The sequence below is a fragment of the Mytilus californianus genome, unplaced genomic scaffold (genome assembly GCF_021869535.1).
Source record: "Mytilus californianus isolate M0D057914Y unplaced genomic scaffold, xbMytCali1.0.p SCAF_5, whole genome shotgun sequence".
Classification (NCBI taxonomy): Eukaryota; Metazoa; Mollusca; class Bivalvia; order Mytilida; family Mytilidae; genus Mytilus; species Mytilus californianus.
Window position 1 is genome coordinate 50878871 of NW_026262701.1, and position 53298 is coordinate 50932168.

A 53298-nucleotide genomic window follows, 5' to 3' on the forward strand; every position below is an offset into this window, starting at 1 on the left:
CTCCACAAACAAAATAGACCTAAACAGAACAGCCGAAGTAAGTTGATGATTTTTTAAATCGCTTTTAAGCAAAAGCAGCTCCTGTTCACTAGAGATCTCTAATAAAATGATATTACTCCACGTAACCTACGTATCTGAACGTATCTCGTCTTATTGCATAGAAGCATGACAGAGGGGAGCATAGACTGCATGATTTTTTTGTTCGTTGAATACACATATAATGTTGGAATAGGTGTTATTAAAAAAATAACCCAATTTGCTATTCAAATCTTAACATATTTGGTTATTAAATCTTGATGATTTTATTGACAACAAATTTTTAGGGAATAATTAATCCAGTTACCAGTAATCAAATGCACCGATCATTACTTGATCATTTCACTTGACCTATATATTTATTTCTCAAAGGATGAATTCTTTAATTTACTAAAATCAAAACTAAGTTTGGAAAAATAAAAATATAGAAATTTGAAGCGAGACGATGTTACCATTTTTGATTTATAAGTTATAAGTTTAAAACACGCCGGAATATAAAAGGTGTACACGACGTACTTCTTTTTTAGCATAGTTCTATAATTTATTCCAAGATACATAAAGTTTTTTATTAGAGGAAAAAATACAGATCACTGATTATCTATCTGATAGTACAGTCATCTTTTCGTAGAATGTTATAAAATGGAAAATATTAGACAGGACAACATAGAACAATCTTTAATCGAACACACCTTCTAAAATACAACCTTTATTGGGTAGTTTTTATTCATAAATTTTATAATAAATGGAAAATACTTTGAATAGAAATAAAATGGAAGCGATAGTTCTTATCTCAATTTTCAACTTTAATCAAGAGACAAACACTGATTTCGATAATTGTAAACTTGTCAGCAAAGTATCCTTCCTAACATAAAAACATCTTTTTCCCGCAAAAATATATATAAATTAGTCAAGAAAGAAGAAAGAACATTGGATAATGAAAAAATACACATTTAAAATATAGAAGATTGGAGCGTTCATCTACAATATGAATTGAAAAATAAATCATCAAAGATAAACCAAATCGATCAATAGGTAAGGGATACGTGTTTATACGTGATTTTAATGTCAGTGAAAATTAAAGCGGGAATATGGAGAACTACGTAATAAATTAAAAAATACTTGGTTTCTTTCATTTTTCATCATGTAAAAATTATTTGATCAGGACGAAAATTCCAGTGTATGACTTTTACAGTTTTGGAATACTAAGTTTAAACTTGAGCGACGTATTGAACCAAATTCAATGGTTGGCAATAACCAGTCCTATTAGGTCCGTACGTCGAGATATCTCTATACCAATGTAATTTGGTTTGTTGAGAAATAAAGATATATAGTTACGTTCGTATGTCATTTTATTGCAAATCTCTACTAAGAAGAATGTGAGTGTAATTTTGGTATTCCGTTTTTTTCCGATTTTCGTTTATAAGTGCAGCAAAGCCCGGGATTACTTTGAAAAACTAAACCATTATTGAGAGGGCATGTTAAATAATTTTCGTTAACATTTTTGAATGTGTTCAATTATTAAATAGAGAATTTTCATAGTAGGAAAATAAAATCATGGCATTTGTGTATTATCATCCATAGATGTTTTGTATAGTTATGGAAAATCCAATTAATACTCTAGGAATCCTCTGTCCAAATTAGTTAAATGACAGATAACCAGGTGTTTGCAGTACACATCAGACACTTCAACCTGTTCAAATGTTATCTTAATTATAAGAAAAGAGAATTCATAATTAACAGTGTTATGGTTTTTAATCTAAATATTAGCTTTCTATTCCTTGCTCAATAATTTCTTATGAATATCGTTGTCCTTCTATTTATAATATTCATTACTTAATAATCCAAAATGATTAACGAACCTATTTTAATTTCAATATCTAATAATCTATATATATAGAAATAAGAAGATGTGGTATGAGTGCCAATGAGACAACTCTCCATCCAAGTCACAATGTGTAAAAAGTAAACAATTATAGGTCAAAGTACGTCCTTCAATACGGAGCCTTGGCTCAAACCGAACAGCAAGCTATAAAGGGCTCCAAAATGACTAGTATAAAACAATTCAAATACATATATGTACATTAATGAGAAATTTACACCTTGGATACATGGCTTTCTAATATTTCATCTGGATTAAATAAACATTCACAAAAATGTGCAAGTTATAAAATACAAAAATATTTATCAAATTTTGCTATTATGAAAAGTTTGAAACATCCATATAAAGAAGAATTAAAATGTGTCAGAAGCATAAAATTTATCATTGTTAAATGGAGAATATTATCTTTATGACACAATAATTTTAGTTTAAGGAAATGAATATCAAAATTTAGAATTTAGAAATGATTCAGAATGAGAGAACATACTTTTTGGTCAGAAAAAAAACAGACGATCCAATATTAAAGGCAATAACTATCCTTTCCTAGATTTAGATATTTAAGTGTTATACACGAGAAACTCTACACAAACATTTATGAGAAAAGGGACGATTTTTCGTTCCCTATTGCTAATTTCCTTTTTTTGGACGGTGATGTTCCTTTGGCACAGTCTTACGGTTTTTATATATCACAACTCGTTCGCTATGCCCGTGTCTGTAGTGATGTTTTGGATTTCAATTAGCGTAATCTATGTATTACTGTTAATTATTAAGTTAGGGATTTCGTTACCACAACTTACTTAAAACCTTTACTAATTTCTTCCATAGATACAAAGGTTTTGTTTTGAAGTTTGGCTGTACCTGTAAAAAACTTGTTACCAATGCTACACTGTAATTAGATCTTTGAATATTGTTTTATTGGGATAAATATTGATTATGTCATCAGTAAATAGAAACCATACTAAATATAATTGTTATACATATATGCAAATGCACGGTACTACAATCTGTCGATACAATATTTTGACAATTCGCAAGGTCATGGCTTTCTCTGACTGTTAATGACGTCTTTATAAATACATTGGATGTTGTACTGATTGGTATTTTAGTTTCAGAAGCATAATTTTTTCATTAGATGTTATTGGCTTTGAACTAGCTGTCAGTAACTGCAAGTACTCTCAGATCTCTTCTTTGTGTCTTTTTTGTTGTAATTGATGTATAAATATCCTGAAATGTCCGGTGTGTGTTTTTGTTAGATGTTTTACTGCTTTGTATCAATCTGATGAGTAAATCCCTATTCAACTGATTTTTATAATTTGTTTTTATGTTGTACTGATACACCACTGTCCCAAGGTAGGGGAGGGTTGGTGCCTTTAAACATGTTTAACCCCGCCACAAACTATTCGTGCCTGTCCCGAGTCAGGAGTTTGTATTTGAGTAATTGTCATTTTTTTTTTTATATTTCTCATATTTGTTTTTCGTTAATTGTTTTGTATGGTTTGTTCATGTGGTGTGCCGTTACACCACTGGCCCATGTTAGGAGTGTTGCAGCCTTCAATATGTTTAACCCCACCACATTCTGTATGTGTCTGTCCCAAACTAGGAGCCTTTAGTCCAGTGGTTGTCGTTGGATCATGTCTGTCATATTTGTTTTTCGTAATTTATTTTGTCATAAATTAGTCCGTCAGTTTTCCCAATTGTATTGTTTCATATTTTTCATGTCGGGGCCTTTTATAGCCGACTATACGGTATGGGTTTGTCACATTGTTGAAGGCCGTACGGTTGCCTATAATTGCTGACAATAATTATAGCTTCATTTGAACTTTGATGGGTATTTGTGTCATTAGAAATCATACCATATCATCTTTTTTTACCATATAAGACAAATGAATAAAGGATTCTGCATGTTTTGCAATATATCACAAATAATGTCTTCTGCAATTGAAAAAAAAGCATGTAAAAAATCTTTTGAATCATGAAAGGGTTTTTTAACTTATAAAAACAAAGTATACAGTATAAGGTTACATCGTCAGGAGACCAAAGGAGGAACATAAAAGAGGTCTTCAATAACGATAACACATTTTGCCTTGAACCACTTTGGATACCACGTGTTTTTCTTGCAACAGGTGATTTTATGACAAAGAACAAAATTGAGGTAAGCAAGTAATAATTTATCAAAATTATTCATTGATAACAGTCTTTCAGCAACATATTAACTGTAAAAGTGTTAGTTTTAAGCTTTACTTAATATTGAAATGAAACAACGATGAAGTAATTGAATAATATAGCCAAATCATTTTTTTTTTAGGTCGATATCTTCAGAAACCATTCCAAATCATATTCAAATTGATGATTAAAGACATTTCATATGAAAATAAAAACAATATGTTAAATGTTTAATTTTCTCCAAATGAATCTTTAAAAAAACCATATTATCAGTAGTTTTCTCCCTTTAGATTATAGTCTATTACTTGTTTAGTGTTCATCTACTGCTGATATAAAATTGTTCCTAAAAAAAAAACCCTACCTTATTGCTAGCGTCAATTGGTACAATGATTGTTTTTTTGGGGAAGTATGTTAGTATGTTAGTATGTGTGATTTGTTTTATGTTTAATGGAGAGGGTTGACGGTGGCCCATAAGAACGTGTAGCATTGGTTAAAAAAAATATCGATTCACACACAATTTAATCAGTGAATTTCATTAGAAATAAAAGAGTGGTCTTATATAATAGAAAAATAGTGTATATCTATTCATAAAGGCTGTTCAAATACCCTCATTAAAATGGGAGAGGGAGTGGTACGTGTATGTAAAAAAATAATGATTAGAATGACAATAACTATAGTACCTGATTTAACAAAAATGAATGATCGAATAGAGTTATTGTGAATAAAATATGTACAAGAATGCACCAGAAGTTTGATTGTTGTCTCCCTTGAACAAGCTCGTTATTTCAATTTACTAATAATTGTTTAATTTGATGTTAAATCATTATAAAATACTAAAAAATTTGATAAATTTTAGTATTTATAATTTGTTTATGAAAAATATTTATCAATATTCAGGAATTTATTGTCCGTTTTCAAATGTTAAGAATTTTTTAATACAAAATTTCGAATTTTTGATACTTTTATATAAAATTGTTTGAGTTTCGTTTTTTGTTATGATTTATGAATCACTAACATGTTGGTAGTGTACATTACCTTAATAGACGCTACGCACATACAACCATCAATTTCACTTTAAACTTAAAAGTTAGTATGTAAAGGTATCAGTGTAGGTCTGAACAACAGACCCGTATGATGCATATTAATAAAGGACAGACCTCTGAAATTGCTATAAATTGGACAGTAGCCAAACATCATATTTGAACCGAAAAAGACAAAGGAATGTTGATTTATATTTCTGATATTTAAATTTTACATTAAAACTTAGTCATTTTTTCCCCTATATGTTATTCATTTTGCTTCAGCTTCATAGTATGTCCATGCGCTTGTTTAGTCAAAATTGTTGTATTTAAGGGCGTCCTGAAATATTAACGATCCTCCATAATTCATATTTAGGTGGTTATCCATAAATCATTAAGGACTTCTTGAAATATTTCAGGACATCCATATTTCGATTTTAGGATATCCTTAAATATTTACCGCCATATTCAGTTTACCTGTAACACCTAAACTCACATTTATTTAGAATAATTACTGATTTTACCCAAACACTTATTGAAAATAGCGAATAAAGAAAATGAAGGTAAATAGATTTAGCAACACAAAATACACGCACACATAACACAAATATATTTGTACATTTTTTTTGCTGTTAACTAATGTGTCAAAACGTTTGTCTTCGTGTATCATTTTTACTTGTAAAATAAAAGCATTTTATTTAGACAAACATTATTTTGGTACTATGATTAACATAAACTCATTACTCATTTTCATTTTGTGATATTTAAGTAACACGAGAATATTAAATCTCCATTTATTTTTAGCATATTTTGAAAAGGAGATAATACACAAAAGACAAATCTATTATATTTTTACATTTCCAAATATGCATGTATCACAAGTAAATATTTCATATGTAGTATAGTTTTAAACAATGATGTAGACATTAAACAAATCATGCTTTGATAAAAAAGAAATATTTTGTTCACAGGTGCTTTTCATGATGGTGCTCCTTGACTGTTAAATCTATATGACACCAGATCTTCAGTATTTATCATACAATTCGTAAGTATGTATAATATTTTAATTAACTTTAAACATTACAATACCATTTATAAAACAAAATGATTTCATAGCATATTGGAAACATTAAAAAGGTATTTTTTTCTAGTTTTATAATTATAAGTAACAATGAGCTAAACTTGATATGAATAGTATGTAAATTAAGTACGGAGCACAACCATTTTGAAGTCACTGTGCTCTACTATACATGTATTTATGTGCGGTATATTTTAATTTTATGATATCCTTAGATACTATATAGATTTTTTGTATTTGATGTTAAAATTTGATGTGGTCACTGCTCAATTCAGTACATGAAAAACATTGTGCTTATTTCGTTGTATTAAGTAAGAAAAGTGGATATAATTGCATTTGCTCAATTAGTTTCACATGGTTTCAAAATAGCTGGAGAATTTTAGCAGATTTATTTTTAATGTTTGTTTAACCAAAGTGCATTATAACATAATGTATCATTTTGAAAACAAGACAGTAAGACTTTACTGATGTGATACATTTTACTGCATATTAATAATTCATACAAACAAAAAAATATTTCTTGAATAAATAAAACAATTGAATATCAATCAATGTAAATTTCCTTCATTCTTTGCAGAAACTAATTTGAAGAAACATTCTATAAAAGAAAAGTGCCATTTATTCCAGATAGGAATAAAAACAAATTTTGAGTTATCTCTCTTTGCTTAAACACTTTGAACGGAAAGTTCCTATAGGAAAGGGTCTTTGCAAAGTTGAATACGAAGTTGAAAACGTCGTCAAATATACGTCACTGATTAGTCTTTTGTAGACAAACGCGCGTCTGGCGTACACAATTTTAATCTTGTCATCTATGATGAGTTTATTACTATCTACTACACCATTTTTGTTGGCGTCTTTGTTAGATTGATTTATATAATCGTTTGAATTTTTTAATCAGTTGTGATGTATGTCTGCGACGTATGTTTACAAAGTTTTGGCTGCTGGGTCCCAATTATTGTCACATTAACCTATAATGGTTGTTTGGGTTGCTTACCCAATTTTGTCAATATAACGGAACTATAAACAACTGTCATACAAGTGGGATGTTTAGCTAGCTATAAAACCAGGTTTAACCACCATTTCTTTCGGAAAATGCCTGTGCCAAGTCAGGAATATGCAGTTGTTTTTCACTTGTTCTGTTGATTGAAAGTGGTTAATTTTCATGGACTTGCACTTTTTGAATTTGCCTGGAGTTAAGTTTTTTGTTATACTTTTTTACTTGTTTCTACAAACTCAATACTCAGCACATAAATGCAGTTCCTGGCTAAGTTTTATCTTAGAATATTAACATATTTAGTTTACATTAGAAATGTTCAAGATAATAAACAAACGTTAGTTTTTCTCGTTTGAATTGTTTTACATTTGTCATTTCGGGGCCTTTTATAGCTGAATATGCGGTATGGGGTTTTGCTCACTGTTGAAGGCCGTACGGTGACCTATAGTTTTTAATTTCTGTGTCATTTGGTCTCTTGTGGAGAGTTGTCTCATTGGCAATCATACCACATCTTCTTATTTTTATAAATCCTATGTTAATGTAATCTCGAAATAGTTTAATGATACTTTGATAAAACAACTATAAGTTTTTCAATTGTATACAGAAGCAATACATTTCATGGTTTTTCCAAAACATTCAGTTTCTATCAAATGGTATCTGCTCATATTCATTTTCTGTCAATGTATATCTATTATGCGGTGTGGTTTCCTCATCTCCTTGTCCTGAAACGGGACCACATAAACACATAGAAATAAATTAAAACGCACTCAAAACTATTCAATTAAGTAAACAAATTAATAAAAGCTATATTTTCCACCAAAATGTTGCATAGAACTATGTAAAATATAATCGGTAGGTTAAAAACACTCAGAAACGTGTTAAAGTAACATTCATTGACATTATCATAATGTTTATTAAGCAACTGCATCAGTTTATTATCAAATGTTCAACGCCTCAATAGGAGAAATGGAAACATATTGTCCTCCATAACGACAAAACTAACATTTTCTAAATTTGCGCAACTTTTTGTATTTAAAAACCATGACACAACATGTATGCGCGATATTAGTACTTTATTATTCTTTTTTTACAAATTGAAGTCAAATTGCGGCATTACCATCTTCTTGGGGAGCTGTTTATAGTATCATTGGCAGTCGTCATTTTACATCAAATTTATATAAAAAAACAAAATGAAAGCATTTTCGAAAGGTTATGGAGAAATATATGTCGATGTGTTTCAAAAATCATATTGTAACTATGCACATTGCAGTTATTAATAAATAAATTAATACATCAAAAGTTTCTTCAAAATTGTCCTTCACCTGATCTAGTTGGGGTATACAAGATTCAATATAATTCCAGGAAAATGAAATACTTCATTTTCCCTTGTTGATTGAATGTTGATTGTTGCTATTTTTAAGACACTAAAATATTATAATTTAAAGAAACATGCCGTATGTCATATGTTTCAGTTTTCCATTATTTGAAGAATTTGGTATTGGTGACAAATAACTTATTCTCAACTTTTATAGGCTCGGGACGATTTAGAATTTGAGGTATTGTTTGAATACTTGTCTATTGTTGAAAATGGCATGATTCCCCTGGATGTCGTTTTTTTTTATTTTTGTCGTTTGGTTGCTGTCTCATTAACTCAAACCCCAGTTTTCCTTTTATTAAAGAAAACATTCTCACTAACATTTGTTTAGAGTAGCACTGCATTTTTGAAATAACCGATCTGTAACATGAACATCTGGTACTTTTTGGTTTACAGCTCTTCAACGTTTTCGGTCGTTATACATCCTTGGCTTTCAAGTATTCGGCTTTGAGCGTTCCTGATGAAGGTAAATCCAGAAAAGCGCTTCGGACGCATGAAATTCATTACGTGTTGTTTTAATATTTTTTTTATTGTACAAATACGAACTTTTATTGCCTTGAAATTTTAGGATGAATATATCCATATTTAATATATAAAATTTGAGGACACTAGAAAGAATATAAAATATTTCAGTGTGCGTTATAAGTGAAATCATACTTAGATTCTCAATAAACATATCTATTTCTTCATAAAACTGGGTATCAATTCGTCGTCCCACCACAGCATTACTAGTATACAGACTGAAAAATCATAGAGTAGTAGATATCAGGGTAAACATACTTTTGCTGTCTTTGGTAACTTATAAGATTGAACATAAATATGAATCAGAGGGACAATGAACAACTGTTATACTTGCAAGTTTACTGAATCTCGAAGCACCATATGATGAATCTGTGCTTAACGCCGTTTATTTTGTAGATGCGTGTCGTTACATCAAAGTTTTGTGTAAAGGGTCCCTGATGTATGCATTTCGCCATTGCTTTTGGTTGTTGTTGTCCATGTCCTGCATTGACTTACGTTTCATGATTGTCATTTAACATCTTCTAATCTCATTAGTATAAAGCAATATTCTGAATTCAACAACACAAGGAAGAAATTATTTAGAAAACTGAATTTATGATGATTTTCTAATCAAATGTTATAATGAAAATACTTTTTTTTATATGTAAAACATATAATGGTTTTATTTCACAAATAATATTGATAATTGCGGGGGAAAAATGCTGGAAATCATTTATAATTAAAAAAAATTTATTTAAATGCAAAAAGCATGTTCTTAAAACACTTTGTGTTATCCTTGAATAAGAGTTACCTTTTTCTATTGAACCGGAATTTCTTTTTTCTTCCTAGATATGAAATAGATTAGTTATAAAAAATTGTGCTCTTTGCATTGAAGTCACAAATAAATATCATGTTATACAGTACAATTTTAACAATGTGCACAAATAGACAATTTTTGATAAATTCATGGGATAAAGAAAATCATTACTGAGAAACTAAGAAACTATAAAGAAAGATCGTGATATTGAACATTTCACTTTAATCCATACATTTTGATTTCTTTACAGTTTCTCTATCCAATCGTAAAAATGCAACACTCTTTGTCAGTTTAAAATTCGTTACGCAATCGAAATTTTGTTGTATGAAACAGGAAATCGTTAAGATTTAAATACTTAGTGCAAGTTTGAAAATGTTGTAACATTTAGTGTCCCTAATATAAGACATACTTTTCGTTTTAGTTACAGAAACAGCTTGACAAAAAGTTATATATTTCCGAAAATAAAGAATAGGAAATTCAAGTAAATAATTTAGTGCAATTATACTTTTATACACAGGAGACGATAAATCTATATTTATAAGGTTTTGTATGCTACTTACGAGCGGCTTAGTTTTGTCACACATAAACACAAGACGGTAATCGACGATTTGAAAGTCCGCGTTTACATGTTTAAAAAAAACGTTTTCAAGTATTTCGATAAAGAAATACGGTAAAAGTTAAAACACAAAAAAAAAAACGTTTTGCATGATTATTTTATCATGTCTAGTATACAAACAAAAGTAAATCTTGAATATAACTAATCCTATACAAAACTGTCCATATTATAAAGTAATTCAGTCAAGATTCCTACCACGTCTTTGTTTAAACAAACTTCCATTATGTGGAAACGTTAAGTCCATATTGTGCTATAGGAAACAAAAAATATAAAACCTTTTCTAACTTGTTTTAAAAGTGTGATTCATGTTTTGATGTTACACCATTGTAACAGGTAAGGGGATGGCAAGATGCTTACATTAATGTTTAACCCTCCCACATTATTTATGTGTGCCTGTCCCAATTCAGGAGCTTGTAATTCAGTGGTTTTAGCTGGTTGCTGTTTGTTATGTTTTTGGTTTTCTCTTTTGAATTGTTTCAAATTATGTTATAACTGTTGTAGTGATAGCTTACTATAAGGTATACATTCCGCTCATTGTTGATAGCCTTAAAGTGACCTTCTCATGTTTAGATCCTCGTACGTTGGTCTCTGGTGGATGGTTGACTCATTGCAAATCATACCACATCTCCTTATTTTTAGAATCATTAAAAGAGAGGCAAAGGATACCAAAGGGACATTCAAACTCAATCGAAAAATAAATTGACAACGCCATGGCTACAAAAGTTATAGACAAACAGACAAACAACAGTACACAAAGCAACATAGAAAACCAAAGACTAAGCAACACGAACCCCACCAAAAACTGGGGTTGATCTCAGTTGCTCTGGAAGGGTAAGCAGATCCTGATCTACATGTGGCACCCGTCTTGTTGCTCATGTTAGTACAAATCCGGTTATATGTCTAATTCGGTAGGTCGCATTCAGGGAAGGGGAACGAGATTGTACTTACGACAATTGGAACATATCCGTCGTCATCTGTGAAACAGATATTCCATAACGGTCAACCAACTCGTGTTGGCGTCCGTAAAATTTACGAAGGGATGATTTCAACTTCACCACTTGGAACTCTTGGTTTAATAGCTTCCTTATGAGCAGTAACCCTCTATCAAGGAAATCAGGATAGGAAACATACGCCCTTGAATATTGTAACTGGGAGATATAAACTCCGTATGCAGGCGCTGCTTGAATGTTGCTACATAGAAATGGAAAGTTGACAATTGGGAAGCTTAAATCATCTCTTTTGTCGTAAAGTTTTGTTTTCATGCGACCTTCATTGTCAATTTCTAGATGTAAATCAAGATATGAGACAGACTTAACTGTCTCTGTATCCTTTATCTCAAGATCCATGGGATAGATGCGTTCAACATAGTCACCAAATTTTGAATTATTTAGTGAGAGAACATCATCTTTATAGCGGAAAGTGAAATTAAAGGATACTGCTAACTTCCTTTCTTTTTTCCTTAGAAGAAAGTCATTAAGTAATTAGATAGCTGCTGTACTATTTATCACTGAATGCAGGTATTTTGTCAACAAACAAAACACTATACATTACTATTACGTCATATGGTTTTAGAATTTGCCATTGATATCTTCTCGGTCTTTGTTATTACTCAATTCAACTAATAGGTGATCACTGTAAAATATCTAAACCCTTCGGTTTGAAACACGAATTGTGATTTTACGTACCTTTAGTTGCTCTACATATTATTATAATTAGACCTGTGATGACAATTCCTGTTGCTAATAATAGTGAAATTATCAACACTGTGTGTACTGTGTTATCTAGTATAGAAATAAATATGAAAATTCATCGAGCGGAATCTAGAATATTAATTTATAATAATCAATAATCGATTGAAAAATATAACTGAATATATTTTGTATTTCACCTAAAACAAACTACGCTTAATGTAGTCTTATATCAATACGCAAAAATATAAGGAAATGCACCCTCAGAATATATTGGAATCATCCTTAGGAATGTTTATATCCAAGCACTTCTAAATATCAATACGACCTTCTGTTTTGTAATTAAAATGTATAACATGACGTTGTCAGTTTCTCTTCGACATATGAGTTTGAATGTCCCTTTGGTATCTTCCGCTTTTGCTTATTTTTCATACAATATCAATGCTGATAATGGATTGGTTAATCTGATTACCCTTTCGCAGCACATGAGATCGCTCCAGATTTTTGGTAGGGTTTGTGTTGCTCAGTCTTAAGCTGTCAATGTTGTGTTTTGTATACTGATGTTTATCTTATGGTCGTTTCCGTTTTTTGCCACAGCATTGTCAATTCGTTTTCGACTTATGTGTTTTATTATCCCTTTGGTATCTTTCGCTTGCTTTTAATTTCTGTTTACACATAAATATAAAGATTATATCACGACATATCACATTAGAGGCAACAGTAGTTTACCGATGTTCAAATCCCGTAAATCCATTTAGAATTTCCAAATTAAAATAAAATTTTCTTGAGGGAATGTGATAAGTAAAACGACATACGATTGGGTGGAGAGTTTGTTACATCTCCGATACTTGGAGTTAACAACAATAATGATGTGCGTAATTTTCAAATACTTGATATTTTGAATTAGAAATAAGAATAGAACTATGAATTGAGAATATTATTTTCTTGAATTAGTTTTGATATCTGGTATAAAAATAGACTCTTTTTAGTTAATACTTGATCAGAAATGTGATGCAGTTGGAATAAAATTCTATTTTTGAACGATTAAATCAAGGGTCAATTATTTTTGATAACTGTGTTGATTGCATATATCACATTGAACTTTCTTCAACATATACCTTTATACCTAATTTAATACTGACATGTACTTAAAAATTACAAGGATTGTTCGAAATATTAAGCTCTTCCAATATTTTACATTCTCCATCATGATTCGTTAGAACGTTATGGAATATCTGTATCGAAGATGACTATATATATGGGCCACATGATGTAGCATTAATAAGTCTTCCCTCTTCACATTATTTTTGCCACAAGATCATCTCGGTATTTGAAGAGGTTCATGATACTGAATTCTTAGTTTTTAGTTGACTTTTGTTTGTCTTTTCGTTATTTTCTTTTAACCTATGCGTCTTCCCACAAAATGTGCATGTTGTTGCAAAGTATCAACCTTTTAACAGATAAAATTAATGTTGTTAAACGCAACTTTATTATACATTGTCAAATTTTAACAGCGAAATCAAAGAATAACAAAGAATAATGAATAAGGAAGACCAGCAAATCATGCATCGATAATGTAGTTAAAAGTCGAAAGATGGTTATCATCAGAAAATAAAATCTCCAAACTAACAATCGTACACTCACCATCTTTTTCAAAGGTATGAGATGTTGAGAAATGTTCAGTTTTCACAGTAAGGCGATATATAGACATATCCACATCGCATCCTGGTTTCAATTGAAGTGTTGCAATTTTCGCCTTTACTGGAACTTCAATATTATGCATATTTACAGAATGAGTGGTTGCTTTTACATTTGGTCTTTGGTGTTCTGATGAATGTAATAATCTTCCATTCTTATACCAAGTAACTGCTGATTTTTCATCAAAAGAATAAAATTCAACGCTAAGTAAGCATTCTGCTTTTGAAGTATGCTTCACTACAGAGCTGTTTACAATAACAGGTGGACCTGGAATAAATAGGTCGAATGCTCACGATACAGAATGGTGTCACTAGTAAATGTTTTAAGTCTGAAACGGTATTTTGATTTGAACATGATCTGAAAAGTCTGAACAATACATTATTAAGTAATGTTCAGCATTTCAGTCAATTTTCAGATTTATCAACTGTGGTGAATTCAATACTGTTTAAACAGTTCGCTTGCAGTCAATTCAGTAGCATTTTAGATATTTTAGTATGATGATGATGTGTTCAGGAAAATTGCAACTACTGAACAGTCTGAATATTGACAGAACAGTTATTAATTGACTGCAAGCGTAATGTCTAAACAATGCTGAGTTTCCCGCAATGGTTGTCTGAAGAACTGAAAATAAAGCAATAATTTATTATTCAGTTTTTTAAGAGCTGTTCAAATCAAAATGATTGTTTCAGATAAACATTGGTTTATTAGGGCCGTAGCACCCTGCTGTAATTTTTGAAAGTATCGGTATCCAACATTGAATTAAGATGCTATTGAGAATTGGGATAAAAATTGTGCCAAATACGACAGAAAGGTATAACGGAAAACAAAATTGGAATGAGTGTCGTAATATCATCCACGACTCACTCCATACTTACTGTTTGAAATGGATAAAACGGGAAAAAGCTGACAAAAAATCTTTGGGCTCTTTTTTTAATTCAGTAATGAACATAGTTGATATACGTATTCAACATTTTAAAGAACATTTTACTCTTAACAAAAACCACAATAAACCTATTTCTCGTATCAAACATAAACTAAAAGAACTAGCCAAGGAATTTGTTTTTGTCCCGGCCGATAAAGCTGCTAATAATATTATTATTGTTTGACGTAAATTTTACATTGAGGTTCTGAAAAAAGAAATCACCAATTCACCAACATTCCAACTGACTCCATTTTCAGAAAACGACATCTGTAACAAACATAAACTTTTAGCTACCGCTTTACAAGCAGAACCAAATACAATGAAAGTCCCAACTATGTATTGGCTTCCGAAGCTACACAAAACACCTTACAAATATAGATTTATTTCGTCTTCAAGCCATTGTTCCACTACTAAATTGTCTATTCTTCTTACCAGTACACTTGGTACAATCAAAAACCTGATAATAAATTGTTCAAATAAGGCCTTCGAAAATAGTGGAATTAATTACTTTTGGAGTGTCAAGAACTCGTTGGAAGTACTTGATAAATTACATGCATATATTGGTGATTTTGAATCTGTTCAAAGTTTTGATTTTTCTACCCTATATACAACATTGCCTCACATTCTCATTAAGAAAAAATTCACACACCTAATTAAATGGGCATTTAAAAAGTCAGAATGTGAATATATATGTTCAAACTCTTTTAGGTCATTTTTTAGTAGCATTAAACAAAAAAACTATGTCAATTGGACATGCTTTGATACTATATATGTTCGCTTTGGAGATTCCGTATATCGTCAGGTTATCGGAATTCCAATGGGGACTTACTGTGCACCACTTATTGCGGACCTTTTTTTGTATTGCTATGAGTTACAATTTATGACAAAAATCAGCAAAGACCCATCGAAACAACATCTGATACACAAATTTAATAATACTTTCAGATATTTGGATGATATTTTGTTCCCTTGTCACCATCTTACGGTGTTTATATATCTCAACTTGTACGATTCGCTCGTGTATGTAACAATGTTTTAGATTTTAACGAGAGAAATTTATATATTACTGAAAAATTATTACACCAGGGTTTTCGATATCACAAACTAGTCAAAACATTTACTAAATTTTATCATCGGTATAAGGACATCATTCGTAAATATAGCTCAACATGCAGACTTCTTATACGTTCAGGTATTTAACATTCAATTTTTTATGGAAATATTCTTTATAAAGCACAAAAATGTCAGTATTCACCTCTGAAGCTTACAAAATCTTTAAATAGACTTATTAAGAAGGGATATAGTTACGATACTGTTGTCAGGTCATTAAAGATTTCATATTTTGGCGTTAATATTGATTCACTTATAGGATCTTTGCATCGGCACTAAACACATTTATTTAAAAACCAGTTGTTGGCATGACACGGGTTATGTTCTTCTCATATATGTTATGATGGTATGATACTAAACCCCTAACGGGAAGGATTGTGCCTGATATTCATATGATGAAGACATAATCTTTCAATCAGTTTAATTGAAGTCTGGAGCTGGCATGTCAGTTAACTGCTAGTAGTCTGTTGTTATTTATGTATTATTGTCATTTTGTTAATTTTCTTTGGTTACATCTTCTGACATCAGACTCGGACTTCTCTTGAACTGAATTTTAATGTGCGTATTGTTATGCGTTTACTTTTCTACATTGGCTAGAGGTATAGGGGGAGGGTTGAGATCTCATAAACATGTTTAACCCCGCCGCATTTTTGCGCCTGTCCCAAGTCAGGAGCCTCTAGCCTTTGTTAGTCTTGTATTATTTTTAATTTTAGTTTCTTGTGTACAATTTGGAGTTTAGTATGGCGTTCATTATCACTGAACTAGTATATATATTTGTTTAGGGGCCAGCTGAAGGACGCCTCCGGGTGCGGGAATTTCTCGCTGCATTGAAGACCTGTTGGTGACCTTCTGCTGTTGTCTGTTCTATGGTCGGGTTGTTGTCTCTTTGACACATTCCCCATTTCCATTCTCAATTTTAAAATGTCGTTGATGCAACTCGCAATCTGTTTAATTTACTCAGGTATGTCAAGCGGGCAGATAAGCGCTCATATTATTTTGAAGACAAGGTTTAATTTATGAAGATTGTTGACGTCTAGATATCTTTTGTTGCAGTCTCATTGCTGTACTTGTATACCCACATTTCAGTTTATTCACATTTATCTACTAAATCAAAAGTATCAATCACTTTTGACCGAATGTACTTACCTGTGATCAAAATGATGTGCAAGGCAAAAAACAAAAACAATTGTATGGCTGAAGCAATGCAACCAAAAACCGAAGGTCATAATCCATCTGCTCGATTTGTGTTCTTCGACATTACAATTTTAATGTGTAGTAGTTTTGATTATAAAGTGTAACTCTCTGAAGTATTGATTAAATGTTTAAGTCACTTGGCCTAATGGTTTAGAAACTCTACTTTCAACAACAGTTTCGCTATAAAATGAATACATGTATTTCGTTGAACCACAGTTTTTATTAAGTCTTTTCAACTTCATTATGATGGTTTTTTTTTCCCTTTTTATGTATTTGTTTTTGTTTGTTAATAAGGGGCGTAATTTTTTATTTCATTGTTCGAACAGCGGTTTAATACCATCAATTTATATATCAAAAATCTCTTTTTACCTGGTACACTTAGAAAAGTGGTTGAATTAAAAACAGTTGTGTTCTTCCTTGAATCAGTAACGGTACATGTGTAGTTCCCTATATCTTCATATGTACAGAAAGGTATCTGGATAAACGTCTGTTTCCCTGAGGAAAATCCATCCATTTGACGTATTTCTACATCATTATAATGGTGGATCCACTTTCCAAAGTGAAATAAGTCTGGTAAGTTTTCTTCTTGACAGGTGAGTTTTATCTCTGAATTACTTTCACACACGTCTTTTCTATGTGAAACATTATGTCCTTTGTCCGAAAAGGCAAAAAGAAAATAATCAAAATTGTAAGTTAAAAAGGGCAACTACGGAAAAGAATCTAGAGATAAAACTGTATAGATAATTAGATTTATGACATAACCTGAGATCATCTCGGTGTTTGAAGATAATCGCGATGCTGAACCTATCGATTTCTGTGGACTTTGCTTGTCTTTTCGTCTTATTGTTTTTAATCTTTATCTAAGTGCCTTCCCACAGAATGTGTATGTTGTTGAAAAAAAATAAATCTTAACTATTCTAACAGTTAAAAACAGAAAGATAATGTTATTTATGGCGACTTTATTATACATTGTAAAAGTTCGACAGCAAAATCAAAGAATAACAAAGACTTGTGAAAAAGGAAGACAAGCCAATCATATACGTTGCTTATGTGGTCAATGACGAAAAATGTGAAATGCAACCATCTTAGACTCACCATCTTTTTCAAAAGTATGAGATGTTGAGAAATTGTTTGTTTTCACAGTAAGGCGATATATAGACGTATCCACATCGCATCCTGGTTTCAGTTGAAGTGTTGCAATTTTCGCCTTTACTGGAACTTCAATATTATGCATATTTACAGAATGAGTGGTTGCTTTTACATTTGGTCTTTGGTGTTCTGATGAATGTATTACTCTTCCATTCTTATACCAAGTAACTGCTGATTTTTCATCAAAAGAATAAAATTCAACGCTAAGTAAGCATTCTGCTTTTGAAGTATGCTTCACTACAGAGCTGTTTACAATAACAGGTGGACCTGAAATAAAAAGGTTGAATGCTGATTTCAAAGCCATTTGTCAATTCCTCACAATGCAGAATTGTGTCAACTATTTCACCCATTAGCAAACGAATTTAGTTTGAAATGGTATGTTGATCTGAACATGATCTGAAAAGACTGAAGAATACATTATTCAGTCATGTTCAGCAAAAAATGATTGTAGAACTGAAAATGAATCAATAATTTATTGTTTAGTTTATTAAGAGCTTTTAAGATTAAAATGATACATTCAGATCAACATTGATTTATTAGGGCCGAAGCACCCTGCTGTAATTTTTGAAAATATCGGAATCCAACATTGAAATAAGATGCTATTGAGAATTGGAGTAAAATTTGTGCTAAATACGACAGAAAGGTATAAAAGAAAACAAAATGTCGTAGCTGCAAATCGCAATCTGTTTAATTTACTCAGGTATGTCACGCGGGCAGATAAGCGCTTAGAATATTTTGAAGACATGGTTTGATTTATGAAGATTGTTGACGTCTAGATATCTTTTGTTGCAGTCTAATTGATGTACTAGTATACCCACATTTCAGTTTATTCACATTTATCTAATGCAACCAAAACCCGAAGGTCATATCCCATCTGCTCGATTTGTGTTCTTCGACATTACAATTTTAATGTGCAGTAGTTTTGATTAAAAATGTATCTCTCTAAATAGTTGATTTAATGTTTAAGTCACTTGGCCTAATGGTTTAGAAAATCTACTTTCAACAACAGTTTAGCTATAAAATGAATACATGTATTTCGTTGAAACACAGTTTTACGTGTTTTTAACTTCATTATGATGTTTTTTTCCTTTTCAATGAATTGTTTTTGTGAATATGAGGGCGTAATTTTCTAAATTCATTATTCGAACAGCGGTTTAATAACATCAATTTATATATTAAGAATCTCTTTTTACCTGGTACACTTAGAAAAGTGGTTGAATTCAAAACAGTTGTGTTCTTCCTTGAATCAGTAACGGTACATGTGTAGTTCCCTATATCTTCATATGTACAGAAAGGTATCTGGATAAACGTCTGTTTCCCTGAGGAAAATCCATCCATTTGACGTATTTCTACATCATTATAATGGTGGATCCATTTTCCAAAGTGAAATAAGTCTGGTAAGTTTTCTTCTTGACAGGTGAGTTTTATCTCTGAATTACTTTCACACACGTCTTTTCCATGTGATACATTATGTCCTTTGTCTGAAAAGGCAAAAAGAGAATAATCAAAATTAATTAAAAACGTTTAAAAAAGGCAACTACGGAATAGCATCTTAAGATAAAGCTATAGAGATTGTACACATTTATGTAAAATCTGCCCATTAGTCAATTGTTTAATTTATTAAATCCAAATCACATTAGTAATTCCTTTATACGAAGAGTATTGTTTATTGTTCTAATGTTTGTATGTTTAAAAATTTTAATTTTATACATTTACATGTTGTCTTTTTTTCATATTGAAAGCTAAAGGAGAAACATGTAAGCAGAAATATACCAAGGGGGCAATCAAAAATCATAAGTCAATAAAACCATGGAATAAAAGAAAGGCGACGAAAAGACAAACAGAAATAAAAAAAAAACAAACAAACATAAACACAAAAAACTAAAGAAAGATCGACACGAATAAAACTGAAACAAGGGGTCAACACAGGTGCTTCAGATTGGTAATAGTTCATGTTCACCTAGTGGCACGGTCGTGTTACTCATTGCAAGGACGAATTCAGATGCAAGTCGCATTCGATAATGTCACCCTCAAGGGAAAAAGGACAAGATTGTGGTAACGACAAGTGAAATATGATTGTGTTCATTTGTGACACTGATATTCCATAGCAAATGATGACGTCTGCTTCGAAGGGGTGATTTCAACTTTACCATTTGAAACCTTTAGTGCAATAGTTTCCTTGTAAGGAGTAACCCTCTTTCAAGAAGGAGATATTTACTCGAAATGATTTCTTAGATCTAGTCGAATCATTTACGTTATCAAAATGATAGAAATGAGAACACTACATAAAAAACTATAGTTTGAGCATCACAACCCCACCAAAACAATATACGCAAAGGCACATTAAATGTTCTCGTTTAATTGTTCGTGGTTTGTCCCAGTTAAAATTATTTTGCTTTCAGTTAGTCCAGTATTTTAAAAGAAACATTTGAATTTACTTTCACATACATATATAGTTATATACGTATCAACATTGTCTTATTACTGATTATTAGTACTGTTAGATTATAAGAGGAAGTTCAAAGATATATTCAAATGGGAGGAGAATTAAAAGTAACGTTTTTGTGTAGAACATAAAATTGTACATCTTATTTATATAAAAAAAATTATCTAAAACTGATTGTATATGTCACTTTAATTCGGATCCGTTTAAACTTGTTTAAATGTTTTTATAATGTAACCGACTTTGAGTTTGTACTGCATTAAGCAAGTAGATATTTGAAAGTTTTATCAATTGTTGTCGATTGAAATCGTGTTTTTTTCTTTCTTCAGGAATAAGATTTTAGCATAACCAATTCATTTACAACATGTCACGACCTTTATATTTTAAACTACCTTTATGCAAGTGATTCTAAATGTTTGATAGTTTCTTGTGTTTTTGGAAGCTGCTCTGTTATATTTTGTTTCCATTGAATTATCATAATATAATAGCAGTCAGAAATTTTAATTGCTCGATATCAAGGGTGTAGATGTCGGAGACCAAAACCGATATCCTTTATGAATTTGGTGACTTTTTTTTTCCTTCTATGTTAATTATTAGGCTTAGATCATTATCAGGTATACGTGACGTAGTCTTAAAACTTACAAGGGAATATGTGAACAGTCAACATTGACTCGCTGTTAGATTTGTTAGAAATACATCTACATATAGTATCATCATTCTTTATGTCGGCAGTAAATACATTTTTAATTAATGTAGCGTCGTCATTCACTTCCTGTTCTATGTTGGTTATATTGTCACATGATAAATCCAGACTACTCGCTTCTGATTTGATGATATCGTAACACGTAATCGATGCTTGTTTTCCATCTATAAAATGTCCATCGTCCCCTCCATCAATTTTTAACATTGGGGATATGTTAAACAGCTCCCCTGCAAAATTATTCACATGACCAACATGAATGTAAATTATGACTAAGATGTTCAACACACTATGCGATAACATCAAAGTTTTACTAGTCTAATAACTGCAAGAATACATCTTAATATCAATTCCAAAAAATACATTTCTAATCGTTTAATCAGGGACAAAGCAAAAAATAAAACTTCCGTTAATAAATTCTTTGGCCTTTTCCGTCTTTTTTAAGCCTGGTATCGATGATGAGTTTATTTATTGAACAGATTCAGCGTCCCTACAAATAGCGCTTTTCCATATCGAAAACGCAGGGAACAATAACCTTCCCACATCTGCATTGTTCTTATTTTTTTATATTTGTTTTACCATACTTACATATTTAAAATCATATTTATATCGTCAGAATTTAAGAGGAAGATATACACGAACTATTTTTTTCCTTATACATTAATTCATATACACATATATGGTGTAATTTTATAATATACCTGTTAAATTAAAGTAAACTGTCTTTGAAACGAAACCATTCGAAACAATCAATCCATAAACATTACTTGACAGACAATCCTTAAAGTTAATGACTCCTTCCTGTTCAGTACTTAATTTGTCCATTTCTTGCATTACAAAACTATTTAATGTACCCTGTCGAAATTGGACCTGTCTATTGTTTGTCCACAAGGAATCAATTTTTATGTCTGGAAAGCTTTCAAAAGTTATCGTAATCGAACATAGTGTGGTGTTAACGTGTTCGGTATGAATTCTCTTCAGAATAATTGGTCCTGTAATAAGACAGTGTCCGTATAAAGATAAAAATAGTTTATGATAAAAAACAAATAAATAAAGAGAATGTTCTTCCACTTCAAAAGTCGTAAAGTACTAAATAAAAGGCTTTTTTGATGGCCATACGCGAACAAATACATGTATCTGTATCTAATCTCGCTGGTTATGTTTCAGATTTGTTCTTGTATAAATCATCAACCAACAGATATATATTTAATTCATTTATTGGTTCATTTCTAATCTTTCGTAAATGAGATTTTTTTTCCAGATTTGATAATTGTTTTTTGTAGATTCTAATACTTGCGATTATTCAGAGCAAGTCATGTGTTTAACTAGGACATTGGATATATTTTTGGTTTAAAGAAGTAGATTACACTGCATTTTTCTTATCATTCTTATATACTTTAATATTGTCCCATTTGGAGATACATATTATTATAAATGCCCTTAATAAGACAAATTTCGTTTAAAAAAAACATTAATACATGCCTTGTACGTATAACTCTGTCGATGTGTTTGCTACAATACTATCATTTTTCCTGACATCAACCACTGTGCAATAGTATGTCCCAATTTCTTCGTAAGTGCTATTATTGACTGTTAAGAGTGTTGTTTCATTTGAGCTAGTTGATCCTATAACACTTTTCTCTTCTTTTCCATTCTTATATTTCCAGCGTCCAAAGGCAAAAGGGTATTGTAATCCAGGTACACGGCATGCTATTGTTGTTGTGTTACCAAAGACAACGTTGGTAACTGAGGATGATTCGAATAATGGGTCATCTTAAACAATACAATATGCACGTTAGATAAGATAGGAAATTAGAAGAATTTCTGCCTTTAACTTCTTTTCAAAAATTAAGTTTTTTTTACGGTTTTATCTCCATTGTATTTTATATCTTCAAAACTGAAAATTTTTTGAACTTTCAAGCAGTCTATTACGCATATTAATGATTGATTGTCTAATATAGATTAAATCTTTTAAACTGAAGAACTTATTTTTTATAAAATACTTGAAATTACTCCTAACAGCCAAACTTTTTATCTAGCCATATTCAAAGGTACATTCTTCAAAGTTTCCCTAAAGCAAGGCCAATTAAATTAAAAGAGTTAAGTAACGGTTAGACAATGGAAATGTATTTACTATGAATTTTAGTGCATGGGTTATGAATATGTCCCACTTAAAAAGAAGATGAAATAAAAGACTTTGATCTGAGATTTATTTTCTGTTTCCGAGTTTAAAACCTCATTAAAAATGTCACACCGGAAGTAGTAGAACTCTAATACGTAAATGAATAATAAATCAAAGATTTCACGGAATTTGCATGCTTAAAATATCTTCGTGATTGATAACAAGAAAAGACGTCTTTTCAATTTTCACTTATTTCTGTAAATAAAAAAGAACAAATAACGGTTATGCTGATTTCAGTTGTGTCTTAAGTACAATGTGGTGCGATAAGCCATTGAGTTTTGACTCCTCGGCAATATTCTGCAATTAATATTCATCCCATTATCGTATTCACAAACATATTATTTCAGAAATGATGTTGTTGTAACAGTTTTTATTTTCAATACATAACGTCTCATTGACTATTATTGTACTCAGTTTGATTATGCAACGGTCGGATTCCTTGTCCGGATTTGGCTATACTTTAGGTCCATTTTGGTTTAAACAACTCTTCAACGTTTGTATTAAACTTAGGTTTTGGATTTTAAAATATTTTTGCATCACTGAAGAGACATAAATTTTCAAAATGCGCATCTGATGCGGTAGAATTTGTACCTTTTATATTGTTAAACAAACTCTATATTCTATAAACTGTTTCACTCAGAATAACGTCTAGTATACACACGTGTAGAATTACACGCCTTTAAACGGATTAATACAAGACTATCTCAGATTCATTGAATAATAAATTTATATCGAATAAGCATTAAGTCTTTAAGACAGTACATACAATTTTCATAGATTTCAAAGGTTTATTTTTAATGTAAGTAAATATCTATACATTAAATTTATTGGTTATACTTACATTGGCTAATTACCAGATCAAGTTCAGAGCTTAGATCAATGCTCATATCCTTCGACTGAACTGTACACGTACATTTTGAACTATTCTTGTCTATATCAATTGATACATTTACATTTAGACAAGTAAACTTATCAATTTCTTGTGTAATGAGTTCTCCATGGCACTGAAATGACAGATTAGTGTTTGGAATGTCTATTTTTCGAACACAACACTTGAAATCAACGCTTTCTCCATCAACAAATGGACCAGGTGGTGATATTGTGGTAATATTGTCTGTATCATCTAAATAGAAAGGAAACAATACATAATAACGTCTTTCTTGTATTGAGTTATATATAGACAAAACTTGCGTCTGACAAACCTCATATAATGGCTGGTTCTTTTATTATTTTAGTTTTAATCATTTCAGTTTATTCCGTTTTTTAATTCTATACAATATTCAAAAGCATATATTTTTATTCGTTGCTATACATTTTAATTTTATTTTTCAATAATCACTCTTTATCTAAACAATCTATATACAAACTAAAATAATACGAAGGGAATTCTTTCAAAGATAAAATTTAAACTGGTTAAATGTTGTTGTGCTTCTGTCTTTTAGATCTAATGATATCGCTCTTGTTTTTGATGTTTTGTCGAAAAAGATCAAGATATTGATTTAAGATCTTTAGCCTTTTTCGGAATGTAAAATATTATTGATCATTTCATTTTCCGTACCCCTAACAAAATAGCGTCATTGACTAAATTTCCATTGTTTATGATGTTGTAAACCAATCAAAAGGTTTTGGAAACATTTTCCCATAATGCTTCAGAGTCTGAAACACTCATTTATTCACACGTGTTCTCATCTCGAGGCGATTTAGAGCGTGACATATTGTGTGGGCACTTGTCCATGCGAAAAGACCGTATACATATATTGGTATTAAATTTGAATGTTTATTTTGATAAAAATCGTTCACGTTTACAAATCATGTTCCACTATTCATAGGTATAGTTGTCCTTGATTTCATTTTTTACATTTTCGTTTTTTTGTCAAATTGGTTTTAGGTTTTAAGTGATGTTTTTCCTTGGTATTTAGATATAAAAACTCATCAAAGATACCAGGCTTATAATACGCACAAATATGAAGAGCATTTCAAGCCAAAATTTCCGAAAAGTTGTACCAAATACGACTCTCGCCATCTTGCGGACTATTTGGCCGGTGATAATTTCGAGGACGAAACGTCCACCAGCAATTGAATCTTTCCAGCGGTTGTAAAAATCATCAAAATTACATATAGGATTATGATTGGTCAAGCAATCTATCAGTGGCGCTGGAATCTAAACAGTTGGACAGCTAATGTAGCAATCGGAGATTAGTCGGAGATCGGCGGAATATAACGACTGACATTATTCGGGTTATAAAACAGTCATATTCGGGATATTTATAAAACCAGAAGTGAGCTATCGACCGATATATGACCGGAAGTGATGTTTTATCTTCATTTACTCCATCTTGTAACATTTTGGATACAATACAAGCAAAAGGGATCATACATTTGATGCCATTTCCCTGGATAGACGTCATTGTAAAAATCCAAGATGGCCGCCATGATCGGATGGATTTTTTCGTGACTACCCATTAATATGATTACATACACCTAAAGGCATGTTCTTACAAAGTTTCATGCTTGTATCACCATTTGCATGATTTTTGTGGTAAGCTGCCCAACTAAGCTAAATCAAACGAGAAGTGGAAAAAAATTAAATGACCATAACTTTCAAAAAGTTGTGCCAAATACGGCTCAGGTTGTCTACGTCTGGGATAGAAGATCTTGTTATTTTAATAATTCAACTGTAAATCTGCAGAAAAATTAACGTATCAATGATATTTCATGTCAACAGAAAAGTGCTGACTTTTGGATTGGTGATTATCTCGGAGAAGAAACGTCAACATATACTACAGTGGATCATAAAATCTCATCACAGAAATCAGGCTTATAATTTAGTACGCCAGACGCGCGTTTCGTCATCTTTAATAGGACTCGTCAGTGGCGCTCGGGTCAAAACAGTTCAAAGACCACATCAGATACGAACTTGAAGAGCCTTAAAAACAAAAACATAAAATTGACAAGTTTTGTCACGTATCATTTCAGCTGTCCTTGTAACATATCAAACAAAGTCTTCATTTGATTTACTTCTGTTCAAATTCTGAAAATGTACATTTTAGACAACATGACTCACATGAAAAGACAAAAAGACGTTTGTGAGGATGGGTTTTTAACCATAAAACATCTTTCAGTAACACAATAATTTTGGTCCAGGATTGTGTTTATTTGTTTTTAATGAGAAATACTAGAAAGTTATAAAATTATAAATGATAAATACGTTTTAGTTATTGGTTTAATTATTCAAAATAAAATTCGAAAAACAGGATGCTAATATTCAAATGAATGCCTGCCGTCTGATTGCAGCTATAACGAATGGTGTCCAAAGGTATCGAGTACGATATCATTGTAATGATATATAATATATAATACATGATATATAATCTAGCTTATAAGCTAACAGTCAACAAAAAGACATAATCCTATTAAACAAAACTAATCTGATTCAAATATTTTCTCTTTTTCTTAAAAATATTCATAATAGTATAAGGACTTACCCAAAACTCCGATGGAAGTGGATTTATTTAAAACGTCTTCTGACGACCGATAAGTACAAACCATTGATCGTTTGTGATCGGTGATATCAACATCGTATACATTCAGGCTGTACATGCACTGAGCTGAATCGCATGAAAACTGAACTCTTCTGTCTTTTATGTCTTTTATAGAACTTTCATTGCATATTCCACTGAATAAATGTTGAGCATGTCCGAACAATAACATCACGCTTCCGGTCTCATTACATGGCTTAACAGAACACGTAAATGTTAGATTACTTCCGATAGAAACTATGGTGCCATCGTTTGTTGACAAATCAAGTTCAAACTGTACCGTTCCTGAAACAACACATTTATTTCAATATAAAAAGAAGATGTGGTATGATTGCCAATGAGACAACTCTCCACAATAGACCAAATGACACAGAAATTAACAACTATAGGTCACCATACCGCATAGTCAACTACAAAAGGCCCCGAAATGACAAATGTAAAACAATTCAAACGAGAAAACTAACGGCCTAATTTATGTACAAAATAATGAACGAAAACAAATACGAAACACAGCAACAAACGACAACCACTGAATTACAGGTTCCTGACTTGCGACAGGCACATACTGAATGCGGCGGGGTTTCAATACATGTTTATAAATGTTTAATCCATGTAGGGTGTCTTAATATATAAATTAACAAAAAATATGCCTAAAGTTATATGATAATGTTAATATTTTTTCAGTGCTTTAAAATAATGCGTTTAAATAAATAAAAATAATTCCATCGCAAAATATGCACGTATTACCATGCGACATGAGGTAAATGATGACTTGATATATTTGATAGAAGTGATATACAAATAACTCAATCTAATCAATATCATTTGCAGAAAAAAAAGAGGGTGTGGTTGGTTTGTGTTTGTGTAAGGCACGAAAAAGAGCATGTCAAGAATGATCTAAAATTGTGTACAAATACATGCACGAATACTGTAAACCAACTTATTTTCGCGGATACTTTATTTCGCGTTTAGCCCTTATTAACCCATTTCGCGGCGATTTAATTTCGCGATTTTCAAATTTGATGGATGCAGTTAAATAAGGAAACTTCCAAGTTTTACATATTCGCGACGATTTATATTTGCATTATTTTACTACTCGCGAAAGTCGCGAAAATAAATCGCTCGAGAAAATTAGTTGGTTTACAGTATGTCAAATTAATACAGTAATAACAGTAATGCATATATATCAAATATTGTTGACTAACGGAAGAATTTTCTTTAAACTATGCAAACATTTCAATGTGAGTGAAGCATATCTGACACTGCTGAATAATATCCATTCACATTAGATACGGACAAAAAAAGAGTAAAGACGACTGAAAAGAGGGAACAAATTATTTTATCCCTAATGAAATGATTAGAAACTATAATCATATTTCTGCTTATTGGTGCTATAAAATACCAGCTGCGATTCACAATGTGAAGCTTTAATTAAACTAAAACAACAAACTATTTAAACATTTTAAGGTCAGTAAGAGGAGGATAATTATCGCCATTTTGAAAAGTTGAACGGAAACTTGTCATATCCTACCAGATTTTAAGCAGTCCCTGATAAAATAACCTAATCCAAAAAATATTCTAACATGTGTTGCACCTAAATTGACGAAATCGACCTTCTGCATCTAAGACCTAGAGAGAAAGAGAGAACTGCATTCATATATAATCTTTTAACTGAGGAAATGTGCAAAAAAAGTACTCATGCAGTTTCCCGCTAAAATCAAGTGTAAACAATATGTTATTATGAATTATACAAATTACCAGATAAATTCACATTCCAAAATAGGATTCAGAAACAAGCAGCAAGTGCTTATATTAATCTGTCTTCTTATCAAGTTACTCCTAACTTACCTGTGAAGAATATAGCTGTCAGTATTATCAAACTCATAACCGTATCTCTGTTTGAACTGCTATGCCTGATCATTTTAAGTTTGCAGTTTTTATCCTGCATGTAATTTTCATGTTGATATATTATATTCCTTTCCAGGAAATACTTTTTACACGTTATTACAATTTTACTTACAGAGAAACCTACATTCCAGGGTCAATTATACAAGGAAACTAGGTCAAACGGAACTAAAAAAGTACCAAAATGTATTTGCATTTATTTCCGCAATTCATTTTGGTGTTTCCTTTAATAGTTTTTATTTCTGACTAATAGAATTCGTTTGTATTAAAACATTAAAACGTTTTCTCTTATTCATCTGGACATACTTAATCGAATCATACTTGTGGTGAATAGCCTTGTCAATTATAAGAGACAAAAAGTAAAATTTCATCAAACAATAAAGGACTTTATTAAACTATGTACTTATTAAAATTTCTAAAACAAATTACGAAATCTTTACAGTCTAAAATTTATCGATATAAAAAACGTCTCTTTCTGTCTGAAATAGATTTGCAGGTTTTGGCACATTTGTAAATAACATTAACGTTTTGGCATCCCAACACAAAAGACAGTTTCTCACGATTCGTAAACATGTTAAAGTTATCATCTTCACTGTTTATATATTCATAGAGTTCGTTCCTTAAATCGTCATAAAGCGGACATTCAAGTAGTACATGTTCCTCAGTTTCCATCTTATTATCACACATAAAGCAAGTTCGTTCATGCATTGGTAAACGTTCGTAGCGCCCGGTTTCGATTCGTATAGGTGCAACCCCACACCTGAATTGTGACTACGCTCTACGTTGAGCAGGAGATAACAGTGTTTTTTAAATAAAGTTCACAACTAATTTCGGTTTTGAATGTTCTATATGTCCTTAATTTGTTACCACCACCATCCATACGTCTTGCAGAAACTCTATGGAGATCATCCGTCCACTTATTTTTAAAATCGGTTAAAAGTTTATCTTCTATTTTAGCTAACACCGTAGTTTTATGAATGTTCGTGTCATTATACCAGTCACTAATATTACACGATTCAAACTGCTGATAAAGTCTATAATTTGAATTTTTACATGCTTTATAACGTCTAAAACTATTTTCCGCCCAGTTATGAATTCTTTTATTTAGTCGATCGGTATTCATATACCTTAAACGATTCCAATGATTTATAACGGTTTGCCACTGTCTTACACAAGGTGGTTTCCAGGCTGAATCTCCATTCACTGCTACGTTAGGTGTGTACCGTCCGACTCCCATATAAAAACGAATTGCCTTATTTTGTATCGAATTTATACATGAAAATGTTCTTTCTCCCCAAACTGCCGCTCCGTAGCTGATTGTGCTCCAAACAATCGAGTCATATAATTTTGTGAAAGAATCAAACGGTAGCCCTCAAAATGCTTTATATTTAGATATCACTAGTCCTAAGGCACGATTGGCGAATGCGGCTACGTGTTTCGCCATAATTTGATAGTCCAAATGCTCCGTTAACACTAAACCTAGGTACGTATATTTCTCCACCACATTTATGTTAAGGTCACCGCATTTAAAACTGTTTATTGTCCTTGGGGTCGAATTTGGTCGGAAATGAACAACATTTGACTTGTTATGGTTTATTGTCATCTTATTCTCCACACACCAGAGATGAAGTCCATCTAGCAAAACTTGCAAGTCTGATTCCGAGCCAGATAATAATACAAGGTCATCTGCGTAAAGTAGAATCGATACATTTTCCTCGTCAATGTTTATTCCAGCATTTAATATGAACATATATACGTAACAAGACCGTTCACATACACATTAAAACGTAACGGTGAAAGCAAATATCCTTGCTTTAGACCACATTGAACATTGAACCAGTCCGTTAATTGTCCATTTATTCGAACGCAGCACTCTACCGACTTATATAACGACACGATAGCATTATACATATTCCCGCATATTCCAATATCAAGTAATTTCTGACATAATAAATTACGGTCTATCCCATCATACGCCTTTTGACCCAACAAAGTCTCTTATTAATATGAAATATATATTCGCGTTTTCGATCCCCCTTCCCCACGCTTTTTATTATTAATACTGTTTAATCACTTGATTGGCACCAACAAATTTCACTTTGACCAGGAAACTTCGAGAATTTTTTGGAAATTTTTAATCAGTACACGACGTAGAAATACATTAACATGTTATTTTTATTTTTAATTTGATGAACAACTTATCCCGATTATTTTCGGGGGGGGGGGGCATTTTGATAATGTATTTATAATATGGATGAAAGCCTCTGCTTTTAGACTGTCATTCTTGGAGGATATATTATATATAGTTAACATTTTGGCATTGTTCGGATATTGTGTACTGTTTGATGAATTCTCATTTGATAAATATTGTACTTTTGAACTCATTTAGGTAAACATGAACTTAGGCGAGTTTTTTTAGTTTTCTTTTCAGATACAGGTCCCGTTTAGAAATAGAACTCAATGTTCTCAATCAACCCGGACGGTACCAAGTTTCAAAGAAACATGCTTCAAGGTTTAAAATAATGACCTGTGTATTTTCCCTGATTACAATGCAAACTATGATTTTGATTCGTTTGATAGTCATCGTGTGTTTTTGTCAATTGGGGGTTTACTTTTTAATGTTCCATCTTTGATAGGTCTAAGACAGAAACAATCCTGTCCACCGTTTGATAGACTGAAATACCAAAAAATCGTCGTTGACGCACATTTTTAACTTAAGAACAAATAATGTGAAGTTTTGTTAATTTTTCACTACAATAAAGGGACATTATGTGAGATGAATTTAACAATGCAAAACTTTTCATAACACTTTTAAAACAAGCCAGATACTCTTATTGATTCACACGTCATATATATAGCACGCCTTTTACGAATTAACGTATTTAATTCACGATAAGCGTATATAGCTTTGAATGGATTAAATATGTTAATGAGTAAGGCGTGGCTATATATGATTTGTAACATTAATGATAAAATTCAATGAATAAACCAGCTGTCGACTTGATATATTCATTTATTATACGGTCATCCCCAAATGCTTTATCATTTTTCAGGTTTTTGATGCCCTTAAGAATCATGAGAATTTCGTTTTTTGAAATTCTCGTGTATAAAGTTTCATTAAGCCTATCAATATCATTCGGGTTTAGGGTTGGAATATTTGTGTTTTCTTCATCGTCTGGAGCGGCATTCAAGTTTTTGAAAAAATCGAACAATTTGGTAATAGGGATGTCGGGTTGGTCTCTTTTTATTTCTACTCGTAAAGTTTTCTTTTAAAGATTCTATGGAGAACTTGGGAAATGTTATTTCGTCTTCATGAAACTCGGGAAAACAACTTATCACTTGTATAATTAACTATTAGGCAACGAACATTCATCTTTTTTAAGGGACATGTTTTTTTTAGATTGATTCTAAATGTATGAAAAAATCATTTGTTTCCAAAAGTGAGTGGATTTTTTTTAATTACATTGAAAATTTTAAAAAAAAGATACGACATTGAATTTAAATTGTTTTTCCCCTGAATATAATGTGTGAAAACATATAAGTTGGTTTTGGTATAAACTCGAAAGAAATTGTTTGTTCCGAAAGAAAAAATGACGTTAAAGTTGACAAAGAATTATTCAGGGCAAAGTTTGCTCTATAGATAGGTATGCTCTCCCAGATACCAGACTTTACCCGAAAATGAAAATCAAATAATTCATAATTTATAATAAAAGGGGTTTCTTTTTAAAGTTGTCATTAACAACAGTGATATAAATGCCATTGTTATTTGATGTAATGTAATTAAATACTTATACCACCGCAGACGACCAAATAATGGTTTTCATATGAGCTAAGCTAAATCACGGCCACCTAGAATTTTGCATAACTTAAATATCTATCTCATAAACCATAACTGACAAAAGCAAATACCTCTGTCAAAACAAAGCCAACATTCCCTGATCAGCGCTGATCTATTTATTGTACATAAACTGTATATAATTCACATGTCAGTGTCAATCTCGGATGGATAATTACTATGATATGTGATGTGTCGCGGAATAATTGTCTCTGTCAGAACAAGGGGTTTGGAGCAAATGATACTCGCACTGTAAATAGTTCCTGCTGTGTCTAATCGGTAAATTTATTAGATACTAAGATATTAATCTAGAAAATCTTATTGTTATACAACATTTTCTCTGTTAGAAAAAGAGTTTTGTACTTTTCCACACATTAAAAAAAATATCAGCACTATGAATAAAGGATCAATTGGCGATACAATTTATGATAAAATGATGATACATTATACAGCATAATGATTGCCTGTAAGTCAATGTTCTGACTTAGCTTGATATACTAAGCTGTTCCTCGGTTGTAAATTAAATGAAAATGTAATCATCATGCATATTTGAATGAAGTCATTTTGTTATATAAATTTCCATTTAAATAATGATCATAAATTTTCTTTCACAACGACACCCAAGCCGTTCACGGGCATAGTAACATTTCGAAATCTAAGTTAACGTTACGAGATTTTAGCCCATTCCAGCAACTTACATGTCTGTTATATAAGCTACGTACAGTTAGCTTTAAAGATCGTGCCACTCAAAAAATAAGCAGCTGCACCAAGAGCGTTTGATACGCCCGTCTTGTGCATATTAAAATTGTTGCCAGAATAAAATGGAAATATTTAGAAGGCATGTTATCAGAAGCCAGTAAAATAGCTCTGTAGAATAGCTTACATGAGGATATCCTTCGGTGTGTAAATATTGCCTTAAATATGACTATGCAAAAGACCCATATATAACTCTGGAATGAAAAACCAAATATTTTCAAAATCAAAAGCAAGCCTACATTCGCCAATCCCAACTACAGTTAAAGTTTGAAGTTATTTCATCCAAGCATACTAGAGTAAGTGCGTGTCATGTAAAAAAAAGCCTTATATCTACAGTTAAAGTCCCATAACTCTGGAATGACAATTCAGATTTTTTTCAAATCAAAAGGTATCTTACTTTCTCCAATTCCAAAATTTGTGATAAGTTTCCTGTAAAATCAAGCTATGGTTCATGTAAAAAATCTGAGATCTGAAAACTAAAGTGGCAAAACTAAGAAAAGTTCCAAATCACTTTATGAATCTCAAAAGAGATAATACAATATGTCTCTGATCTAAACAACAGTGAAGGTTATGAGAAAATCGATTAAAAGCATACTGGAGTAACTGCGCGATATGTTTTTTCTCCATTTTATCATGAATTAAATCCCACAGCTCTGGAACGGCAAATTTGAAAATCATGAAAATTGAAAGGGAGCTTACTAACGTTGATCAATTCTAGGCATTTGATAAAATGTCACAGCAAAATTTAGTTATTGTACAACATCTGAAAAAAGGTCTATTTTTCCATGAATAGAGTCGCATAAATCTGGAATGAAAAAAATTGAAAATGGTGAAAATCGAAAAGGCGCTTTCTTCCGTCAATCCTAATGTTGTGTTAACATTCCATGTGATTTTTTAAGCAAAGAGTGTTGACATACGGACGGACTACGGTATAACATACTATGTCGCCTCTAAGACGGGCGTATAAAAAGTGGTGTTAATATGAACTTCAGAGCGAGTAGTTTGTTTGATTGTGCTTGATTTTCATATGATGAAGACATAATCTTTCAATCAGTTTAATGAGGTCTGGACCTGGCATGTCAGTAACTGCTAGTAGTCCTTTGTTAATTTATGTATCGTTGTCATTTTGCTTAGTTTCTTTTGTTACCTATTCTGACATCGGAATCGGACTTCTTTTAAACTGAGTTTTACTGTGTGTATTGCTGTGTATTGCTGTGTATTTCTTTATTCTACATTGGCTAGAGGTATAGGAGGGGGGGGGGGGTTGAGATCTCACAAAACATGTTTAATCCCGCGGCATTTTTGTGCCTGTCCCAAGTCAGGAACCTCTGGCCTTTGTTATTCTTGTATGTTTTTTTAATTTTAGTTCATTTATATGTTTTGGAGTTTAGTATGACGTCCATTTTCACTGAACTAGTACATATTTTTATTTAGGGGCCAGCTGAGGACCACCTCCGGGTGCGGGATTTTCTCGCTGCGTTGAAGACCCATTGGTGGCCTTCGGCTGTTGTCTGCTCTTTGGTCGGGTTGTTGTCTCTTTGACATATTCGCCATTTCCATTCTCAATTTTATACTTATTATATTTTGCATGTTTTTGTTTTTCATGTATTTGTGTGTGTATTGATATATTTAAATAATAACCGACCTCGATTTTAGCACAATTTCGTAGTTGAAGTTCTGTCAGGTAGTAAGAGATTTTTTGTTATGTTCCTTTTCAGAGAAATTAATTCCTGGTTATATCAGTAGAATGCACTAAAATCAAAAGAAAACGAAATGGTTTATGTTGTTCATAAAACACATTTTAATTGCATTCTTCGCTAAAAAAATATGTTTCGGTAACTACCACCGATGTCCAGTGACGAATCCTTGAACTATTTAAACAGAGTTTTGTGTCCAAACTTATTTTTGTCGATTATGTGTGATTTAAAGAAATTCAATGAGAGGCAATTGTGCCTATCAAATTATCAAACTCAACGATTAATGATATATTCTCTAGGTGTGAAAATCTATAGCTATGTACAAACTGCAAATGCTCTAAAATTGTTAATTGTAAGATGAATTTTTCTGTTGTCTCTTACCTGTCATTCTGTTTACTATACTTTTATTTGTGAAATGGAAACAAAAAATGTTACTCGGATATTTTATTTATTTGAGTAAATGTTAGTAGTATGTATTTTTGTATTTATTAATAGATATATCAAAATAAATGGAAAACTAACTTTTATGACATTGTACCAACTAATTTGCCGCCGGATTTCTAATACAACTTTTATTCAAAATAAAATTCATATAGAAAAAATTAATATAACACCTGTTGAAGAAACAAGGTGGAGGAAGGCTTCATAAAAATTGAATGGGTCGTAAAAAAAGTTAAGATAGAATATTTCCTAACTCAGGTTTTGTTTCCGTCGTAACCACTCCGATGATTCAACCAGGAATCTATTATATCTTTATGAATCTTTTGATATGAAATTCCTTTTTCTTGTTCTTTCCACGTCGAAAATATATTATGTCATAAAATGGCAGACGATCACTCCTTCATTGAAGAAAAATCCACAGTACAGAGGAATTAATACGAATATTTTGATAATTTATTCGTTTAAGATAACATCACCATCTGCTCATTAAACTAAACAGAGGCCAAAGGAACATGACCTGTGTTATTATAATCCCAGCAGGTCAGTAACTGACCACATATGTAATAAGTTAGATCGTCTCAAGTACCTATAAAATTTCAAGTAATTGCATTTGAAGAATACTAGGAGTGACGAAAGAAAAACTCTGCGAGAAAGTGAAAATAAGAGTTAATTGGAATATTTTGTTTTCAGAGAGCCTGTTCCTTGATTTTCTTCATTTCTAGCGTTTCTTTATAGAGTAATTTGCCCCTTCATTTGAATTTAAATATTTTTGAAAATAAATCTTGTTGGTTTTTTGCGTCCGTTTTTTCTTTTTGTAGCTAGATATTTCATCTTTTTGTATAATATTTTTATATGGCCAAAAAAAAAAAATTATTAAAGAAGATTATTTGATGGAAAGATTTACGATATTTACGATGTCAACAAGTGAATTTTATTTTTTTTAAATCATTCATGAACTGCATTTTAGAAGCAGTTGCATCAACTAAAACGTCTTAAATGATTTAAAAAAAAATTTTAAATTATCTTCAACTTTCTTTTATAATTGTTTGCATTAAACGGTTAATACAATCAGATAATATATATTATTTACGCGTTGCTATCACTAATTGCTGCTAAATGTTTCCTAATTACTCTCTGATTGGTTACACCAACGGTTAATCATGAGATCTGCAATTTGATTGGCTGGTTCCATCACTTTCATGCCTGCTTATCTTATTCTCAAATTTCATTTATCATAAATCACACAGCAGTAATGATACCACTTTTCAGTAATAATATTCTAAACAAAAATATGGAAAAACAAAAAAGACCTACCGCAAAGTTTTTGTAGTGTATTGCAGTGTGAAATTCAAGACAAAATTATATGACTTTCCCAAGAATCTTAATGTTCCTTTAGTTGTGGGAGTTTTCATTAGAACAGAGGGACAAATAGAACTGTATGTGAATATATGTTAATAATGAACAACGCTTTTCCAATTTCGAATAATTACGGACAAATTCCTCCAAGACTTCCAGTGCCAAGTTCCTCATTTTATATCAGAGACATATTAAGAGACAATGAAACTGGTGGCTATTCAGACACTGGGAAATTTGGGAATTATGACACAGGAAATTATTATCCCGGTTATTCGTCCTCCAATTTTTCAAATTCTATGTTTTCCTATCCACATCTTAGTTATACATCAAGTTTAAGAGGTAAGAAATTATTTTACAATTGTGAAAGATTTTTTTTATCATAATCACACAAAATGTTATTAAAATGCATAATGTAATTTCAAATTATTTAAGGAAAACAGTCACTCTCTTGTATTATGTAACACGGAAAAGCTGAAGTAATTGTTATTTTGATTTCGTGTGAATATTCTTACGAAGTGATATCATCACATTCACTGTAGTTTTTCTCTCTCTCAGAGAGTCTAAAGATAAAAATTGAGACAAAACAGAAAAGAAAAACAGAACCAAAAAATATCAATTAGAAAATTATTAAAAAAAAAGATGGAATTTGAATATGTATGGTTGAACGATGTTCAAAAATTTTCACAGTTAACAATGAATGCAATGTTTATTGGCACAATACATTACTGTTGAAGACATTTGTGTATTTTGTGAAATAGTGCAAGGAACTTAGAACACTCAAAACCCCCCAAAAAGATAAAAAAATAGTCTAGAAGTTTTTTATAGCTTACTTTTTTTTTATAGATATTTGAAAAATATTCAAAACATGTTGACATGGAACAATTTTGAAAAGGTTTAATTTCTTTGATGGATAAAATTACTTTTACTTTATATTAATTTCGAGAATAAGACTATTTTATTAATAGACTTTTCAAGACCAGTGGTTAGATTTCGTATGACAATTGGCCATTTAGGACAGTCAAAAAATATAATTTGATTTTGAGATCACAAATTAAAAAAATCATGATTTCGTTTATAAAAATCGTAGTCACGAATTGTATACAACGAATTATAATAGTTATCACGGATTAAATTCGTGATTTAGTTATCACGTATTTGAGAAATTGTGATCACAAATTTGAAAATTCATTATTTAAGATTTAATCCGAAAATCTGTGATTTTTTTTATCTTTAATCGAAAATCTGTGATAACTTATTCCCCAAATTCGTTATCAAGATATTATTTTTTGAGAGGTCCTTAATGGACATTTCTTACTTATAATATGATAGTTACACAACAGTGGTAAGGTTTGCGAATATTCAGTCATTATTAACATTCATGATTATTTACGAACTCCCAATGATTAAAGATCATAGTAAAATCGTTTCATCATTATCACCAATAAAGTTTGGAACAACGACATCTAACAAAAAATATATACTATATTCACATGAATTAAAGAAAAGAATGATAACTGTCTCAAAAATATTTGACGTCAGATTAAAAAAAAAAGCGAGTACGATTTGTTGTTTCGGGATCTTTTTGAAATTTACTATTAAAGAGTTTTAAACAAATTCCTGAAAGTGATCGTGAATTCAATGACATTAATGTAATTTTAGTTAGATGTCTGAAGTTAGATATTTTTCTCTTTTTTTACAGAATTTTAAAATTCATGCATCTTTATTACATCCTTGATCACAAAATCTAGAGTAAATCTTCCCAAAAAAAATAAATAAACAAAAGTATAAATAAGCAAAAAAAAAAAAAAAAAAAAACAAAGATAAATAAAAAAACTTAATTACATCCTGTATGAATTTCTGTTAAAAAAATCTATAATTAAATTATCGGAACTAATTTTACTGCACCATATACGGATTCCGACAAGTGAAAAGAGATGCTCGAGGTAACATATTTGAAAATCCAAACCTAGTACAGGCGTTGAAAATATGATAAAAAGAATAAAACTCAAAATAAAAGCCAACAAGAAATCAGATCTATTTATATGGATATTGACGGGAGATACATTCCAATAATTTAAAATGATTCCTGAAATTTTACAAATGAAACATGCAAACTCATGAATTTTTTAATAAACATCTTAAAATATATCATAAAACTAATTTTCAGGGTTTCCAACAGAATATATTGATCCTTTAGCTACACCAGTTCCCCTTCCGGTTTACATACGTTCCAGATCCCCATCCGACTTGGATGGATTTTCAAAACCAAAGAGATGTAGGCGGAGTAGAACGGTTTTTACAGAGCTCCAGCTTATGGGCTTAGAAAAGAAGTTTGAAACCCACAAATATCTATCAACGCCTGATCGAATAGACATAGCAGAGACTCTAGGCTTATCTCAAGTACAGGTTAAAACATGGTATCAAAACAGACGAATGAAATGGAAAAAGTTGGTAAGCATTAATCTAAAGTTTATATATACAATTGTACTATTATCTATTTTGTAGTTTTGTGTTATTTTATTATGTTAACGATCTGATATTGTTCTTGCTTTTTTATTTTTATTTTACTTATGAATACTTATTTGTTTCAAATATCGAAAATGATATTGATGATGATGGTGTATTGATTTTAAACGTCCAGTGGCAAGTTTTACATGCATATAAGAACGAGAACATGTTAATGAAACTATGCTTTGTGCAAGTCGGACTATTAGCGTGCTTGTTTACAAGTTAACAGGAAGATATGTACCCCTACCCGGACACATTATTCTGACCCTCAACCAACCAGTATTAAATTTTGCTCTGTTTCCTAAATACCACGTGTTAGTCGAATAAGAAACAAATACCAATTTTGAAATCTATGTTTTGACCCCGTCAGGGATAGAACCCACTACCTCTCGCAATCTAGGCGAGCACGCTACCAACGAGACCATGCGTGCACCGAGGCGATTGGACAACGATTTTATATGCGCAACATAATTTGAGGACGACTTCCATTTGAAATAATGCAAAAGTATTTACATAACTCAACAAATAAAAGAAATAAAATTCGTATATGATTTAAAATTTTAAAGGTATTCGTTTGATACCATATGAACCATTTTTGTGAAAACAAATTACAGCATTTCTATTACATTTTAAAGTTTTCCAAAGTCGCAATTTTTTCAACTTCGATCTCCGACGGTTCGATTGAAATGATCTTTGTTTATTAGAATCAGTCTTCAGTTATACAAAATGTTCACACCAGGTTAAAATATTTGGTCGAAAAACAAGATTTTAAACAACTGGATCTTCCTGAATAATGACTGTCGACTTCATAAACTTGTCCCCTTCATCAATCCAAAATTTAAATGTTTTCAGCTGTCATTTTTATACGACCGCAAAAATTGAAAATTTTTTGGTCGTATATTGGTATGACGTTGGCGTCGTCGTCGTCGTCGTCGTCGTCGTCGTCGTCGTCTGGCGTCGTCCGGCGTCGTCCGAAGACACATTGGTTTTCGCACTCTAACTTTAGTTTAAATGAATGGATCTCCATGAAATTTTACCATAAGGTTCAATACCACGAAAGGAAGGTGGGGATTGATTTTGGGGGTTATGGTACCAACAGTTAAGGAATTAGGGGCCAAAAAGGGGCCAAAAATAAGCATTTTTGTAACTTCCAGACAATAACTTGTGTGTAAGTGTATGGATCTCTCTGACATTGTACCACAAGGTTCCATATCACAAAGGGAAGGCTGTAATTGATTTTGGGGGTAATTGCCTCAAAATTTTAGGAATTAGGGGCCAAACAAGGGGCAAAAAACAAGCATTTTTCTAGTTTCATGACAATAACTTGTGTGTAAGTGTTTGGATATTTCTGAAATTGTACTACAAGGTTCCATATCACAAAGGGAAAGCTGGAATTGAGTTTGGGGGTAATTGCCCGAAACGTTTAGGAATTGGGGGCCAAAAAGGGGCCAAAAATAAGCATTTTTCTAGTTTCCAGACAATAACTTGTGTTCAAGTGTATGGATCTCTCTGAAATTGTACTGCAAGGTACCATACCACAAAGGGAAGGCTGGGATTGAGTTTGGGGGTGATGAATCATAAGGGGGTTCAAAAAATTTGGGGGGGGGATTTTTTTTTCTTTTTTTTTCTTTTTTTTCCTTTTTTTTTTCTTTTAAAATTTTCCATTTTAAGTTGGTTATTTCTGATTAATATTTAAAAGCAAATAATAATGATATGGTAGGAGATACACACCAAACAGGATGTGTAAATTATTATATAATAAGTATTGTGCAATAGCAAGAAATTTTCAATTGCACAGTATTGCACAATTGCAAGAAATCTTCAATTGCACAGTATTGCGCAATAGCAAGAAATCTTCAATTGCACAGTATTGCGCAATAGCAAGAAATATCCAATAGCACAATATTGCGCAATAGCAAGAAATTGTCAATTGTACAGTATTGCACAATAGCAAGAAATATTCAATTGCACAGTATTGTGCAAAAGAAGATACTTCGTATAAATTGCTTATTTCTTGATCAATTTCAATGGGGTTTTATTCTTGAATTCTTGGGGTTCTTTAATATGCTTACGTGTATTAAGTTTTTGGATTTTGGGCCCCGTTTTTAAATTGGTCCACATTGAGGTCCAAAGGGTCCAAAATTTAACTTTGTTTGATTTCATCAAAAATTGAATTATTGGGGTTCTTTGATATGCCGAATCTAACCGTGTATTTAGATTCTTAATTTTTGGTTCCGTTTTCAAATTGGTCTACATTAAGGTCAAAAGGGTCCAAAATTAAACTTAGTTTGATTTTAACAAAAATTGAATTTTTAGGGTACTTTGATATGCTGAATCTAAACATGTATTTAGATTTTTGATTATGGGCCCAGTTTTCAAGTTGGTCCAAATCGGGGTCCAAAATTAAACTTTGTTTGATTTCAACAAAAATTGAATATATGGGGTTCTTTGATATGCTTAATCTAACCATGTATTTAGATTTTTGATTTTTGGGCCCCGTTATCTACTTTGTCCACATTGAGGTCAAAAGGGTCCAAAATTAAACTTTGTTTGATTTCATCAAAAATTGAATTCTTGGGGTTCTTTGATATGCTGAATCTAACCATGTATTTAGATTTTTTATTTGTGGACCCGCTATCAAATTGGTTCATATTGAGGTCAAAAGGGTCCAAAATTAAACTTTGTTTGATTTCATCAAAAATTGAATTATTGGGGTTCTTTGATATGCCAAATCTATCCGTGTATTTAGATTTTTAATTTTGGGTCCCGTTTTTAAATTGGTCTACATTAAGGTCCAAAGGGTCCAAAATTAAACTTAGTTTGATTTTAACAAAAATTGAATTCTTGGGGTTCTTTGATATGCTGAATCTAAACATGTGTTTAGATTTTTGATTATGGGACCAGTTTTCAAGTTGGTCCAAGTTGGGGTCCAAAATTAAACTTTGTTTGATTTCAACAAAAATTGAATATATGGGGTTCTTTGATATGCTGAATCTAAACATGTATTTAGATTTTAGATTTTTGGCCCAGTTTTCAAGTTGGTCCAAATTGGGGTCCAAAATTAAACTTTGTTTGATTTCAACAAAAATTGAATATATGGGGTTCTTTGATATGCTGAATCTTACCATGTATTTAGATTTTTTATTTTGTGGGCCTGCTATCAAATTGGTTCATATTTAGGTCAAAAGGGTCCAAAATTAAACTTTGTTTGATTTCATCAAAAATTGAATTATTGGGGTTCTTTGATATGCCAAATCTAACCGTGTTTTTAGATTTTTAATTTTGGGTCCCGTTTTTTAAATTGGTCTACATTAAGGTCCAAAGGGTCCAAAATTAAACTTAGTTTGATTTTAACAAAAATTGAATTCTTGGGGTACTTTGATATGCTGAATCTAAACATGTGTTTAGATTTTTGATTATGGGACCAGTTTTCAAGTTTGTCCAAGTTGGGGTCCAAAATTAAACTTTGTTTGATTTTAACAAAAATTGAATATATGGGGTTCTTTGATATGCTGAATCTAACCATGTATTTTGATTTTGGACATTGGACCATAATAGGTAAATTAAAAAAATTGAAGTTCTTAGACCACATTCTTTCTGTGTCAGAAACCTTTGCTGTGTCAAATATTTAATCACAATCCAAATTCAGAGCTGTATCAAGCTTGAATGTTGTGTCCATACTTGCCCCAACTGTTCAGGGTTCGACCTCTGCGGTCGTATCAAGCTGCGCCCAGCGAAGCATTTATTATGACTTAATTTAAAGAGAACATTTTGTGTTGAAAAATTAATGCAATGGAAATTATGTCTAAGTGATCTTTATACATTTTTGTTTTGTTCAGAAATAAATTGAATAAAATCTCGCTACGGCATATTGCTTGTGTACACGGGTGTCATTCGGTATATCGAGAAAAAAGATCGTGAAAAGTACATAACGGTGTTCAAGTATTATGATTGGATCGTGACAGCTCTAGTATAGGATCGTGAATTCAATCTTATCGAGAAGACATATGCAAGGTCAATTACTAATCAAATATATATCTATAATGAATAATACGGACAAATTTACAAAAAAAATAAAACTGTCTGTCAAAATGGTTCAACATAATGATCAGTATCTGAGAAAAATCAAGGTTTAAAAGTAAACCGTTCTTACAAAACTACAAAAGGCAGATTGCTCCTCGACATTTTAATGACATTAAATATGTAAACAAACAAGATTTTTTCATAATTTGAATGACTAAACAACTTTTCTTTGAAAAATGTCATTTCATTTTAATGATTCAAATGGTTCTTACAGTTATTTTGTGTTAGCATAATCAGAGTTTTTGCAAACAATGGGAATATTTACAAAAAAAAATGATTTTTTTGTATCGTGAAAGATCGTGTACCGCTTTTTGGAGATCGTGAAAAGGATCGTGAAAGATCTGATGCTACGAAAACGTTCGACTTATTATTTAATTATATGGTTATTTATATTTTCAATTGGTATAGCAAATATTGGATTTGGATGACTCATTCCGGTTCTCTTTTGTTGGTGAATAGGGCTATAATCGTTCAAAGTCATTGGATCTGATCATCTTATAATACCAAACCGACTAGGTGCCATATATCAATATCAGTCCTATTTTCCGTCCTTCATAAGTTTTGATTTCTTATACAAATTTGATATTGAGAATAGAACCTAATCGGCTAAATTACAGTTCAAGCTTGGCATCATGCACAATCGATCGCGAGGTACGTTGATTGGTAATTTCGCCACTAAGTTGGTACAATGACGTATACTAGTAGCTATTGCGAACAGACTGATCAAACAATCGAGTATAAATAACGTTATCTTGGTACCTTTTTAGTTTATGTCAGCGCAGCCATGAAATAAACAATAAATAAGCCAATATTGTCATACGATGTACGCATGAACGATACTCCTTATAACTGAAGTTAACATCCCTTACACAAACAAAAAAAAACCAAACCGGACACATGCATATATTTCTAGGGTGGATGCATAAGCATTACAGATACATATATACTTTTACTTTTTCAAAAATTTTCGCTCCTGAAGGTCTTTTTATTTTGGAGATCTACTTATCTAGACACGTTTTAGTTATTTTAATAACTTTGAAGGAAAAGTGTTGAATTAAAAAAAAGTGAAAAAAAAAATGAAAGCATTAATGCCCATTCTCATTAAAATAGTTACACGCTTCAACTAGTTGCAGGTATATCAATTGGTAAAAGAAATATTGTTTTCTGATTATTAAGTCTGGTCCGGCGCGGGACGTTTGCGCTTTTTGATAGGACATTTGCACACTGTGCTTAAATGTTTAGGACATTTGCACTTAAAAAAAAGGACATTTGCGCTTTTTCAATAGGACATTGGCGCTTTATTAACATAACATGAAAAATCATTTAGTATAAAAAAAACCCACAGAACATCCATACATTTATATACAGCTAAAAGCATCAACCTTTCCCCATCATGCTTATGTCAGATGAAAACGACAAAACTTCAAGAGAGTTGATGGGAGTAAATTCCTTATAACAACCATGACTTTTTCTAAGATTCAACAGGTACAGCAGGTGGTGTAAAAATAAAATTTCGGTCTTCACAAATTGAAACAATCTTAGATAAACTTTGATGGTACAGTTCCTCGGACTATCCATGCAACAGAATAACCACAAGAGGAATATAGTTTCCAATTCTTATCCACTAATAAGGAAGCTAATTGAAGAATTTCGGTCAAAATTTAATTGTTCCATCCATAAAAGTTTCGTTTTCTCTATCGTTTACCGAGAAACCGGTGCATTACACTTGCGCTCATTACCATTACATTTGCACGCAAAAATCATTACGTTTGCGCACAGCTTTTAATTACGTTTGCGCTCATTCTTTTAGAGATAAACTCAGGTAAATAAGGTAGATTATACTTATCTATTTATTTAACTATTATTTTCGAGCAGAATAAGTCCATTTTATTACGCACACGTACTTATTCCTGAAACAATATACAGATAAAAATGCAGAAAAATAGTAAATCTAAAGATTAAAAGTACTAATTTCACACGTCGTAACATGCTCAAAAAATATACGTAATACGCTTGGATTCTGCTGGATGCCCAAAGACTTGGAGGAAAATGGGAATCCGGTGAAATACCTTTGCAATTATTTACGATGCATCTCTATGAAATATCTCCTGACTTAAGTGTTCTGTCTATACGGAAAGTAAATACATCGTACAGAAATCCCTCCCTCCCTCGATTTGTTTCTGACAAACGAAACTCCATGTGTGTGTCTTGGTGCAATTTTACAAAATGAATTAAATTATTCATTAAATTGCCATTTGGTGAAATAATGAAATAAAATGCTATTTACTCTGAAATATTCGCAAATGTAAGCAAAGGCTGCGCGCAAACGTAAACAGAAATTAATCCCCAAATGCGCCAAAAATCTAATGCGCCTCCAGAACCGTATACTATATTCTTTATAATATGTCTGGTTTACCCGAATATTTTTTTCTGAATTTCTCGTTTGTTCGGATGAACTTTCAAAGAATATGTGAACATCTTTCCATGACTTTGGTAAATTTTCTAAAGATTACAGATATACAACTATTATAGGTAAAAAGCGCAAATGTCTTGTCAATTTTGTTCAGGTGTAACAAAGTTAAAAGCGCAAATGTCCTTTAATGTTACAGGCAAAAAAGCACAAACGTCCTACGTCTGTCTGGTCACGCATTGTCTTTCACGATCGAGATAATGCGTTGCCCGACCTTTCACGATAAATTTTTATGAAAATTCAACAAAATTCAGTGTTTTTAAAAACAAAATGAACGGTTTCAAGGGAAAAAAAAACTTTTATTTTACTGTATTATCTGTCACACAAAAGATTCAGTTTCAAATATATCATTATATTTTGGAATGTAGTCATTATAGGTACAAAACCGGCGTGTTCTTTTTTTAATGAATCACATTGACTTGTGTTGCGCCTTTTGTGTTTTCTGATAAAGTACTGCATATTTTATTTATCTTATTGCACAGTATTATTGAGGAAGTTGAATCATTTTGACAGACATAATATTTTTTTTCGAATTTGTTCCGCGTTTTGAAAATACAACAGATTTTGAAGTAGAATTTCAATTAATTACATTCACGATCTGATACCAGATCTTTCACGATCCGATCGCAATGCGTGACCACCGTTAGGTATTCTTTCACGATCATTTCTTTCGATATACCGATTGACAGCCGTGGTGTACAACGCGACGTTAAAATAAACCATTAACGACCAATCAATCAGTGAAGTAGTGTCTTCTCATGAAAACACAGTGTAGGTGTCGATGTGACTAGTATACGTTACCTTTTGGAATATATATATATATATATATATTCAGTCTGTCTTAAGTTTAGCAGAAAGCATAATTAGGGTTATTTTTTATTTTCGCTTTTGAGATGTTGTTCAACCAATTTCTTGGTATTTAATTTGACCTTTTTATGCACATTTTGAGAAGTTTGTAAATTTTACTATCCATTAGCTTGCAACTACTTAAAGTTACTTTGGCCTGTAGTGGTTTTGGATAAAAATGCTTCTCGGTTCCCTTTGATGAAAAGCAGCTGAGTTATCTGCGTATATTTTTGTTTTATCAGCTTCTCACTCTAACGAAGCGTTCCTGGATTCATAAATTTCACTTTGATTTAATCACGTAGTTTCTTTTATTGTGTGCATCATGGCTTCATTTGATAGACAATTCTATGCGCTCTTAGCCAGAAATATTTATTGAATTCGTTAAACTTTCATGAAACTAAGTCTATTCAATTATTTCAACACTTTAAATGTACGTAAACTTATAATACAGCTTTTTTTAAACAAAAAAAGTAAAGCAAAAAAGCAAACAAGCAAACAAGCAAAAAAAAAAACGAACAAACAAACAAACCCAACAAATATATAAAACATAAAAAACAAACTTGAAATCCCTTAAAACAATCATGACATTGAGCAAAATCAGTCACCAGATTACATTACAAATAGCAAAAACAGATCTCTTTTTTAAGCCTTATAGTCATTTCCTTACATAAGCTGATGTAATTTAGATAAATCTTGAATTTTACAGGTTATTCAAAAGGGAGGCTCCGAGACATCAATAAAGCCTAAAGGTCGACCTAAAAAAGACAGTCCACCTAGCTCACCGAGGAGTGCCGAAATACAATGCGACAGATCAATCAGGGCAAATAATTCTGTGACAAACAATTATTGTGGCAATTATTCACAGTTTGACAGTCAACGATCACTTCTGACATGACTGGCCATTTAATTACCATTTGTTATTAATCAATAAAGATATAATTAAACTAAAATACATTTTATTTTTGTTTGTTTGCTATCAAAGTCAGTAAATTTGCATGACGTATCTTTTGGGCTTCATAATTGTATGAATTAAGTAATAATAAGAAGAACCTATGGAAAACGTAATAATAAATAATTGTCTGACTTAAACAAATCTCGCCAAAAGAGACTGGATTTCAAAAAGGCGGTTTAAAAAATATGAAAATCATAACAAATATTTTTACGTTTATTTTCAATGTGAAGTGAAAAGAATATTATGAAAATTTCCGTTTCTTTTAACTAATATTTCTATACTGAAACATATATCAGTGAAAAATCTGTTGAAGCCGTATTAATAGAATTCATAATTTAAATCGAATTTGACAACTGCAGGCAACATTATGTAGTTATTCAAATTCAAATATTTTATTGGATAAAGCACATATATGATAAATATGACATTGCGTAATCCAAGTGTTCAACATACATGACATATACAACATGACAAATAAAGTTATAAACATTGAGCACAATGCAGTGTAAATCCTTGAACGTCAAGATTTTGTAATATACATATTTACTAGTTTTACCCCGCCACATTCTGTATGTGCCTGTCCTAAGTCAGGAGCCTGTAATTCAGTGGTTGTCGTTTGTTGCTTTATGATATGATATTTGATTTTCGTTCATTGTTTTGTACATAAATCAGTCCGTTAATTTTCTCGTTTGAATTGTTTTACATTTGTCATTTCGGGGCTTTTTATAGCTTACTATGCGGTATGGGTTTTACTCATTTTTGAAGGCCGTACGGTGACATATAGTTCTTAATTTCTGTGTCATTTGGTCTCTTGTGGAGAGTTGTCTCATTGGCAATCATACCACATCTTCTTATTTTTATATATAGCAAAAGGCAACATATAACTTTGGCCATCACAGTTACAAGAATACCAGAAAGTGGAATTCAGTCATTCTTATAATATACAATTTGATAATATATTTTTGTTTTCGCTCGTCACCTGTCTCCCATCTTTGTGAGAAAGTTCTATAAATATAAATAATGAACACAATTATAACATATTGTCACTTGAACGGACTTATAAAATGAAGATAGACCAAAGAAAAATAAAACTTATCAGCTGACAATTTCATTCGAGTCTATATAATGCTGCATTCTGATGATCGTCCTAATTTGTAACCTTTTAATCGATTTGATAAAAACTGTTAAACTATTTGCAAACTACACTATCCAATTCCCTCTGAAGTTTCAAAAACTGTGACCTAGTTTTTTTTTAGCACATGTCAACAAAGTTTACATTATGTCAAAGGTGTTCGGATCTTAGACAAGTTTCAGGTAAGTCAACATTTTATTTACATTTTTTTTAATTTTATAACATCTGTTTTAGGGAAATATTATCATAGATAAAATTATAAAAGCTCTCAAAGCTATATGCAAGCTGAAAATATGATGTCATAAATTCAAATAGTTTACTTGCAAATGTCTAAATAGTAAATATACAAACTCACTGTTTAAAATAATCGTTTAAAAATCCGAGACTTGTTTTTGTGGTATAAGTATTCGGAAACTGTATAAGATCTTTGCGAATAATATTTATTTTTCAATTTTCCATTTTTTCCAGTGGGAGATTTTATAATGACTTGCTTCACGAAATATCTGAGGATTTGAAAAAAAAACATTTGTATGGACAGTTTAAACCCATATTGAATATCCTGAGCTATGAATGTAACTTGTTCATGAACATTGAATTAGTTGTCTATGATAGTCGTATATCCTGGTAAAGGTCTAGTGCTTACGCCATCTTTTGTTAATTGCGGGAAGAATATTGGACAATGTACATATGGAAATTTTAAGACTACTCATGTTAAATGTAGTTTATTATTGTGTTTAGAAATTAATTCATATCATTTTTATACGACCGCAAAAATTAAAAAAATTTTGGTCGTATATTGGTATGACGTCGTCGTCGTCGTCGTCGTCGTCCGGCGTCGTCCGGCGTCGTCCGAAGACACATTGGTTTTCGCACTCTAACTTTAGTTTAAGTGAATGGATCTCCATGAAATTTTACCATACGGTTCGATACCACGAAAGGAAGGTTGGGATTGATTTTGGGGGTTATGGTACCAACAGTTAAGGAATTAGGGGCCGAAAAGGGGCCAAAAATAAGCATTTTTGTAACTTCCAGACAATAACTTGTGTGTAAGTGTATGGATCTCTCTGTCATTGTACCACAAGGTTCCATATCACAAAGGGAAGGCTGTAATTGATTTTGGGGGTAATTGCCTCAAAATTTTAGGAATTAGGGGCCAAAAAAGGGGCAAAAAACAAGCATTTTTCTAGTTTCATGACAATAACTTGTGTGTTAGTGTTTGGATATTTCTGAAATTGTACTACAAGGTTCCATATCACAAAGGGAAAGCTGGAATTGAGTTTGGGGGTAATTGCCCTAAACGTTTAGGAATTGGGGGCCAAAAAGGGGCCAAAAATAAGCATTTTTCTAGTTTCCAGACAATAACTTGTGTTCAAGTGTATGGATCTCTCTGAAATTGTACTGCAAGGTACCATACCACAAAGGGAAGGCTGGGATTGAGTTTGGGGGTGATGAATCATAAGGGGGTTCAAAAAATTGGGGGGGGGGGGGGGTTTCTTTTTTTTTTCTTTTAAAATTTTCCATTTTAAGTTGGTTATTTCTGATTTATATTTAAAAGCAAATAATAATGATATGGTAGGAGATACACACCAAACAGGATGTGTAAATTATTATATAATAAGTATTGTGCAATAGCAAGAAATTTTCAATTGTACAGTATTGCACAATAGCAAGAAATCTTCAATTGCACAGTATTGCGCAATAGCAAGAAATCTTCAATTGCACAGTATTGCGCAATAGCAAGAAATATCCAATAGCACAATATTGCGCAATAGCAAGAAATTGTCAATTGTACAGTATTGCGCAATAGCAAGAAATATTCAATTGCACAGTATTGTGCAAAAGAAGATACTTCGTATAAATTGCTTATTTCTTGATCAATTTCAATGGGGTTTTATTCTTGAATTCTTGGGGTTCTTTAATATTCTGAATCTAACCGTGTATTAAGTTTTTGGATTTTGGGCCCCGTTTTTAAATTGGTCCACATTGAGGTCCAAAGGGTCCAAAATTTAACTTTGTTTGATTTCATCAAAAATTCAATTATTGGGGTTCTTTGATATGCCGAATCTAACCGTGTATTTAGATTCTTAATTTTTGGTTCCGTTTTCAAATTGGTCTACATTAAGGTCCAAAGGGTCCAAAATTAAACTTAGTTTGATTTTAACAAAAATTGAATTTTTAGGGTTCTTTGATATGCTGAATCTAAACATGTATTTAGATTTTTGATTATGGGCCCAGTTTTCAAGTTGGTCCAAATCGGGGTCCAAAATTAAACTTTGTTTGATTTCAACAAAAATTGAATACATGGGGTTCTTTGATATGCTGAATCTAACCATGTATTTAGATTTTTGATTTTTGGGCCCCGTTATCAACTTTGTCCACATTGAGGTCAAAAGGGTCTAAAATAAAACTTTGTTTGATTTCATCAAAAATTGAATTCTTGGGGTTCTTTGATATGCTGAATCTAACCATGTATTTAGATTTTGGATATTGGACCATAATAGGTGAATGTCCAATTTAAAATTTTTAAGTTCTTAGACCACATTCATTCTGTGTCAGAAACCTATGCTGTGTCAAATATTTAATCACAATCCAAATTCAGAGCTGTATCAAGCTTGAATGTTGTGTCCATACTTGCCCCAACTTTTCAGGGTTCGACCTCTGCGGTCGTATCAAGCTGCGCCCTGCGGAGCATTTTATTACTCATTTGATTCAAAAGAAACAGAGGCTCGTCGCTGTTCTTTATTTTGACTGTCTTGAATAAAATAACACGTACGTTAGTTAAGTTTTCTGTAAGTAAATTATGTCAGTCATTGCACGAAAGAAATTAGCATAACGACTTTTAACTTACAGACAATTATAGACACCTGTATATCATTAAAGACCGGACCTCTCAAAAGTCTTTTGAATTTGTTTATTGTTGAAGATCGTTAATTGACCTCTAAAATGTCTTTTAGACTTGTCTTTTGTTGAAGATTGGTTTTTTTACCTAATAAAGGTCTTTGAAGTTTCAGACTTGTCTTTTGTGGAAGATCGTATTTTGACCTGAAAAAAATGTCTATTGGACTTGTTTTTTTTCTTACGGTCGCATTTTGACCTCTAAAATGTCTTTTTGACTTTTCTATTGTTGAAGATAGTATTTAGATCTAAACATTTTCTCTGTATATCTATATTGTTGAAGATCGTATTTTGACCTCAAAAATGGCTTTTTTACTTTTCTATAGTTGAAGATAGTATTTAGATCAAAAACATGTTCTTTTGACTTATATATATTGTTTCAGATCGTATTTTGACCTCTAAAATGTTTTGTGACCTTGTCTTCGTGTAAAGATCATGATTTGACCTCTAAAATGTATGTTAGGGTGTTGCGTTGCTTTCGCCTTGACCGTTACCTCGCGTCTGGTTATTCACAATCAAACGTCGATATGAAAGAAATTATTATTGTAAATCGAATTTACCAAAAAAAAAATATCTATACAATTACAATTAGACTTAATTGAATAACAGTTTAACAGTTTGCCTATATTTACGGTCTAAATGTTGTCTTCTTTGAATGACACCTTGTGTTTGTAACATAGTAATTGTTATTATACCCCCTCTCCAAAGGAACGGGAATACTGGTTTACGTCCGTCATATAAAATTTTGGTCGCACTTTTCTCAGGCCTATAAATCAGAGGTTTCTGAAATTTGGTATCAAGCTTAACGCGAGCATGTTATGTTCAGAATCGTCGCTCTTTAACTTCCTGTCTACCGATCTTAACAATTATGGCCATGCATGAAATTTCCGTCGCAGTTTTCTCAGGAACACTACGAATCAAGGCTTTCTTAAATTTAGAATCAAGCTTCATGAGAGCATGATATACCATGTGATAACTTTTCACATCCATCACTCATCAATTTGCTGTTTACTGAATACTCAGAGCGGGATATCATAAAATGGTGAGCCATAGCTTACAGTTCAACTTGTTGCATCCACTCGGGACCGGGTTGGGCTTTCACAAACTGTCAATCTCAGTATGAACGGAAGTGAATGATTCAAACCATAGCAAAGGGGAGGGCCTGGGTCAAAGTTTTAATCGTCATGTGGGATCGGTGTGGATGCCCCATCATACAAACTACGTATACATCGCTGACAAATATAGATAAGTTTTACTTTTCAGTATGAATTCGGATCAACAAAATTCTAAACCATATGTGTTTGATCGCTTATCAGAGG

The 53298-nt window shown here is 31.7% G+C and overlaps 1 protein-coding gene across 4 annotated transcripts; it reads right to left on the reverse strand.

Moving 5' to 3' along the window:
• Positions 1–5877: 5877 nt before the first annotated feature.
• Positions 5878–29125, reverse strand: LOC127702451 (uncharacterized). Of its 4 annotated transcripts, XM_052206650.1 has the most exons (14): positions 28952–29125; positions 27050–27388; positions 24406–24687; positions 22865–23155; positions 22084–22374; positions 21325–21612; positions 19433–19720; positions 18186–18506; positions 17460–17741; positions 13811–14131; positions 12164–12259; positions 9857–9890; positions 9202–9284; positions 5878–7891 (listed from the first exon to the last, which is right to left on the reverse strand). In XM_052206650.1, exons 1-14 carry the CDS (start codon positions 29049–29051, stop codon positions 7806–7808), a joined length of 3102 nt encoding a protein of 1033 aa, XP_052062610.1. In that variant the 5' UTR covers positions 29052–29125; the 3' UTR covers positions 5878–7805. The 4 variants fall into 4 exon arrangements, with proteins under 4 accessions (XP_052062610.1, XP_052062611.1, XP_052062612.1 ...); XM_052206651.1 differs by lacking the exon at positions 12164–12259; XM_052206652.1 differs by lacking the exons at positions 17460–17741; positions 18186–18506.
• Between the last annotated feature and the right edge of the window lie 24173 nt (positions 29126–53298).

What these genes read in the sequence shown, in the direction of transcription:
- LOC127702451 (XM_052206650.1), bottom strand. Translation starts at nt 29,051, where the DNA reads ATGCAGGATAAAAACTGCAAACTTAAAATGATCAGGCATAGCAGTTCA. An exon ending in AGTTTACTTTAATTTAACAG is followed by an intron (nt 21,613 to 22,083) that starts GTATATTATAAA and finishes ATAATTTTGCAG; the next exon opens with GGGAGCTGTTTAACATATCC. An exon ending in TTCCGGTTCAATAGAAAAAG is followed by an intron (nt 9,285 to 9,856) that starts GTAACTCTTATT and finishes ATGATTTTTCAG; the next exon opens with TCTGTATACTAGTAATGCTG.